This window comes from Triticum dicoccoides, chromosome 6B (genome assembly GCF_002162155.2).
Source record: "Triticum dicoccoides isolate Atlit2015 ecotype Zavitan chromosome 6B, WEW_v2.0, whole genome shotgun sequence".
NCBI classification, from domain to species: Eukaryota; Viridiplantae; Streptophyta; class Magnoliopsida; order Poales; family Poaceae; genus Triticum; species Triticum dicoccoides.
In genome coordinates this window covers 239,067,435-239,131,895 of record NC_041391.1, presented here as the reverse complement: position 1 = coordinate 239,131,895, position 64,461 = coordinate 239,067,435, and the positions used below count along the sequence as shown (strand labels likewise).

Below are 64,461 nucleotides of genomic sequence, written 5' to 3'. Positions count from 1 at the left end.
TCGCCTCCCTCCTCGTCTCCGGCGCCCGGCGCCGCCGTGGGCCGCCGCCCCGCCACCGCTCGCCGCCCCTCCGCCGGCCTCCTCGCCGCCCGCGGCCGCCACCACCGACGCCCGGCGCCGCCGTGGGCCGCCGCCCCGCCACCGCTCGCCGCCCCTCCGCCGGCCTCCTCGCCGCCCGCGGCCGCCACCACCGACGCCCGGCCGCCGCCGTGCCCCTCCGCCGCCTCCTCGCCGCCTCCTCGTCGCCGGCAGCCGCCACGGCCACGGCCCCCTCGCCGGCGAGCTACAGGAGCTCCGGCGTGAACAGTACTCCGGCGCCGCCTCGGGATCCGTGCGCTGGATCTAGATCTGGGGTTGACCCCCTCTCCCCCGAAACCCTAACTCCCAGATTTTTATGCTATCTTTGACTGCTCGTATCTCCGCAACCGTAGATCCCTTTTAGGCGTATGATATATCAAAATCTTCGTCTCGACATGTACATCATTTCATTCCATTGCATCATTTGCATTTGAGGTCATCTTGATACCCAAAATGCTGTTAGAAGGAGGCTTCGTGAGTTAAATTGCAGATCCGTTAGTTCATCATGCACTTTTGTCATTTTTGCTATGTTTAATTCGTGCATGATATGCCTGTGCCCCTTTGGGATGTATTGTGAAGCATTTTGTCTTCTTTCCAGAGGTGTCACCCATGTATTTTTAGGATGTGTGTGTTGTCTTGTGCAAGCTTGCGAAGAGAGGTACCTGAGATTGCAGATTTCAGGGACTTAGTGATTTTCGCTGAGTCTGGGATATTTTAGTTCATGATGCTATATGTCCAGCTTGTTTCCTAGTGATCCGTGCCTCTTTTGAGGATGATCAGTAAGGGAGTTTTGATATTTATGTCATGCTCTATCCATCCATGTCTTTGTTGGCATTTGTGGAGTGCTCTAGTTTGACTCAATCGAGCTCAACTTTTGCTTCGTTGTTAATCTGGGCAGATCGTCAACTTGTTTGCGATTTCGCCGATGCTACCGTTAGCGTTCCATGCATGCTATGCCTTCGTTCTTGCCATGAGTAGCTAGCACTTTGTGCCTTCTTGCTGGTTATATGCTTTCCTTTCCATGGCTTGCACCGTAGTGAGTGTATCGAGCTCGTTTACATGCCTTCGTGAGTTATATTTCAGCATGTCTCAGTTTTCACTAAGTCTGAAAACTGATTGTGTCCGAGCGATGTTCGTGAGCTCGGTAGAGTATTTTGTGAACCCTTTTGGCCCCAGGTCACTTTGGGTGTTTTGTTAATCTTGTTGAGTAGCTTCATGCCATGTTCTTACTTGTTATGTTCAGGTTTTGTATCATGTTGTTTTGCTGCTCCGAAGAGAGCATCGTGATCTGAAATTTCAGACTAGTGTTAATTTCACTAAGTCTGAAATCTGTTTTGCATTTGCGTTTTAGCCATGCTTGTTTGAACCTCTTAATGGATGAATTTGCCTATGGCTCAGTGCTAGTGTTTTGTCAACCATCTTGTGTACATCACTGCCATATATTTTGTTTTCATGTTTGGTGGCTGTAGCATGTTCATTTTGTTGCATTTAGATGCCTACTTGCTGTAAATCGCAGACCGGTGTCATATCTTAAAACGCTTGCCATTTCTAAACCGTAGCCCCGATTCCTATGATCTTTATATCGTTTTCAAGCGATTTCATCCCCTCTATCCAGTGGCATACTTGGTTTTCCAAGTTGATGCCAGGTTCATGCATTTCCTGTCATATCTTGCATTTTGCATCCCGCATCGCATCCCGCATAGCATATCGTCATTTCATCATATTGCTTGGTCTTGCCCGTGGTTGATTGTATCCTTGTTGCTTGTTTGTCTTGTTGGGTAGAGCCGGGAGACGAGTTCGCTACCGAGGAGCCCGTTGAGTTTGCTTGTGAGGATCCAGTCAACTCTGACAACTGTGCAGGCAAGATGATCATACCCTCGAAATCACTACTATCTTTGCTATGCTAGTTTGCTCGCTCTTTTGCTTTGCCACTGCTACGATGCCTACCTTTTGCTTGTCAGCCTCCCAATTGCCATGTTGAACCTCTAACCCACCATTGTCCTAGCAAACCATTGATTGGCTATGTTACCGCCTTGCTCAGCCCTTCTTATAGCGTTGTTAGTTGCAGGTGAAGATTGGAGCCGTTCCTTGTTGGAACATTTTTTTTACTTGTTGGGATATCATTATATTGCTATGTTATCTTAATGCATCTATATACTTGGTAAAGGGTGGAAGGCTCGGCCTCTCGCCTGGTGTTTTGTTCCACTCTTGCCGCCCTAGTTTCCGTTATATCGGTGTTATGTTCCCGGATTGTGCGTCCCTTACGCGGTTGGGCTATAATGGGAACCCCTTGATAGTTCGCCTTGATTAAAGCTTTTCCAGCAATGCCCAACATTGGTTTTACCATTTGCCACCTAGCCTTTTTTCCCTTGGGTTTCCGGAGCCCGAAGGTCATCTTTATTTTAGCCCCCCACGGGCCAGTGCTCCTCTGAGTGTTGGTCCGAACTAGAGCCCTGTGCAGCGCCACCTCGGGGAAACTCGAGGTTTGGTTTTAGTTGTATGGAGCGCTCATCTGAGTGTGCCCTGAGAAAGAGATATGTGCAGCTCCTATCGGGATTTGTCGGCACATTCGGGCGGTGTTGCTGGACTTGTTTTAACCTGTCGAATCATCTTGTTGTACCAAGATACCGAGTCTGATCGGTGTGTCTTGGGTGGAGGTCTATTCCTTCGTTGACCGTGAGAGCTTGTTATGGGCTAAGTTGGGACCCCCTGCAGGGATTGATCTTTCGAAAGCCGTGCCCGCGGTTATGGGCAGATGGGAATTTGTTAATGTCCGGTTGTAGATTACTTGAACTAAACTTGATTAAAATGAATCAACCGTGTGTGTTACCGTGATGGCCCCTTCTCGGCGGAGTCCGGGAAGTGGACACGGTGTTGGAGTTATGCTTGCGCAGGATGTTCCTTTAGCTTCTCGCTCGTGCTTCGCCTTCTCTTCTCGCTCTCTTTTGCGTATAAGTTAGCCACCATATGCTAGTCGCTTGCTGCAGCTCCACATATTTTTTTGCCTTATCCATTCCTATGAGCTTAAATAGTTTGGATCGCGTGGGTGTGAGATTGCTGAGTCCCTGTGGCTCACAGATACTACAACTCCAGATGCAGGTCCAGGTGATTCCGCTCCAGGTGACGAGTATGAGCTCAAGTGGGAGTTCGACGAGGACTCTCAGCGTTACTACGTGTCTTTTCCGGATGATCAGTAGTGGTGCCTAGTTGGGGTTATCGATTCAGGACCTTGTCGCATGTTGGGTTCTTTTCTATTTTGGCGCCGTAGTCGGGCCATGAGTGTTTGTTTGATGGATGTTATTTATGTACTCTGATGTGACATGGCGAGTGTAAGCCAACTATGTTATCTCCCCCTTTTATTATATATAACATGGGATGTTGTAATGATTGCCTGACTTGCGACATTGCTTTCAATGCGGTTATGCCTCTAAGTCGTGCCTCGACACGTGGGAGCTATAGCCGCATCGAGGGCGTTACATCCGTGGCTCTGGTTAAACCATCTTGAGCGGCACGGAGGTGCGCGTCTCCCGCGTTAAAGGCACTCAACGCCTCCGGGGAGAAACACGCGTCACGAAGAACTGTCCGGCGGCGCCTATGATTCATGGCGCTCTCCACCTCAGACCTGGTGGCGGACAGCCTGTCGGCATCCTCGGTTGGATGAGCATCCGGCTCGCGCCTTGCGCTCGCCTCCCCCTCTGGACCAGGTGTTGGAGCCTGGCTGGCGGAGGCTTGGTTGGCAACCTCTCCGGGCACAGTCCGGCGAGCGCTCTTTCTCCTGGAAAAGTCAGGAGCATCAATATACTTCACAGGGGTCTTTTCCTTAAAAATGATGGTGTGCCATACCGTTGCGGCGATGTTTCAATTCGCACCGCACCCCTCTTCTGCCTGCTGGGCCGAACTAACCCTGGTTGGTCAGCTGCCGCGGGATCAGCTTCCCGCCTTGAAGGCACCCCCTGCGAGGCACCGTTGGTATGCGGTGGTCAGAAATAAGCACGGACGAAGTAATGGTGTCAGGGCTCCAGTCATAGTTACCTGGGAAGCCGGAGATAGACCGGGGTAGTCAGCCGTAATGGCGACTAGAGCATTGTCCATGCTAAGCTGGTGGAACACCCGGTCAATCAGCTCCACCTTTATGTCTGGATCCTCTTCGGAGGCCGGATCAAGGGATCTTCCCGGATCCTCGGGTTGTGGAGCCGGACTGTGTATGCCCTCCACATCCCGACGCAGTTCCTGCGTCGAAATCATAAAGTAAGACACTTAACTTTGAAAGCACGGATCGGATGAATAAACGTTCGCTTACCCAGCTCCGAGGGTTATTCATGGAGAATCCGTTCATTGGGCTCGTTTGGAGGAAGTCCTCTTTCTCCCCCTTGTACAAGCCGGACAGGATCTTCACCAGATCGGCGGCCGATCCCGGCCCCTTGCGGCCATGACGGGTGGTGTCATTCTCCCCGTTGAAATCCCACATGGGGTGGCCCCTATATTGGAGCGGCTGCACCCCTCGCATAATGCACGTGACCATGACTCCAATCATGGTCAATCCGAAATGAGCCAGCAACCTTATCCGGCCCATCAGATAATGGACGCTCCTGTCATCCTCCTGTTGAGGGCTCCGTGGGCGCCAACTCAGGCGTTTCTTCAGAGGAGCGTTGCTGAACTCCGGGAGGACGATCCGAACTGGGTCCGGCAGTGGAGCATCTTCCACATAAAACCATTCCGAAGGCCAGTCTTCGGACGCCTTCTTTGGGGTTCCGGATAGATATCCGGTCCCGGCGATGCGCCATATTTCGGCTCCGCCCACTTGATATATCGACCCCTCGTGAGAACGGGGTACGAGGCAAAACAACCTCTTCCACAGCGCAAAATGGGGCTCGATGCCCAGGAACAGCTCGCAAAGAGCTACGAAGCCCACAATGTGCGGAATGGAGGCGGGCGTGAGGTGATGAAGCTGGAGTCCATAGAACTCCAGATGCCCCCGGAGAAACTGATGTATGGGAAATTCGAGCCCCCTTATTAGATAAGGGACGAAGCACACCCGCTCTCCCTTGGAGGGACTGGGGGTGTTCTCCGCCTGCTTTCCACCTTTGTAGGTGGCCAGCCCGGCTCGAACCGGGACCATAAAGGCCGGAGGAAGGTATCCCTACGCTTGGAGCGTCACCAGCTCACTGTGCGGGACTGAACATCTCCTCCAATCTCCTGGCGGACGGCTGGGAGCGTGAGAGGAGGAGCCGCGTCGACGGTCCATGATGGAGTGGATTTTTTGTTAGAAGCACTCCGATGAGTACTCGCGGAAGGAGGATGGTGTGATTTGGATCTGGATTCTTGCCTCTCTTATAGGCAGCTTATTCGCGCAGCTAGGGGGTAAAATGTAAAAATAACCTAGCCTTTCGCATTCGTACGACACGTGGAAGAGGGCCATTATTGGGCGTAGAAGCCAAGGAGCGCAACATTTATGGGGAAGTCGGACACTATTCGGCAAGCACATGGAATTTGGAGGAGAACCCGCCTTGCAACGCCGAAGACAATGTATGCGCCGGACTCGTCGTCATTGAAGCCTGGTTCGGGGGCTACTGAGGGAGTCCTGGACTAGGGGGTGTCCGGATGGCCGAACTATCATCATCGGCCGGACTCCAAGACTATGAAGAAACAAGATTGAAGACTTTGTCCCGTGTCCGGATGGGACTTTCCTTGGCGTGGAAGGCAAGCTTGGCAATACGGATATGTAGATCTCCTACCATTGTAACCGACCTGGTGTAACCCTAGCCCTCTCCGGTGTCTATCTAAACCGGTGGGTTTTAGTCCATAGGACGAACAACAATCATATCATAGGCTAGCTTCTAGGGTTTAGCCTCCTTGATCTCGTGGTAGATCCACTCTTGTACTACCCATATCATCAATATCAATCAAGCAGGAGTAGGGTTTTACCTCCATCGAGAGGGCCCGAACCTGGGTAAAAACATCGTGTCCCTTGTCTCCTATTACCATCCGCCTAGACGCACAGTTCGGGACCCCCTACCCGATATCCGCCGGTTTGGACACCGACACCCACCATTCAAAATATACACGTATCTGGTTTGTGACTTGGAGTCATCCAGATCTGTGTCAAAGCTATCATCGACGTAACCCTTTACGATGAGCTCTTTGTCACCTCCATAAACGAGAAACATATCCTTAGTCCTTTTCAGGTACTTCGGGATATTCTTGACCGTTGTCCAGTGTTCCATGCCGGGATTACTTTGGTACCTCCCTACCAAACTTACGGCAAGGTTTACATCAGGTCTAGTACATAGCATGGCATACATAATAGACCCTATGGCTGAGGCATAGGGGATGACACTCATCTTTTCTCTATCTTCTGCCGTGGTCGGGCTTTGAGCCGAGCTCAATTTCACACCTTGCAATACAAGCAAGAACCCCTTCTTGGACTGATCCATATTGAACTTCTTCAATATTTTATCAAGGTATGTGCTTTGTAAAAGACCTATGAGGCGTCTCGATCTATCTCTATAGATCTTGATGCCTAATATGTAAGCAGCTTCTCCATGGTCCTTCATTGAAAAACACTTATTCAAGTAGGCCTTTATGCTTTCCAAAAGTTCTATATCATTTCCCATCAATAGTATGTCATCCACATATAATATGAGAAATGCTATAGAGCTCCCACTCACTTTCTTGTAAACGCAGGCTTCTCCATAAGTTTGCATAAACCCAAACGCTTTGATCATTTCATCAAAGCAAATGTTCCAACTCCGAGATGCTTGCACCAGCCCATAGATGGGGCGTTGGAGCTTGCATACATTGTTAGCATTCTTAGGATCGACAAAACCTTCCGGCTGCATCATATACAATTCTTCCTTAAGGAAGCCGTTAAGGAATGCCGTTTTGACATCCATTTGCCATATCTCATAGTCATAGAATGCGGCAATTGCTAACATGATTCGGATGGACTTCAGCTTCGCTACGGGTGAGAAGGTCTCATCGTAGTCAACCCCTTGAACTTGTCGATAACCCTTAGCGACAAGCCGAGCTTTATAGATGGTAACATTACCATCCGCGTCCGTCTTCTTCTTAAAGATCCATTTATTTTCTATCGCTCGCCGATCATCGGGCAAGTCTGTCAAAGTCCATACTTTGTTTTCATACATGGATCCTATCTCGGATTGCATGGCTTCAAGCCATTTGTTAGAATCTGGGCCCGACGTCGCTTCTTCATAGTTCGAAGGTTCACCGTTGTCTAACAACATGATTTCCAGGACAGGGTTGCCATACCATTTTGGTGTGGAACGTGTCCTTGTGGACCTACGAAGTTCAGTAGCAACTTGATCTAAAGTACCCTGATCATCATCATTAACTTCCTCTCTAGTTGGTACAAGCATCACAGAAACATCTTCCTGAGTTGTGCTACTTTTAGGTTCAAGAGGCAGTACTTCATCAAGTTCTACTTTCCTCCCACTCACTTCTTTCGAGAGAAACTCTTTCTCAAGAAAGGACCCGTTCTTGGCAACGAAGATCTTGCCTTCGGATCTGAGGTAGAAGGTATACCCAATGGTTTCCCTAGGGTATCCTATGAAGACGCATTTTTCCGACTTGGGTTCGAGCTTTTCAGGTTGAAGTTTCTTGACATAAGCATCGCATCCCCAAACTTTTAGAAACGACAGCTTAGGTTTCTTCCCAAACCATAATTCATACGGTGTCGTCTCAACGGATTTAGACGATGCCCTATTTAAAGTGAATGTGGTTGTCTCTAAAGCGTATCCCCATAATGATAGCGGCAAATCGGTAAGAGACATCATAGATCGCACCATATCCAATAGAGTGTGATTACGATGTTCGGACACACCATTACGCTGAGGTGTTCCAGGCGGCGTGAGTTGTGAAACAATTCCACATTTCCTTAAGTGCGTACCAAATTCGTGACTCAAATATTCTCCCCCACGATCTGATCGTAAGAACTTTATTTTTCTGTCATGTTGATTCTCTACCTCACTCTGAAATTCCTTGAACTTTTCAAAGGTCTCAGACTTGTGTTTCATCAAGTAGACATACCCATATCTACTCAAGTCATCAGTGAGGGTGAGAACATAACAATAGCCACCGCGAGCCTCAACGCTCATTGGACCGCACACATCAGTATGTATGATTTCCAATAAGTTGGTTGCTCGCTCCATTGTTCCAGATAACGGAGTCTTGGTCATTTTGCCCATGAGGCATGGTTCGCACGTGTCAAATGATTCGTAATCAAGAGACTCCAAAAGTCCATCTGCATGGAGCTTCTTCATGCGTTTGACACCAATGTGACCAAGGCGGCAGTGCCACAAGTATGTGGGACTATCATTATCAAGCTTACATCTTTTGGTATTGACACTATGAATATGTGTAACATCACGTTCGAGATTCATTAAGAATAAACCATTGACCAGCGGGGCATGACCATAAAACATGTCTCTCATATAAATAGAACAACCATTATTCTCGGATTTAAATGAGTAGCCATCTCACATTAAACGAGATCTAGATACAATGTTCATGCTCAAAGTTGGCACTAAATAACAATTATTGAGGTTTAAAACTAATCTCGTAGGTAAATATAGAGGTAGCGTGCCGACGGCGATCACATCGACCTTGGAACCATTCCCGACGCGCATCGTCACCTCGTCCTTCGCCAGTCTCCGCTTATTCTGCAGCTCCTATTTTGAGTTACAAATATGAGAAACCGCACCGGTATCAAATACTCAGGAGCTACTACGAGTACTGGTAAGGTACACATCAATAATATGTATATCACATATACCTTTGGTGTTGTCGGCCTTCTTGTCCGCTAAGTACTTGGGGCAGTTCCGCTTCCAGTGACCGTTTCCCTTGCAATAAAAGCACTCAATCTCAGGTTTGGGTCCATGCTTTAGCTTCTTCCCGGCAACTGGCTTACCGGGTGCGGCAACTCCCTTGCCGTCCTTCTTGAAGTTCTTATTATCCTTGCCTTTCTTGAAACTAGTGGTTTTATTGACCATCAACACTTGATGTTCCTTTTTGATCTCCACCTCCGCTGATTTCAGCATTGAAAATACCTCAGGAATGATTTTCACCATCCCTTGCATATTGTAGTTCATCACAAAGCTCTTGTAGCTAGGTGGGAGAGACCGGAGGACTCTGTCAATGACCGCGTCATCCGGGAGATTAACTCCCAGCTGAGACAAGCGGTTGTGCAACCCAGACATTTTGAGTATGTGCTCGCTGACAGAACCATTCTCCTCCATCTTACAACTGTAGAACTTGTTGGAGACTTCATATCTCTCGACCCGGGCATGAGCTTGGAAAACCATTTTCAGCTCTTGGAACATCTCATATGCTCTGTGCTGCTCAAAACGCTTTTGGAGCCCCGGTTCTAAGCTGTAAAACATGCCGCACTGAACCAGGGAGTAATCATCACTACGCGACTGCCATGCGTTCATAACGTCTTGAGTTGCTGGGAAAACGGGTGCTTCACCTAGCGGTGCATCTAGGACATATGCTTTCTTGGCAACTATGAGGATGATCCTCAAGTTCCGGACCCAGTCTGTATAGTTGCTACCATTGTCTTTCAGCTTGGTTTTCTCTAGGAACGCGTTGAAGTTGAGGGGAACATTAGCGTGGGACATTGGATCTACAAGACATATTGCAAAGAATTTAGACTAAGTTCATGATAATTAAGTTCATCTAATCAAATTATTTAATGAACTCCCACTTAGATAGTCACCCCTCTAGTCATCTAAGTGATACATGATCCGAGTCAACTAGGCCGTGTCCGATCATCACGTGAGATGGACTAGTCATCAGCGGTGAACATTTTCATGTTGATCATATCTACTATACGACTCATGTTCGACCTTTCGGTCTCTTGTGTTCCGAGGCCATGTATGTACATGCTAGGCTTGTCAAGTCAACCTAAGTGTTTTGCATGTGTAAATCTGGCTTACACCCATTGTATGCGAATGTTAGGATCTATCACACCTGATCATCACGTGGTGCTTCGAAACAACGAACTTTCGCAACGGTGCACAGTTAGGGGGAACACTTTCTTGAAATTTTTATGAGGGATCATCTTATTTATGCTACTGTCGTTCTAAGCAAATAAGATGTAAAACATGATAAACATCACATGCAATCAAATAGTGACATGATATGGCCAATATCATTTTGCTCCTTTTGATCTCCATCTTCGGGGCGCCATGATCATCATCGTCACCGGCATGACACCATGATCTCCATCATCATGATCTCCATCATCGTGTCTTCATGAAGTTGTCTCGCCAACTATTACCTCTACTTCTATGGCTAACGGTTTAGCAATAAAGTAAAGTAATTACATGGCATTATTCAATGACACGCGGGTCATACAATAAATTAAGACAACTCCTATGGCTCCTGCCGGTTGTCATACTCATCGACATGCAAGTCATGATTCCTATTACAAGAACATGATCAATCTCATACATCACATATATATCATTCATCACATCCTTTTGGCCATATCACATCACACGACATATGCTGCAAGAACAAGTTAGACGTCCTCTAATTGTTGATGCAAGTTTTTAAGTGGCTGCTATAGGTTTCTACCAAGAACGTTTCTTACCTACACCAAAACCACAACGTGATATGCCAATTGCTATTTACCCTTCATAAGGATCCTTTTCATCGAATCCGATCCGACTAAAGTGCGAGAGACAGACACTCGCTAGCCACCTTATGCAACTAGTGCATGTCAGTCGGTGGAACCTGTCTCACGTAAGTGTACGTGTAAGGTCGGTCCGGGCCGCTTCATCCCACGATGCTGACGAATCAAGATAAGACTAGTAATGGCAAGTAAATTGACAAAATTGATGCCCACAACAACTTGTGTTCTACTCGTTCATAGAAACTACGCATAGACCTAGCTCATGATGCCACTGTTGGGGATCGTTGCAGAAATTAAAAATTTCTACGCATCACCAAGATCAATCTATGGAGAAATTAGCAAAGAGAGAGAGAGAGAGAGAGAGAGAGAGGAGTGCATATTCATACCCTTGAAGATCGCGACACGGAAGCGTTACAAGAACGCGGATGAAGGAGTCGTACTCGTAGCGATTCAGATCATTTGTGGAGCAGCGCTGGAAGACACGGGCAGGAGGTGGAGTGACTCCGTCTTACACGGAGCTTCGGTGGAGCTGTCAAGTCATGCCTGGCCGACAGGTGCTAGCTAAGTCATGCCTGGTTGGCAGGTGCTACGCACGACAGATCTTCCAGAGTCTTCGCGCCTAGACGGACGAGCGCAGGCGGTGGTGACGTGGTGGCGTCAACGGATGTCCAGACTGGCAAGGATGATGCGGATCTTGTTGGCGATCGTTGCAGAAATTGAAATTTTCTACGCATCACCAAGATCAATCTATGGAGAAACTAGCAACGAGAGAGAGGGGAGTGCATCTTCATACCCTTGAAGATCGCGACACGGAAGCGTTACAAGAACGCGGATGAAGGAGTCGTACTCGTAGCGATTCAGATCGCGGTGGATTCCGATCTACGCGCCGAACAATGGCACCTCCGCGTTCAACACACGTGAAGCCCGGTGACGTCTCTCGCGCCTTGGTCCAGCAAGGAGGAGGGAGAAGTTGAGGAAGACAGCTCTAGCAGCAGCACGACGGCGTGGTGGTGGTGGAGCAGCGGTTCTCCGGCAGGGCTTCGCCAAGCTCAAAAGGAGGAGGAGAGGTGTTGGAGAGGGGGAGGGCTGCGCCTTGGATGTGGTGTGGCTTCCCTCCCTCCTCCCCTCTATTTATAGGGTGAAGGGGGAAGGGGGCCGGCCCCTCTAGATGAGATCTAGAGGGGGGCGGCGGCCAAGGGGAGGGGGCTTGCCCCCCAAGCCAAGGGGGCTCCCCCTTTAGGGTCCCCCCCAACCCTAGGCGCATGGGCCCTAGGGGGGTGGCTCCCAGCCCACTTAGGGGCTGGTTCCCTTCCACATACAGCCCATAGAGCCCTCCGGGGCAGGTGGACCCCCGAAACCTCTTCGGTGGTCCCGATACAATATCGGTAAACCCCCGAATACTTCTGGTGACCGTATGATGACTTCCCATATATAAATCTTCACCTCCGGACTATTCCAGAACTCGTCGTGACGTCCGGGATCTCATCCGGGACTTCGAACAACATTCGGTAACCATGTACAAACCTTCCCTATAACCCTAGCGTCATTGAACCTTAAGTGTGTAGACCCTACGGGTTCGGGAATCATGCAGACATGACCGAGACAGCTCTCCAGCCAAAAACCAACAGCGGGATCTGGATACCCATGTTGGCTCCCACATGTTCCATGATGATCTCATCGGATGAACCACGATGTCGAGGATTCAAGCAATCCCATATACAATTCCCTTTGTCAATCGGTACGTTACTTGCCCGAGATTCGATCGTCGGTATCACAATACCTCGTCGAATCTCGTTACCGGCAAGTCACTTTACTCGTTCCGCAATGCATGATCCTGTGACCAGCTACTTAGTCACATTGAGCTCATTATGATGATGCATTACTGAGTGGGCCCAGAGATACCTCTCCGTCATACAGAGTGACAAATCCCAGTCTCGATTTGTGTCAACCCAACAGACACTTTTGGAGATACCCGTAGTGTACCTTTATAGCCACCCAGTTATGTTGTGACGTTTGGTACACCCAAAGCATTCCTACGGTATCCGGGAGTTGCACAATCTCATGGTCTAAGGAAATGATACTTGACATTAGAAAAGCTTTAGCAAACGAACTACACGATCTTGTGCTATGCTTAGGATTGGGTCTTGTCCATCACATCATTCTCCTAATGATGTGATCCCATTATCATTGACATCCAATGTCCATAGTCAGGAAACCATGATCATTTGTTGATCAACGAGCTAGTCAACTAGAGGCTCACCAGGGACATGTTGTGGTCTATGTATTCACACATGTATTACGGTTCCGGTCAATACAATTATAGCATGAACAATAGACAATTATCATGAACAAGGAAATATAATAATAACCATTTTATTATTGCCTCTAGGGCATATTTCCAACAGATCTCTCTCCTGAAGATGGGTCAGTGGTCCGATAAAGATGGCGGCTTCTAAAACGTGTGCATGTGGCGTGCACTTTAGGTCTGCTGCACCAGTTATTTGTCCCGATACATTATGTGGATGGATCGGCGACGAAACTGGTTTTAGATATGGGAAGTGAGAGCACTCCTCATTATCGAATTTGTAGGTGTGAGTGATGGCTTTGGGTGATTTGATGTATGTTCTTGTCAAACCTTTGTGGGCTAATTAATAAAGATGGATGCATGCATCGATTGATGCCGAGGCCGGGGGTTTAACCTCCTTTTCAAAAAAAGTGAATGGATGATCAGTTCGAATTTCTCTTGATTCTCAAGTATATTTACATCGGGGAGAGGTGAGAGGAAATCTATTCCAGATAAAAAAAAATGGCGAACGACGAGTCCTCTAGCGAGTAGCAGCTGAGACGGACAGGAAAAAGTCCCCCCTTGCCCCCGCGCCGTCCCCCCCCCCCCTGCGGGCGGCTCGAGCGGCGGCGCCAGATCCCGCCGCGGGCGCCCTCCCCTTCCTCCTCCCGCCTCCGCCGCTGGCCGGGACCGCCGGGGCGAAGCCCCTCGCGGTGGCTGGCGGCGGGGGATCTCTCCTCCACGTCTTGGTGCTGGTGGGCGCGGGGCTCCCTCCCTGGGCGGTGGCGTCGGGCGTGCACAGGGTCCGGCGGCGAGGCGGCTCCTTCTCCGGCCGGCGGCGCGCTGCGGTGCTGCGGCGGTGGATGGGGGCTTGGCCCGCGGCGGCTGTGCCCCGTGGTGGTGGTGGGGGCCCGGCTTCGGTCCTCCGGTGGTGCTGCGGGTGGTCTTCCTTCCCCATCGCGGGTGTGCGGTGGTGTTCCTCGGGCAACGGTGGTTCCGGCGGCGGCGCTGCGCCGGATGGTGAGAAGGCGGAGGCACAACCACTTGGCTGTGGGCTGGCGCGGCGACAGGCGGCGACGCCCTCCTGGCCCAGATCTGGGCCCTTTTGGGCCCCATCTGGGTCTGGGCGGGCCTGGCCGGCGGCATCGACGGACGGAGGAGCGGCTCGTGCGGGGGGTTGCGGAGACGGAGGCACGCGCACTGCAGCGCGGCGATGGGAGCTTCACGAGCCCTATCTGGCTCGGCCGGGCCGTGGGCCAGGTGTGCTCTCCTTGCTGCGTCCGGCCGGTGACCGCCATGGGCCGTGGAGGTTGTCCCTTCCCGTGTGGCTGCCGATTTTGCCGCTCATCGTTCCCGGTTGTCTCCTCTCGGCCTCGTAGGTTTCACTTCGCCGCTTGGTCGTGTGTGACGGCTTCGACGGACGGAGGTGCGGCTCGTGCGGGGGGTTGCGAAGACGGTGGCGCGCTAACTGCAGCGTGGTGACGGGAGCTTCACGAGTCCTTTTTGGCTCGGCCGGGCCGTGGGCCTGTTGTGCTCCTATTGCTGCGTCCGGCCGGTGACCGCCAAGGGCGGTGGAGGTTGTCCCCTCCCGCGTGGCTGCTGATTTTTGCCGCTCCTTGTTCCCGGCTGTCCCCTCTCAGACCCGTCGGTCTCGCTTCTCTTTCCATGGTGAGACGGCGGTGGTGATCTAAAGACCGTGGTGGCGCATGTTGGTGGGCGGCAAGATTGGTGGAGTGCGACGGAGCGGCCGGGGCTGTGGATGTGTGGCGGATGGGAGAAATCCCTGTCGGCTTGGCCGGCACCGACGCGGTGACGCCCGCGGGCGCCACCGGTCCTTCCTGAAGGGCGCCGGGCTTACCTCTTCCACACGCCCCTCCGTGTACCGGGGGAAACCCTAGGACCAGTCCGGGCAACAGCGTCGGCATCGTCGCGTTCCTTCCTGAAGGTGTTGCTTGGTGTGCGGCGGTCCGAAGTGCTAGGAGCGTGGTGGAAATTCTCCGGCGGGCGCAGCGGTTGCGGGTCACCATCGTTTTTGTCGACCCGACTCTGTTGTCATTAGTTTCTTTTTATTTCTCTGTTATTTCTTTTGGGCTTGCTTGTGTTGTCTGCCCCAGCATCGGACTATCAGTTGTATCGTGTGGTTGCTATATCTATATAGCGGGGCGAAAGCCTATTTCGAGGAGGGAGAGGTGAGTAGAAGAGGTGCCTGAGGCATCCCTCCCGAACAGGCGTATGTTGACAATAGATAGAGAAGAGACATGGGGTTGGACACACCCCCTTTGCTAATGACTATTCATTGATTAGCATGTGCTAATTAACCTACTAATTAATTCCGAACGATTAGCATCTCCAAGCAAAAGTGCCAGCTATTAGCCTACAACTATCTTTGTCTGGGTTTATTAGTCCGCAACGTATTTTGGGTCAAACTTTGACCACATATTTGAGTAGCAAAATGTTAATACATGTCACAAGAAATTATATTATTGGATTCGCATTTATATAGTTTACAATGATATTACTTTTTGCATGTATAACTTATATTTTATTAGTTAGAATCATGGTCTTCTAGGGTCTAGACAACACCGTGGAAGCCATCACGCGGGTCTCCTCTATCAAACGGCAACACGTACGGTAGTTCCGAAGTTTCATTCTTCCTCCTAGACCTCAGCGTTTTCCCTCATGGAACGTAGCCCGTGTCGCTGATGTTACTCGTACAGTACAAGCGCAGAAGGGACATGCACCCGAGGTGAGCAGAGCACGGCACGCACCCATCGATGAGCCAGCGCACGCACGCACGGTAAACGTAACGTAACACTCCCTGGGAGGGCGCCGGCCGCCGTCTGCTGGCCTCCCGTGTTCCTCACGTGTTCCGGTCATTTATTATTTATTTACTACTTATTGTTGCCGCAGGGGCCACGAGTCCATGACGCGTGCATATATAGGCCGGTTCGGGATCGCCGTAATAAAGCTGTGGATCTTAGCAGTGTTGCTCACACAAGCTGCGCTCCTTCCGCCGCCGCCGTCCGCCGTCCGCCGTCGAGATGAGCTCCACCCCTGACCCCGATACTCCTCCCAGGTACTGTACTACCCAGTTCTGTACGCGCCGATGTGTGCAGAGTAGCAGCATGTGCGCGCGTCTTTGATGCGTGGTTCGTGACGCGGTCTTGCTAGTTAACGTACGCAGGGTGGAGGAGAGGAGGATCGCCTACTCCAAGGAGTCCCTGCTCTCTGTTCGTGAGGCCTGCCGCGACAAGCTGCCCGCTGGCATCCACGCATGCAAGAGGGAGGTCGAAGCGGCATCGCTCATGTGGGACTCGGAGGGTGGTGAGTACGACCGGTGTCCCTTCTCCTCCCGGCAGTGTTGTGTTGTAATTTTGGCCATGTTGTAACTTCAGACTTGTATCGGTTTCGGAAAAAAAAAAACTTTAGACTTGTACTACTACATGAGTACATCATTAGATGGCCGCCTCACTCAAATTGTGTTTTTTTTTGCAAAGAAAATAGTTTGACAGGTTTGTTTTTCATGGAACAGCACGACTGATTGGTGGTTCATGGAACTGCGCTTTTTTTTTTACATTTTTGCATTATGCGATTCAAACATTCCTCTCATGTAACAGGGTCGGAGCCACCTCGAACGCGTGCAGGATGCAAATCGAAGAAGATAGACAAGATCTGCACCAGGTTTTTCAGGTTGGCATTCCGCAAGCACATTTTTCTCAAAAAAAGAATGTCGTGGCGCTAACAAACCAGTGAACAAAAATTTCATATCTACAAACAAGGATTTCGCTGCAGCAGCTGTATAATCAATTTTCTCTCGTGTAAATTCCTCGCGGTGGATCTTGTTTTTCTCGCCAACTGCGCAGCGCCGGCGACTGCCCCTTCGGCGAGGACTGCCGTTTCCTCCATCGCGTTCCCAGCGGCCACCAGGAACCCGACCAGGCCGTTGCCAAGAAGATGAGCAAGCTGGACCTAGGCGGCGACCCGGCACCAGCCACCGTCAAGACTCGGCTCTGCAAGAACCACGGCGCGCCGGAGGGGTGCAAGTGGGGGGAGAGGTGCCACTTCGCGCACGGCGACGGCGAGCTCGGCAAGCCCATGGGACCCGGGAGCAGCTTCAAGACCAGGCTGTGCGTGAGCTTCGTTGCCGGCGGGTCGTGCGCCTTCGCCGGCAGGTGCCACTTCGCCCATGGCGACGACGAGCTGCGCAGGCCAGACGCGTCTTGAGGGTCTCAAGATCAAAACGTTTCTCTTCCTCATGGTGTTTGTGATGATCGGCTAGTGAGTATCGTCTGCATACTACTTTCGTTCTCGGAAATGCATAAACAGAAGCTCTGCATCCCGTCAAAAAAAAAAGCTCTGCATCTCCTATCGGTAAACAGACCGATAAATTTCTTGTCGATCCATGCCGTAGCCCGATGGTTTTCCAGTTCAGTGGAGGAATGATCTAAAGGCAAAACTAAAAATGGAGTGGAAGAAACCCACTTGTTGTCAAAATTATAGACTATGAATAGAAATATATATTTTTTGAAACGGAGGCAGCTTTTGCCTCCTCAATTAATAATTAAGAAGAAAATTGCCCAATTAGTTAAGGGAAAATCATGCAAAAACCGATACAATCATCAAACCATAAGCAGACTACTCACAAATGCTGAATAGGAACTTTGGTTCAGCTAGAAGCAAACATTTTCTTTTTCTCTATCAGCACAAGCATATTACCGTGAGCAACATTATACAAGTCTGATCCAAGAACATTATTTAAGCCGACTGATCTAAAGAACTACAGTAGCATTCCTATTGAGCTTCATTTCTATTGCCCTCTTTCCTCTCCCGGAGGAATCTCGTCTCAAGGTAAGAACTAGCACAAGCGGTGCTATGGCACACCTTGTTCTACAATGGGTACGTTAATCAGGCAGATACCTCCTACATACAGACACAGCGTAGACCACGGCACACGGCATTTCAAGCAGGCATGATCACTCCTGATCTATGAATAGACGCTTGCGTTTGGAGCTTCTGTCCTCCTCGGGTGTCTCTGCAACAACCATCTGCTCCTGAAGAACCAAACCTCGGTTCCGGCAAAGTTTCCTTATCGGTGTTCGTTGCGCACATGGCTCCATCTGTTCTCGCTCTTCAGCAGAGAGGCTGTGCGCCGTCCTGTGCGGCATCAGTTCTTGCCCTTCAGGGACGACTTCTTTCATAAGCTAAAAACAGGTAGGAAAGATCAGATCATTTGAGAAATTAAAATCTCCTACAGCATCTGATGAATTATGATACTGTGTGCTTTTATCTTGCCCGCAAAGGGGGACTAGGGAGAGAAAATGAGTCACTCGTTTAGCAAATATAGGAGCCATTTCAGAGGAAGATGCAAACAGAGTCAATAAAATTTCTTCCTAAGTTAGGAGGGTCAAGATGATTTCTGTTGCAAACTAAATAAAGGATGCTAAGCTGATGGGTCCAAGACAATAAACTGCATAAATGGCCCATCTAGTCAGGGGGCAGACAGCCCTAGTCACTAAACAAGGTATACAACCTTATTAGTTTGGAAAGTTAGGATTAGATCCGTATGGACCATGTTATCCATCCTTCTATAAGAGAGGATGTGCACTCACCTATGATCAACCAACCATATGCTAGTTCTTATCTCCTGCTGCCTCCTCTAACCCTGTTACCTTGCTCTTCCTTCTTAAGCCTAATCTGATCTACCCTATGATTTAACCTAAGGACCATTACAAAAGCAGCAGCACCATGCAGTCATAGTGGTACTCAAATCAAATAGAAAGCTGTTTCTATTTATCAATTTCTATTAACAGAAGTCAATACAGGTTTTACTGCTCTTGCATGAATGCACTACAAACAATAAGGTTGACCATCCAGGTCAAATATTAAAATACCGTAAGAGAGCTCTATGATCAGAAACAGTACCTTCCAATCTCTGTAATCGTATCTGAAAACAAAATGGCTGTAGGACACTTCTCCTGACGCTATGGCACTAGCAGCAGGCGCATTTCGTGGATCTGCGCAAGGCCAACAGAATTATGGAAGATACACGAGCATCTCTGTGGTACTATTAAAGCACAAATGAAACCATAGGAGAAAATTCTTACAGACTATATGGTGCCCATTGTCATCAATGTTTATTGCCACCCTGCCATCTTTAACTAGGAAAGACAGTGCAAAAACATTCTCAACCGTTTGGGCAAATGATTGTCTGTTCAAAACAAGGGTCTCCAGCCTCGCACGCTTATTTTTCCTTAGGATATCAAATACAACAGTCACATTCCGGTCAGTGTCTGTCTTTGCTCCCTCCGAAGAATCGGCAAGCTGCACATTAAGAAGATGATATGAATCCACTATTGGAGGTGATCATACATTTCTGACAAAAATAATAATGCTATGGCAGGGAAAGAAGTCTAGCTAGCAACCCAGAAACTCAATAGTGGCTACAGAAGATAGCAAACATATGAATGGTACTGCCTAATATGTGTCTTTCAAAAAAAACAGAAGGTGATTGATAATTTACCCAGATGATAAGTGCCACACGTGTGGCACAAAGTAACACCGCCCTGACGTTTTTTATAACTAAAATTGCCATACCGAAAAAGAAAAAAAAAACCCAAAAGACTGAAACTTGCCATCCAAACAGAAAGTTGCCATGCTTCACAATTAAAGTTGACATCCTCGAGTAACTAAACTTGCCAGCAAAAAACGTCAGGGCGGAATTGCTTCGTGCCACACGTGTGGCACTTATCAGGGTTCTAACTTTAAGCATAGAATTAATTAAGATTTACACAACAGTAACCAAAGATTGTTCAAACTATGTCGCCCATCAATAACAGAAGGCAAACAGATGGCAAAACAAATCATGGGAGAAGTGTACAAATGGATGTTATTAATCTCTAGTGCTTTATTAATTATGCTAGACAAAAGCATGTGAATACCTCTTCTGGACAAGTATTTTCAGTTGGCCTGGCACTTCTTTTTCTACTAACAACTGAAAGCTTACGCTGCTTTACTTCTGTATCCATGGGTCCAAGCCTGCAAGGATTAAGAGCATGCATGGTTTAAGTCATATACCAAGTAGGCACTGCAAAAAAATGTTGAGAACTAATAAGAAGAAAGGAGCTTAATTACATGGTGCAGCATCCAGGCGCAGCCCTGAAGACATGTGAAGCAGAAAGCCCAACATCAGCCCAGCGCAACGAGACAGGCTCGGAATCAAGGGTTGCTTGCTGCCCAAATTTCTTCAGCAATGCTGTTACGAAATCAGAAGGTGTGATTCCTTCACTTGACTGGGACCTCACGGATTTTACCAACGTGCTTGTGATGTCCAGCAGAGCCTCTGCATCCGCTACTTGCTCCCTGGGTCTCTGCACTGCATTGTGGAAGGACATCTCAAATTGGGTTTTTTATATAGCATAAATATTTCAAAGCTCCAACCAGTAAAACATAGAAAATAGTAGACATTTTCTTTTACGTAAGGGCTTGTTCCAGTAGGAGAGGGGGATTTGGATTTTAGCTATAGAAATCCTTTGGATTCAAGGCGTGTTCAGTAGTCCACCACGGCTGCTAAATCCTCAACTCCGTCGCCGGTAGCCAGCAGCCAGCTTCTCTCGTTAACTCCCGGAGCGAGCATTCTGTTCGGTGCGCTAGCTTCTTGCTAAAATCGATCCGCCAGGCCGGAAGCCCACAAACAACGAATCTGGCCCACACATAGCCCATCTAACTCCCCATCTCCTGGTCAACAAAGAACATCAGACGCCCACGAGCGGACATCGAGGTCATCAGGAGTCGGGGATGGGAGCAGCGGCCGTGGCTCCCACGCTGCTCCTAGCGGATTGGAACGGCAGCGGCGGAGGAGAATAGGGACGGCAGGCAGCGAGCGGGGAGGGCGGCGGTCGGACTTGTATGGTCAATGGGCTCGGCAGCCTCCTCGCTGGCTCCCTTGGGTTGGTGTGAGGAACGAGAGAAGGAGGAGAACGTGGGGATAGAGCGGTCGTGCGGGATGAGCTCGAATTGGTACGCCCGATGTTCACTTGGCGGTGGCAATCGCTGGTAATTTCAGTCAAACTCTAGCTCCGTCGATTTCTGAGAGCTCGATTAATCCAACTCCACGACTCCGCCGATTTTACACTACGCCCATAGCCAGCTTCTCACTCCCATAGCCAGGTTTTGGACCGTTTGGCTGGGCTCCTCATCTGGAGTTGAGGAGTTGAGAAGTTGGAGGGCTACCGAACACGCCCTCAGTCTAACCTTTCAAAAAATCCAAAATCCCTCATCAACACCCATTTAGCAAACATTTTGACATGCCACAGTGAGCTCAAGGCACGGCAATACTCGCCCACGTTTGTCTGGAAATGCAATCTTGCAGACAAACAGCCACGCATTGTGTGACAAGATCAAAATGTGTTCCACATGAACATGCAAGAACAACCTGCAGTCTATTTATGATGCATACTCCTAAGTCAGCTCCATTCTACCGTATGACACAGAAATACAGAATACTTCAGAAAGCTCCAAAATAAAACAAGGTAGAACTACGAACATGACATGAAAGTAAGCTTATGATCATGCCGCACATTCTATGAGTCACGGCAAAGCTACATGAACACAAGTTCATATCATTTGCTCGGTGGTGTACTTCTAGTGATGTCCCCTAGACATATTTAGTTTTTAGAGCAGTTTGCTTCTAGTAGTTTAGGTCCGTCTGAATCCGTTATTAGAAAATAAATACACGGTCCGTTTCACACTTGGAGATTATTACAACTTGTGATTGTACATTGTGGTGACTTAGACAGACTGATAGACCCGGTCAAAAGGGCCGGGGCTCTTTTTATGTCATGGCTATAGTCCCCAGTTCACCCATCTGAGAGAGGAAAAATAATCGCGGGTTGCAAGAGCAGGATAGTATGATTATTCATGGTCTTACCTTGCTCGTGCAAGCTCTCCACCTGCGTGATGATGGAGGCGAACTTGTCGGAGTCCTCCTTCGCCATGTCATCCCTCTCCTCTGCGCAACACAAACACGCGCACACGAAAACAACTCAGAATCGGACCGCGCCAAACCCCCGAAATGGAACCGCGGAAGGAACCCGAACAGGAGGGGCGTACCGTTGATGAGGCTCTTCATGGCGTGGTACTGGGACCGGAGCATCCGGCGCTCCGCCAGCCCCTGCTGCTGCTGCTGCCGCCTGCCGCCGCCGCCGGCCTCGCCGCGGCCCTCTGCCCCGGACCCCTCCGCCGCCGCCGCCGCCGCCATGGGGAAACTGACCTAACCCTAGGCCCCAAATCGATCCCCAACCCTAGATAGCGCTGCGCGGCTGAGAGCGACGGGGGAAGGGAAGGGAAGGGCGGGTGGGGGTGGGGGAATGGAAAATTTCGCCGAAAATTTGGAGATGGGGAGGGAATAAGAAGCAGAGGCGGGGGATTTGAAAGCTCCGCCTCCGCGGTCGCGGGTGGGATGCGGTGCGCACGAAGTTTTTGATTTTGCGGCCGCCGGTTGAGTCCCGACCCCGCCGGTTGAATTTGCGGAGCGCGGGTTGAATGGGCCCACCCAGCAGTGACGGGGCCAGACGGTGAGAGGCCGTCGAGGTGCGGAAGATCTTTTTCTTTCGGCAGATGATGATAGGCGCCGGTGTGCCGGCCGGGCTGTTTCCATGTGTGGCCTATGATTCGCTGTATGAGCATTTTGGTGGATCATGCAATCGGTCGTTCCGTAAAACTCGTTTACGGTATTTTGAATTTTGCGGGACGCTTGGTCAGAGCAGATCCCTTCATACCGAGCTCGTATATTTAGTACGTACCAAAGTTCATACATAAGAGCATCTCCAACAGCCGCGCTATAGCGCCGCGCGCAAAAAACCTGTTAGCGCGCGCGCTGCGCCCGCTCCAGCAGCCGCGCTAAAATGCAGCGCGCGCGCCGCTCCAGCAGCGCGCACAAAATATTTTTTTTAATTTTCGAACGCATAGATAAAATAAAAAGTAGATAGATTGCATAAATAAAAAACGATACAAAGGTATTTTACATCGGTGCAACTAGATAGATAGTTCGAAAGCATAGATAAACTACAGCGCAACTAGATAGAAACTACTCTAAGTCGCTATCATCATCACCATCGCTATCATCCTCGGCGGTGTCGTCCGAGGTGTCTAGCCAGATGTCCAGCCACCGATCATCGTCCGACGTGAAGAACGACTGCCCACCTGCTGCAACGATGTCGGACTGCGCATTCGCCAACGCCTTCCGCTGACGCCTTTCCAACCGCTTCTCGCGGCGCCTTTGCGTGTCCTCCTCGCGGCGCCTTGCCCAGTAGGCCTGCTCGTAGGCGATGTCCTCCGGGTGGCGCTGGCGCCACTCCGCATGACCCGCTCGTCCTCCTGGGCGACGAGGAGGCGGCGTTGCCGCTCGGCGTGCTCCGCACGGTCTTCCGTTGTGTTCAGACGAGGCAGAGGGGCGAGGTTGAGAGCTTGCTGGAGCGTGTACACATCTTGAAAGTTCATCTGGCCGCGCGGCCGGCCTAGGCGCCACGCCGCCGCGTGTACGCGCGGGCGGCCTGGCGCGCCGTCCCGTACGTGCCGAGGCCGAGCCGGAGTTCACCGGAGCGTATCTCCGCGGTGTAGACGTCGTTGGGGCGCAGGCGGACGCTGCGGTAGCCGGACGCTCCTCGGCGGTGCGGCGGCATGGCGGCGCGTCGGTGGCGAGGCGCTGGAGCGGCGGAGGTGCGTCGGTGGCGCGTCGGTGGCGGGGCGCTGGAGCGGCGGAGGCGTGTCGGTGGCGGGGCGCTGGAGCGGCGCGTGGCAGAGAGAGGAAGAGGAGAAGAGGAGGTGCGAGAGAGGCGCGTGGCGCGCGCCGCATTTTATAGGCGCGCCGGAAGCGGTGCGCAAAATATGGCGCGCGAGCTGGCGTTTTTTCGTGCGCGCGCAAGCGGTTCCCGCGCGCGTGATTTTCCCGCCGCCGCTGGAGCGCGGCAAAACGCCCCACGCGCGCTAAAGGCTGCGTTTACCGCGCGCGCGTCGTTTCGCGCGGCCGTTGGAGATGCTCTAAAAACGGAAATTAAACATAGCATACGGAAGTTCATACTACAGGTTGCATACTAGTCTACTTCTCATCGCTGTCGCCGCTGTCGTTCCCATAGTTGGCGTCCTCGCGGGGCGGGTTGCCGCGGAGGTAGTGGTACACAAAGGTGCTAGAGAGGACCTGCGCAAGCTTGTACGCCTCGAAGAGCGTCGGGACGCGTGCGGCCACAGCTTCATCTCCGGCGGCGGCTGCCTCCTTGGCCTCGAACCACGCCTTCTCTGCCTCCGGGCGGCGATTGAGCGCGGGGGAGAAGATGCGGTCGAGACGAAGGAAGATCGTCCACACTCGAGCGCCGATGTCGCGCCCCCGCGGCTCCCTCCGCCGTTCGTCCACCTGCTGACGGACGAAGGAGCTCCCAGCCTCCGCGTCATGGTTGCGCTTGCAGGGTGGGTCGTCGACATGCCCGCCGCGGCCGTTGTTCCCGCTGCTTCCGCCAAGTCCCCCTTGTCCACCCCAACCGGCACCCGCCGACGACATCTCCGACAAGTTTAGGTGGGTATACGCGCCGGATATCTAGGCTGAACTTCGCGGGATTTCTCGTCGGAGGAGAGAAAACGCGACGGAGGGGAATGGGCGAATGGGAGGAAGCCAGATGTGAACCCTAAATCGACCCGGAGCTGGCATATATATCGGAATCGTGGGCGGTTTACGGGCCTCCCGCAAATGTTTACGAGTCGGGCCCTTGTTAAGGCATATCTCTCCCTTAGTGTTTTTGGTGATCGATGACAATGCATTTGCGGATTAATCTTGTGCATTGAGCATTTCAGATAATCTATCATATGGCACAAGACGATTCGTGCCTCTCGGAGATATAAAGTTAAGACGATGATTTTTACTGGGTTTCTTTTTCGATGGACTTGAGTCGCAGGAAAATCGTACTATTAAGAGGGGGGTCCGGATCGGAAAGGTTTGGGTGGAATCATCACATACACATCTTCTTTTGCACCCACCTTCCATCTCGCTTCTTCCGAGTTCCACTGTTTTTCTGGAAACTTGTCCTAGGGCTAACCAGCGGTAGTACCGCTCTGGGCAGCACTAGTACCGCTTGTAAGCGGTACTTCCAATGATCCAGTATCTCGTGTACTACCACTTATTTAGAGTGTTTTGTTGTCTATTTTAGTTCAACGGAAGTAGCGCGGCAGTAGGGATGTAGTACCGCTTACGGTGTAGTGTACAGGAAGCAACGGTGGTAGGGGAAAGTACGGTGACAGTACCGCAGAAGCGGTACTACCGCGCCCTGCTGCCGTGTTGGAAATATGCCCTAGAGGCAATAATAAATTAGTTATTATTATATTTCCTTGTTCATGATAATCGTTTATTATCCATGCTATAATTGTATTGATAGGAAACTCAGATACATGTGTGGATACATAGACAACACCATGTCCCTAGTAAGCCTCTAGTTGACTAGCTCGTTGATCAATAGATGGTTACGGTTTCCTGACCATGGACATTGGATGTCATTGATAACGGGATCACATCATTAGGAGAATGATATGATGGACAAGACCCAATCCTAAGCATAGCATAGAGATCGTGTAGTTCGTATGCTAAAGCTTTTCTAATGTCAAGTATCTTTTCCTTAGACCATGAGATTGTGCAACTCCCGGATACCGTAGGAATGCTTTGGGTGTACCAAACGTTACAATGTAACTGGGTGGCTATAAAGGTGCACTACAGGTATCTCCGAAAGTGTCTGTTGGGTTGGCACGAATCGAGACTGGGATTTGTCACTCCGTGTAAACGGAGAGGTATCTCTGGGCCCACTCAGTAGGACATCATCATAATGTGCACAATGTGACCAAGGGGTTGATCACGGGATGATGTGTTACGGAACGAGTAAAGGGACTTGCCGGTAACGAGATTGAACAAGGTATCGGTATACCGACGATCGAATCTCGGGCAAGTAAAATACCGCTAGACAAAGGGAATTGTATACGGGATCGATTGAGTCCTTGACATCGTGGTTCATCCGATGAGATCATCGTGGAACATGTAGGAGCCAACATGGGTATCCAGATCCCGCTGTTGGTTATTGACCGGAGAACGTCTCGGTCATGTCTACATGTCTCCCGAACCCGTAGGGTCTACACACTTAAGGTTCGATGACGCTAGGGTTATAAAGGAAGTTTGTATGTGGTTACCGAATGTTGTTCGGAGTCCCGGATGAGATCCCGGACGTCACGAGGAGTTTCGGAATGATCCGGAGGTAAAGATTTATATATGGGAAGTCCTGTTTTGGTCACCGGAAAAGTTTCAGGCGATATCGGTAATGTACCGGGACCACCGGGAGGGTCCCGGGGGTCCACCAAGTGGGGCCACCTGCCCCAGAAGGCTGCGTGGGCCAAGTGTGGGAGGGGACCAGCCCCTAGGTGGGCTGGTGCGCCCCCCACAAGGGGCCAAGGCGCAAGGGAGAGTGGGAGGGGGCAAACCCTAGTCCAGATGGGCCTTAAGGCCCACCTAGTGGGCGCCTCCCCTCTCTCCCCCTCTTGCCCGCCTCCCCAAGTCCCATCTAGGGCTGGCCGCACCCCTTGGGGTGGGAAACCCTAAAGGGGGCGCAACCCCCCTTCTCCCCTATATAAATAGAGGCCTGGGGCTGCCCATAACACATGAGAACTTCTCCCTCTTGGTGCAGCCCTACCTCTCTCCCTACTCCTCCTCTCCCGTGGTGCTTGGCGAAGCCCTGCTGGATTGCCACGCTCCTCCTCCACCACCACGCCGTTGTGCTGCTGTTGGATGGAGTCTTCCTCAACCTCTCCCTCTCTCCTTGCTGAATCAAGGCGTGGGAGACGTCACCGGGCTGTACGTGTGTTGAACGCGGAGGTGCCGTCCGTTCGGCACTAAGATCTCCGGTGATTTGAATCACGACGAGTACGACTCCATCAACCCCATTCACTTGAACGCTTCCGCTTAGAAATCTACAAGGGTATGTAGATGCACTCTCCTTCCCCTCGTTGCTGGTTTCTCCATAGATAGATCTTGATGACACGTAGGAAAATTTTGAATTTCTGCTACGTTCCCCAACAGTGGTATCAGAGCTAGGTCTATTGCGTAGATTCTTTGCACGAGTAGAACACAAAGTAGTTGTGGGCGTTGATTTTGTTCAATATGCTTACCGTTACTAGTCCAATCTTGTTTCGACGGTATTGTGGGATGAAGCGGCCCGGACCGACCTTACACGTACTCTTACGTGAGACAGGTTCCACCGACTGACATGCACTTGGTGCATAAGGTGGCTAGTGGGTGCCAGTCTCTCCCACTTTAGTCGGAACGGATTCGATGAAAAGGGTCCTTATGAAGGGTAAATAGTAATTGGCATATCACGTTGTGGTTTTGCGTAGGTAAGAAACGTTCTTGCTAGAAACCCATAGCAGCCACGTAAAACATGCAACAACAATTAGAGGACGTCTAACTTGTTTTTGCAGGGTATGCTATGTGATGTGATATGGCCAAAGGATGTGATGAATGAATATATGTGATGTATGAGATTGATCATGTTCTTGTAATAGGATTCACGACTTGCATGTCGATGAGTATGACAACCGGCAGGAGCCATAGGAGTTGTCTTTATTTATTGTATGACCTGCGTGTCATTAAAGAATGCCATGTAATTACTTTACTTTATTGCTAACCGGTAGCCATAGTAGTAGAAGTAATAGTTGGCGAGACAACTTCATGAAGACACGATGATGGAGATCATGATGATGGAGATCATGGTGTCATGCCGGTGACGATGATGATCATGGGGCCCCGAAGATGGAGATCAAAAGGAGCAAAACGATATTGGCCATATCATGTCACTATTTGATTGCATGTGATGTTTATCATGTTTATGCATCTTGTTTACTTAGAACGACGGTAGTAAATAAGATGATCCCTTACAACAATTTCAAGAAGTGTTCTCCCCTAACTGTGCACCGTTGCTACAGTTCGTCGCTTCTAAGCACCACGTGATGATCGGGTGTGATGGATTCTTACGTTCACATACAACGGGTGTAAGACAGTTTTACACAGCGAAAACACTTAGGGTTAACTTGACGAGCCTAGCATGTACAGACATGGCCTCGGAACACGGAGACCGAAAGGTCGAGCATGAGTCGTATAGTAGATACGATCAACATGAAGATGTTCACCGATGATGACTAGTCCGTCTCACGTGATGATCGGACACGGCCTAGTTGACTCGGATCATGTAATCACTTAGATGACCAGAGGGATGTCTATCTGAGTGGGAGTTCATAAGATGAACTTAATTATCCTGAACATAGTCAAAAGGATTTTGCAAATTATGTCGTAGCTCGCGCTTTAGTTCTACTATTTTAGATATGTTCCTAGAGAAAATATAGTTGAAAGTTGAAAGTAGCGATTATGCGGACAGTAGAAAGCTTATGTCCTTAATGCACTGCTCAGTGTGCTGAACCCCAAACGTCGTTTGTGGATGTTGCGAACATCGGACATACACGTTTTGATAACTACGTGATAGTTCAGTTAAACGGTTTAGAGTTGAGGCAGTAAAGACGTTTTCGAAACATCGCGGAACATATGAGATGTTTCAAGGGCTGAAATTGGGATTTCAGGCTCATGCCCACGTCAAGAGGTATGAGACCTCCGACGATTTTCTTAGCCTGCAAACTAAGGGAGAAAAGCTCAATCGTTGAGCTTGTGCTCAGATTGTCTGAGTGCAACAATCACTTGAATCGAGTGGGAGTTGATCTTCCAGATGAGATAGTGATGTTTCCCCAAAGTCATTGCCACCAAGCTGCTAGAGCTTCGTGATGAACTATAACATATCAGGGATAGATATGATGATCCTTGAAATGTTCGTGATGTTTGACACCGCGAAAGTAGAAATCAAGAAGGAGCATCAATTGTTGATGGTTGGTGAAACCACTAGTTTCAAGAAGGGCAAGGGAACAAAGGGATACTTCATGAAACGGCAATTCAGCTGCTGCTCTAGTGAAGAAACCCAAGGTCGAACCCAAACCCGAGACTAAGTGCTTCTGTAATAAGGGGAATAACCACTGGAGCAGAATTACCCTAGATACTTGGTAGATGAGAAGGCTGGCAAGGTCGATAGAAGTATATTGGATATACATTATGTTAATGTGTACTTTACTAGTACTCCTAGTAGCACCAGGGTATTAGATATCGGTTCGGTTGCTAAGTGTTAGTAACTCGAAATAAAAGAGCTACGGAATAAACTGAGACTAGCTAAAGGTGAGCTGACGATATGTGTTGGAAGTGTTTCCAAGTTTGATGTGATCAAACATCGCACGCTCCCTCTACCATCAAGATTAGTATTAAACCTGAATGGTTTATTGAATCTCGATCGTAGTGATACACATGTTCATGCCAAAAGATAGTAATGATAGTACCACCTACTTGTGGCACTGCCACGTAAGTCATATCGGTATAAAATGCATGAAGAAGCTCCATGTTGATGGATCTTTGGACTCACTCATTTTTGAAAAGTTTGAGACATGCGAACCATGTCTATTGGTATATATGCATGAAGAAACTCCATGCAAATGGACCGTTTGAACTCACTTGATTTTGAATCACTTGAGACATGCAAATCATACCACATGGGCAAGATGACTGAAAGCCTCATTTTAGTAAGACGGAACAAGATAGCAACTCATTGGAAGTAACACATTTTGATGTGTGCAGTCCAATGAGTGCTGAGGCATGCAGTGAATATCGTTATGTTCTTACTTCACAGATGATTCGAGTAGATGTTGAGAATATTTTCTTGATGAAACACAAGTCTGAATTATTGAATGGTTCAAGTAATTTCAGAGTGAAGTAGAAGATCATTGTGACAAGAGGATAAAATGTCTATGATATGATCATAGAGATGAATATCTGAGTTACGAGTTTTGGCACACAATTAAGACATTGTGGAAATTGTTTTGCAATTAATACCGCCTGGAACACCATAGTGTGATGGTATGTCCGAACATCATAGTTGCACCTTATTGGATATGGTGCGTACCATGATGTCTCTTATCGAATTACCACTATTGTTCATGGGTTAGGCATTAGAGACAACCACATTCACTTTAAATAGGGCACCACGTAATTCCGTTGAGACGACACCGTTTGAATTATGGTTTGGAGAAACCTAAGTTGTCATTTCTTAAAAGTTTGGGGCTGCGACGCTTATGTGAAAAAGTTTCAGGTTGATAAGCTCGAACCCAAAGCGGATAAAATGCATCTTCATAGGACACCCAAAACAGTTGGGTATACCTCCTAATTCAGATCCGAAAGCAACAAGATTGTTTCTTAAATCGGGTCCTTTCTCGAGGAAAGGTTTCTCTCGAAAGAATTGAGTGGAAGGATGGTGGAGACTTGATATGGTTATTGAACCATCACTTCAACCAGTGTGTATCAGGGCACAGGAAGTTGTTCATGTGGCACCTACACCAATTGAAGTAGAAGCTTATGATAGTGATCATGAAGTTTTGGATCAAGTCACTGCCGTACCTCATAGGGTGACAAGGATACATACTACTTCAGAGTGGTACAGTAATCCTGTCTTGAAGGTCATGTTGCTAGACAACAATGAACCTACGAGCTATGGAGAAGCGATGGTGGGCCCAAATTCCGACAAATGGTTAAGAAACCATGAAATCCGAGATAGGATCCATGTATCAGAACAAAGCATGGACTTTGGTGGACTTGCCCGATGATCGGCAAGACATTGAGATAAATGGATCTTTAAGAAGAAGACGGACGTGGACGGTAATGTCACCGTCTATGAAGCTCGACTTGTGGCAAGGAGTTTTTCACAAGTTCAAGGAGTTGACTACGATGAGATTTTCTCATCCGTAGCGATGCTTAAAGTCCGTCGGAATCACGTTAGCACAAGCTGCATTTATGAAATCTGGCAGATGGATGTCAAAACGAGTTTCCTTACCAGTCGTAAGGAAAGGTTGTATGCGATACAATCAGAAAGGTTTTGTCGATCCTAAGGATGCTAAAAGGTATGCTAGCTCCAGCGATCCTTCCATGGACTGGAATAAGCATCTCGGAGTTGGAATGTGCGCTTTGATAAGATGATCAAAGATTTTGGGGTTATACAAAGTTTATGAGAAACTTGTATTTCCAAAGAAGTGAGTGGGAGCACTATAGAATTTCTGATGAGTATATGTTGTTGACATATATTGATGATCAGAAATGACGTAGGATTTCTGGAAAGCATATAGGGTTATTTGAAAAGTGTTTTTCAATGGAAAACCTGGATTAAGCTACTTGAGCATTGAGCATCAAGATCTATAAGGATAGATCAAAACACTTAATGGTACTTTCAAATGAGCACATACCTTGACATGATCTTGAAGGTGTTCAAGATGGACCAGTCAAAGAAGGAGTTCTTGCCTGAATTGTAAGGTACAAAGTTAAGACTTAAAAGCTCGACCACGGCAGAATAGAGAGAAAGGACGAAGGTCGTCCCCTATGCTTAAGACGTAGGCTCTTCAGTATGCTATGCTGTGTACCGCACCTGAAGTGTGCCTTGCCATGAGTCAGTCAAGGGGTACAAGAGTGATCCATGAATGGACCACAGGATAGCGGTCAAAGTTATCCTTAGTAACTAGTGGACTAAGGAATTTTCCCGATTATGGAGGTGGTAAAAGAGTTCATCGTAAAGGGTTACGTCAATGCAAGCTTAACACCTATCCGGATAGCTCTAAGTAGAGATACCGGATACGTATAATGGGGCAACAATTTAGAATAGCTCCAAGTGGAACAGTTATTTGGAATGGCTCCAAATAGAACGTGGTAGCTACATCTAGGAGATGACATAAAGATTTGTAAAGCACACACGGATCTGAAAGGTTCAGACCCGTTGACTAAAACCTCTCTTGCAAGCAAAACATGATCAAACCCCAGAACTCATTGAGTCTTAATCACATGATGATGTGAACTAGTTTAGTGACACTAGTAAACTCTTTGGATGTTGGTCACATGGCGATGTGACCTGTGAGTGTTAATCACATGGCGATGTGAACTAGATTATTGACTCTAGTGCAAGTGGGAGACTGTTGGAAATATGCCCTAGAGGCAATAATAAATTAGTTATTATTATATTTCCTTGTTCATGATAATCGTTTATTATCCATGCTATAATTGTATTGATAGGAAACTCAGATACATGTGTGGATACATAGACAACACCATGTCCCTAGTAAGCCTCTAGTTGACTAGCTCGTTGATCAATAGATGGTTACGGTTTCCTGACCATGGACATTGGATGTCATTGATAACGGGATCACATCATTAGGAGAATGATGTGATGGACAAGACCCAATCCTAAGCATAGCATAGAGATCGTGTAGTTCGTATGCTAAAGCTTTTCTAATGTCAAGTATCTTTTCCTTAGACCATGAGATTGTGCAACTCCCGGATACCGTAGGAATGCTTTGGGTGTACCAAACGTCACAACGTAACTGGGTGGCTATAAAGGTGCACTACAGGTATCTCCGAAAGTGTCTGTTGGGTTGGCACGAATCGAGACTGGGATTTGTCACTCCGTGTAAACGGAGAGGTATCTCTGGGCCCACTCGGTAGGACATCATCATAATGTGCACAATGTGACCAAGGGGTTGATCACGGGATGAGTGTTACGGAACGAGTAAAGAGACTTACCGGTAACGAGATTGAACAAGGTATCGGTATACCGACGATCGAATCTCGGGCAAGTAAAATACCGCTAGACAAAGGGAATTGTTACGGGACCGATTGAGTCCTTGACATCGTGGTTCATCCGATGAGATCATCATGGAACATGTAGGAACCAACATGGGTATCCAGATCCCGCTGTTGGTTATTGACCGGAGAACGTCTCCGTCATGTCTACATGTCTCCCGAACCCGTAGGGTCTACACACTTAAGGTTCGATGACGCTAGGGTTATAAAGGAAGTTTGTATGTGGTTACCGAATGTTGTTCGGAGTCCCGGATGAGATCCCGGACGTCACGAGGAGTTCCGGAATGGTCCGGAGGTAAAGATTTATATATGGGAAGTCCTGTTTTGGTCACCGGAAAAGTTTCGGGCGATATCGGTAATGTACCGGGACCACCGGGAGGGTCCCGGGGGTCCACCAAGTGGGGCCACCTGCCCCAGAAGGCTGCGTGGGCCAAGTGTGGGAGGGGACCAGCCCCTAGGTGGGCTGGTGCGCCCCCCACAAGGGGCCAAGGCGCAAGGGAGAGTGGGAGGGGGCAAACCCTAGTCCAGATGGGCCTTAAGGCCCACCTAGTGGGCGCCTCCCCTCTCTCCCCCTCTTGGGCGCCTCCCCAAGTCCCATCTAGGGCTGGCCGCACCCCTTGGGGTGTGAAACCCTAAAGGGGGCGCAACCCCCCTTCTCCCCTATATAAATAGAGGCCTGGGGCTGCCTATAACACATGAGAACTTCTCCCTCTTGGTGCAGCCCTACCTCTCTCCCTACTCCTCCTCTCCCGTGGTGCTTGGCGAAGCCCTGCTGGATTGCCACGCTCCTCCACCACCACCACACCGTTGTGCTGCTGTTGGATGGAGTCTTCCTCAACCTCTCCCTCTCTCCTTGCTGGATCAAGGCGTGGGAGACGTCACCGGGCTGTACGTGTGTTGAACGCGGAGGTGCCGTCCGTTCAGCACTAAGATCTCCGGTGATTTGAATCACGACGAGTACGACTCCATCAACCCCGTTCACTTGAACGCTTCCGCTTAGCGATCTACAAGGGTATGTAGATGCACTCTCCTTCCCCTCGTTGCTGGTTTCTCCATAGATAGATCTTGGTGACACGTAGGAAAATTTTGAATTTCTGCTACGTTCCCCAACATGCCGCCCTATTGCTGCGATGTGGCAAACTACCGTCTCGGGGCACTCTGCCCATGCACTGTGTTTTTGGAGCCACTGTCCGGGCGGTAGTACCGCTTGTGTGCGGGTTGTGGACAGAAAAACGGTTGGATTTGTTCCCACTATAAATAGGGGTCTTCTTCTTCAGGAAGAGTCACTTATTATCCCCCCAAACTCCATTGTTGCTCAAAACTCTATTTCTGCCCGATCTCTCTCCCTAGCCAACAAAACTTGTTGATTTTCTAGGGTTTGGCTGGGAGGGCCTCGATCTACACTTCCACCAAGAGATATTTGATTCCCCCCCACTAATCCCTTGCGGATCTTGTTACTTTTGGGTGTTTGAGCACCCTAGACGGAAGCTCGGAGCGACAATCCATTGTGGTGAAGCTTCGTGGTGGTGTTGTATGGGGAACCCGACTTATGTAGTCGAAGCCACCGATTGTCCATGCACAATGATCCCAAGGATCAATGCTCATCGTACACATCGGACTGAGTATCAAGAGTTTACATCCATTACATTGCGTCTTACACAAATAGGACCATTATGGTCAAGTCTTACATAGATAAAGCATCAAGGGCTAAACATCAAGTAAAACATCGCAGCGGAAATCTTCATCGATAACTTGGACCCACGCCATCTGCCCTAACCCTATAAGCATTCTGACTAGGAAAACGTCCTAGTTCGCATGTTCGTATGTTTGAAACCATGACCAGTGTGATGAACTGTGCTTAGTGCTATCTTCTTTGTGTTCGAGTAACATATGTCCTGTTATGAGTTCTCAACTGTAACCTATGGCCAACTTATGGATTGTAATGGAGATCATCATGTGGAACTATCGATTGTAATGAGTTGTATTCAACTATCCTGTATTCAACTATCGATTTCCTTGATGCGCATGGATTTGGTACGAGGCGTTTGTTTGTTCGGATGCTCTTCAGCTTTTCTGACCACACTATATATTAATCTAAATATGCCACGCTATTCGGCCATTCGTTTTCTTACTTGCTCTACCTGAAATGGTACTATAAAGATGCCTGATGTTTGTGTGTGTGTTTAGGCCGTTTAGCCTCCAACACATTTTGTCGGTATAAGAGGAGGCTGTTACCAGGTTTTCGTAGAGCCATTCCTAGCCTTGAGTATATCAAGTGTGGTTTTGTAATTTTGTATTCCCCTTTGTTTATTACAATATCAATTATTTCTAAACCAATAGTGCAATGCTTAAGTGAGCGGAACTCATGTGACATACGCTATTTGTATAACCCCTAAAAAATATATTTTTATAAAGGAAATATGTTCTCTATTCCTATCGATTAGTATCTTAGATGTGTTTACCAAAGTCATATGTGTCATTATACCAATGTAATGTGCATATTTACGGCCAAAATAAAAATGCTTCTTACTCTGCCATTTGGTACCATCAGTTCTACTATAATTTTGAACATGGCTTAAATAATGGTTCATGATGCTTTAGTTGTCTTAAAAGTCGTAAGTAAGGACAATGTTCAACTATCATAAATGATCAAGTAGTCTGCTTTTAGTGCTTTCACCTTCAGTCTGAACATGCCATTTGTCTTATTCGTGCTAGCAATGGAGAATTAGCAAGAAAACATCAATTTTATCTGCTTTTTTGTGAAAATGTTGATTCCTAAACAGGGATCGGAGCTATGTCCTGCACTTTTATTGTGCTTCAAGGTACAGTGGTTTATAGCTTACATAATTGGTGTTCTGTATTGGTTGTGCATCCTAGGATCAAAGCTTGATTAATAGATACCTGAAGAAGTGAACAATTGTTATTCTTTGTCATTGCGGGTTTCATTTATTACAAATTAAAAATAAAGTACATTGCATTTCTTGAGCTAGATTCGGAAAACTTGATTCATGAGTAATTGCAGAGGTGAACATATCTTACTTTTCGTCATTCCAGACTTCCTTTGTTCTAAATAAAAGGGTGGTAGATTCGACTTATTTTAGACCGATGACACCCGTGTTACAGGTTCGTTAGTAGTTCAAGTTGCTTTCTAAAATGGGAATTATTCAGCAGATTGCTTGATGGGCAGCCGCCCTCATAAAATAAATCAGTAAGTAACTAAGTACATCATCCAGTATACTGTCTTGTTTGAGATGCATAGGATCTGGTTTGATTGCCCTATTTTGTGGCATTGTACCTTTGATGTGTGCTTCCTTGTGTTTGTAACTTTGTTTGCTATGATCAAAGAATGGGGAGACATTGTGCAAGGATATGTTCTATACAGCTTATATTATGCACACTTACATGTTCAGTTTCTTTAAGCCATGCAAAATGTTAGCTTTACTCCTCTGGGCCTTCAGTATATATACTGACAGCACAAACTCCCACATTTCTGTTGGTAACTACTGATTGTTAAAAACTGTTATGATTAAGTTCTGCATACGTGGTTAGCACAGACTTAATTGTTCAAGTTACTGAACCAAACACGTGGGGTTTATTTTTCACAAAAATAATCTTGCCCAAGGTGTTGCTAGAACCAAACACCCTGATCAAACTTGTTAACTTGAGGTGTGGTAATATGTGGCAAAATATGGCTAGAAACCAAACACCCTGTTGATGTTAAAGCCGGCAGACCTCAGAGTAGGGGTTCCCGAGCTGTGGATCTAGGACCGATGGGGAACAAAGGACGACGAACACAGTGTCTACCCAGGTCCGGGCCCTCTTGAAGAGGTAAAACCCTATGTCCTACTCGATTGTATTGGATGTATGATATTGTTTACATAGTAAATCTACCTCGAGATCAGTATGAGCTAAACCCTAAGGCGATGAGGCGGTGAATGTAGCTCTAGCCCTAAAGACTAAATACCCTCGGTTTATATAGACACCAGTAGGGTTAGGGTTACCGAAGATAGATTACAATAAGGGTTTAAAGAGATCCTGTGCCTTCTTGACTTGGAGGGCACACTACGGCTTCATAGTCTACTGTCACTATACGGCTCCACCGGTCCGGCCCATGTACAATGGGTCGTCGCCCCGAGGACCCCTTAGTCCATGACTCCCTCAGTAGCCCCCGGACTTGCCTCCAACGCCCAGACTTGTATCCAGTATCCATTCATTCGGCTTGCGAGGCGAGTTCTTCAGTATGTCTCTCCCCTGTTCGGAATCAGGCAATGTCCGGAATATGAAACGACAGTTTTGCTTAACACCGAAGGAATAATAAGAAATAATGCTCAAGAGCAAATGATGCCTTCATCCGACAACTTTTTCTCTTTCAATGAAGAGTCGCTTCCGGCCAAAATGCCAAGCAGTTACTATTTCTTGAAGCGCGGCTCGAGGTTGACACCACATTTGACACATTCCCTCGAGGTGGGGATCATGTCCCGCTTTTGGGGGGATATGGTTAGTTATTTCGATTCCCCTCCCTGCTCATAACATCGCGGGCATATCGGGAAGTGGAGAAGCCAACGACATGGGAAAAGGAAATCCTAGGCCTGTCATCGGCCTATAAAGGGGGGCTGTGATATGTCCATTTTGCATCATGCTTTTATATTGATATTTATTGCATTATGGGCTGTTATTACATGTTATATCACAATACTTACCTTTTCTCTCTTATTTTATAAGGTTCACATGAAGAGGGAGAATGCCGCCAGCTGGAATGCTGGACAGGAAAAGGAGCAATATTAGAGACCTATTCTGCACAACTCCAAAAGTCCTGAAACTTCACGGAGAATTGTTTTGGAATATATAAAAAATATTGGGTGAAGAAAGCACCAGATGGGGGCCATCTGCCATCCACAAGGGTGGGGGGCGCGCCCCCTGCCTGGTGGGCCACCTGGCATGCCCCAGACGCCCATCTTCTACTATATGATGTGTTTTGGCCTGGAAAAAATTCAGAAGGAAGCTTTCGAGACGAAGCGTCGCCGTCTTGAGGCGGAACCTGGGCAGAACCAATCTAGGGCTCCGGCGGAGCTGTTCTGCAGGGGAAACTTCCCTCTGGGAGGGGGAAATCATCGCCATCGTCATCACCAATGATCCTCTCATCGAGAGGGGGTCAATCTCCACCTACATCTTCACCAGCACCATCTCCTCTCAAACCCTAGTTCATCTCTTGTATCCGATCTTTGTAAACCTCAGATTGTTACCGGTGGGTTGCTAGTAGTGTTGATTACTCCTTGTAGTTGATGCTAGTTGGTCTATTCGGTGGAAGATCATATGTTCAGATCCTCAATGGTAATTATTACTCCTCTGATTATGAACATGAATATGCTTTGTGAGTAGTTACATTTGTTCCTGAGGACATGGGAGAAGTCTTGTCATAAGTAATCATGTGAATTTGGTATTCGTTCGATATTTTGATGAGATGTATGTTGTCTTTCCTCTAGTGGTGTTATGTGAACGTCGACTACATGACATTTCACCATGATTTCGACCTAGGGAAGGAATTGGGAAGTAATAAGTAGATGATGGGTTGCTAGAGTGATAGAAGCTTAAACCCTAGTTTTATGTGTTGCTTCGTAAGGGGCTGATTTGGATCCATATGTTTCATGCTATGGTTAGATTTATCTTAATTCTTCTTTCATACTTGTGGATGCTTGCGAGAGGGGTTAATCATAAGTGGGAGGCTTGTCCAAGGAAGGACAACACCCAAGCACCAGTCCACCCACATATCAAATTATCAAAGTAACGAACGCGAATCATATGAGCATGGTGGAAACTAGCTTGACAGTAATTCCCATGTGTCCTCGGGAGCGCTTTGCACTATATAAGAGTTAGTCCAGGCTTGTCCTTTGCCACAAAACGGATTGGGCCACCTTGTTGCACCTTAGTTACTTTTGTTACTTGTTACCCGTTACGAATTATCTTATCACACAACTATCTGTTACCGATAATTTCAGTGCTTGCAGAGAATACCTTGCTGAAAACCGCTTGTCATTTCCTTCTGCTCCTTGTTGGGTTCAACACTCTTACTTATAGAAAGGACTATGATAGTTCCCCTACTTATGGGTCATCAGGCTGCTGCAGTCTGCATCTCACTCCCTCTTCCACCTCCCGCTTACACAGACCTCTAGAGCTCCAGCGCCCTTTCTCTCTGCTTCCACAGCGAATCCCTCTTTGCCTCCTTCGACCATGGCTGGATCCAAAGCCAATGGGAAGTGGGAGGCCTCCAGCGTCACCGAGGGGGGCATTTTGAAGCTGAAGGAGGCCGGCTATTTGCCAGCCAATGTTGCTCATTGGGCCCCCGAAGAGGGCCAGATCATCCCCATGCCCGCCGGGCGAGAGGGTTGTGTTTCTTCCCCATTTTCTTAGAGGTCTAGGATTTCCCCTACACCCCTTCATGCGAGGGTTTATATTCTTCTACGGGCTAGATTTTCACGATCTAGCCCCCAGTTCCCTCCTCCACATCTCGGCCTTCATTGTTGTTTGTGAAGCGCTCCTTCGAGTTCAGTCGCACTTTGGTTTGTGGTTGAAGGTGTTCAACGTCAAGCCCAAGGTGGTTGGCGACAAGCATGCAGACTGCGGAGGGGCCATGATCAGCAAACTAACGCGGTCCAGTGGCCGGATGGACACTTCGTTGTCACCGTCCGGACGTGGCAAAAGGAGTGGTTTTAAATCACCAAGCCGAGGGAGGCCGCATGGGGAGCGGCCCCCGCATTTAGTTCCGAACCCCCTACTGATATGTCTCCAACGTATCTATAATTTTTGTTTGTTCCATGTTGTTACATTATCATTCTTGGATGTTATACAATCATTTTATAGCAACTTTATATCATTTTTTTGGACTAACCTATTGACATAGTGTCCAGTGCCAGTTGTTGTTCTTTTGCTTGTTTTTTACTTTGCAGAAAATCAATACCAAACAGAGTCCAAACGCACCCAAACTTTTTGGAGATTTTTTCTGGACCAGAAGACACCCGGTGGGCCAAAGAAGTACCAGCGAGGAGCTCCGAGGAGAGCACAACCCACCAGGGCGCGCCTGGGGGCCCAGGCGCGCCCAGGTGGGTTGTGCCCACCTCGGTGGCCTCCCGCACCGCCTCTTTGCACTATAAATTCACAAATATTCCAAAAACCGTCGGGGTAACCCTAGATCAGAAGTCCCACGGCCGCAAGCCTTTTTAGCCACAAGAAACTAATCTAGACCCCATTCCGGCACTCGGCCGGAGGGGGAAATCATCACCGGTGGCCATCTTCATCATCCCGGCAGCCACCGTGATGAGGAGTGAGTGAAGGAAATATGACCTAGAGGCAATAATAAAGTTGTTATTTTATATTTGCTTATTCATGATAAACGTTTATTATTCATGCTAGAATTGTATTAACCGGAAACTTGATACATGTGTGGATACATAGACAGAACAACGTGTCCCTATGCCTTTACTAGACTAGCTCATTGATCAAAAGATGGTTAAGTTTCCTAGCCATGGACATGAGTTGTCATTTGATAACGGGATCACATCATTAGTAGAATGATGTGATGGACAAGACCCATCCGTTAGCTTAGCATTGATCGTTTAGTTTTATTGCAACTACTTTCTTCGTGTCAAATATATATTCCTCCGACTCTGAGATTATGCAACTCCCGGACATCGGAGGAATGCCTTGTGTGCTATCAAACGTCACAACATAACTGGGTGATTATAAAGATGCTCTACAGTTATCTCTGAAGGTGTTTGTTGGGTTGGCATAGATCTAGATTAGGATTTGTCACTCTGAGTATCGGAGAGGTATCTCTGGGCCCTCTCGGTAATGCACATCATATGAAGCCTTGCAACCAATGTGACTAATGAGTTAGTTACAGGATGATGCACTATGGAACAAGTAAAGAGACTTTCCGGTAACGAGATTGAACTAGGTATGAAGGTACCGACGATCGAATCTCGGGCAAGTAACATACCGATGACAAAGGGAATAACTATATTGACATTGCGGTTCAACCGCTAAAGATCTTTGTAGAATATGTGGGAACCAATATGAGCACGGTTCCACTATTGGTTATTGACTGGAGAGGTGTCTCGGTCATGTCTACATAGTTTTTGAACCCGTAGGGTCTGCATGCTTAACATTCGATGACTTTTGGTATTATATGAGTTATGTGTTTTGGTGGCCGAAGATTGTTCGGAGTCCTGAATGAGATCACGGACATGATGAGGAGTCTCTAAATGGTTGAGAGGTACCGTGAGGTTACCGGAACCTAGTGGGAAGTAATGGACCAACATGGGCCATGGGAGAGAGAGGGGACAACCCACAAGGGGTGGCCGCCCCCCCCACGGGAGTCCGAATTGGACTAGGGGAGGGAGCGGCGCCCCCCTTTCCCTCTCCTACTCCCTCTTCCTTTCCCCCTTTGCCACTCCGGAAAAGGAAAGGGGAATCCTACTAGGACTAGGAGTCCTAGTAGGACTCCCCCCCATGGCGCGCCCCTCTAGGCCAGCCTCCTCCTCCCCTCCTCCTTTATATACGGGGGCAGGGGCACCCCAAAGGCACAACAGTTATTCTCTTAGCTGTGTGCAGTGCCACCCTCCGACGTTTACTCATCCGATAGTATCATTGTAGTGCTTAGGCAAAGCCCTACGCGGATCACATCACCAACACCGTCATCACGCCATCGTGCTGATGGAACTCATCGGCTCCATCGACACTCTGCTAGACGTCATTGAGCTGAACATGTGCAGAACTCGGAGGTGCCGTACGCTCGATACTTGATCGGTTGACTCGAGAAGACGTTCGACTACATCAACCGCGTTAAGTTAACGCTTCCGCTTTCGGTCTATGAGGGTACGTGGACACACTCTCCCCCTCTCGTTGCTATGCATCTCCTAGATAGATCTTGCATGAGCGTAGGAATTTTCTTGAAATTGCATGCTATGTTTCCCAACAGTGGCATCCGAGCTAGGTCTATGCATAGATGATATGCACGAGTAGAACACAAAGAGTTGTGGGCGGTGATCGGCATCTGCTTGCCACCAATGTCTTATTTTGAATCAGTGGTATTGTTGGATGAAGCAGCCCGGACCAACCTTACATGACCGCGTTCATGAAACCGGTTCCACCGACTGACATGCAACTAGTTTTGCATAAAGGTGGCTGGCGGGTGTCTATTTCTCCAACTTTAGTTGAATCGAATTTGACTGCGGCCGGTCCTTGTGAAGGTTAAAACAACAAACTTGATAAATCACCATTGTGGTTTATGTGTCGTAGGTATGTACGGTTCATGCTAGAAGCCCTAGCAGCCACGTAAAACTTGCAACAAACAAAGTAGATGACGTATAACTTGTTTTTGCAGGGCATGTTGTGATGTGATATGGTCAAGACATGATGTGATATAAAGATTGTTGTATGAGATGATCATGTTTTGTAAAAGTTATCAGCAACTGGCAGGTGCCATATGGTTGTCGCTTTATTGTATGAAATACAAGCACTATGTAATTGCTTTACTTTATCACTAAGCGGCAGCGATAGTCATAGAAGCAATGGTTGGCGAGACGACCACGACGCTATGATGGAGATCAAGGTGTCAAGTCGGTGACGATGGAGATCATGATGTTGCTTCGGTGATGGAGATCATGAGCACAAGATGATGATGGCCATATCATGTCACATATTTCAATTGCATGTGATGTTTATCTTTTATGCATCTTATTTTTCTTAGTATGGCGGTAGCATTATAAGATGATCCCTCACTAAATCTCAAGGTATAAAGTGTTCTCCCCGAGTATGCACCGTTGTGAAAGTTCTTCGTGCTGAGACACCTCATGATGATCGGGTGTGATAAGCTCTACGTTCAAATACAATGGGTGCAAGCCAGATTTGCACATGCGGAATACTGGGGTTAAACTTGACGAGTCTAGCATATACAGATATGGCCTCGGAACACTGGAGACCAAAAGGTCGAACGTGAATCATATAGTAGATATGATCAACATAGTGATGTTCATTATTGAAGACTACTCCATCTCACGTGATGATTGGACATGGTTTAGTTGATTTGGATCACCTATCATTTAGATGACTAGAGGGATGTCTATCTAAGTGGGAGTTCTTAAGTAATATGATTAATTGAACTTAATTTATCATGAACTTAGTCCTGATAGTTTTTTGCATATCTATGTTGTAGATCAATGGCCCGTGCTACCGTTCCTTTGAATTTTAATGCGTTCCTAGAGAAAGCTAAGTTGAAAGATGATGGCAGCAACTACACGGACTGGGTCCGTAACTTGAGGATTATCCTCATTGCTGCACAAAAGAATTATATCCTTGATGCACCACTTGGTGCAAGGCCTGCTGCAGGAGCAGAAGCTGACATTGTGAATGCCTGGCAAGCTCGATCTGATGACTACTCGTTAGTTCAGAGTGCCATGCTTTACAGCTTAGAATCGGGACTTCAAAGACATTTTGAACGTCATGGACCATCTGAGATGTTCCAGGAGTTGAAGTTGATATTTCAAGCAAATACCCGAGTTGAGAGATATGAAGTCTCCAACAAGTTCTATAGCTGCAAGATGGAGGAGAACACTTCTGTTAGTCAGCACATACTCAGAATGTCTGGGCACCATAATCACTTAACTCAGCTGGGAGTTAACGTCCAGATGATTGTGTCATTGACAGAGATTTTCAATCACTGCCACCAAGCTACAAAGGCTTCGTGATGAACTACAATATGCAAGGGATGGAAAAGACTATTCTCGATCTCTTTGCGATGCTAAAGGCCACAGAGGTAGATATCAAGAAGGAGCATCAAGTGTTGATGGTTAACAAGACCACCAATTTCAAGAAGAAGGGCAAGGGTAAAAAGAAGGGGAACTTCAAAAAGACTGACAAGCAAGTTGTCACTCCAGGGAAGAAACCTAAGAATGGACCCAAACCTGAAACTGAGTGCTTCTACTACAAAGGGACTGGTCACTGGAATCGGAACTGCCCCAAGTATTTGGTGGATAAGAAGGATGGCAAGGTGAACAAAGGTATATTTGATATACATGTTATTCATGTCTACCTTACTAATTCTCGTAGTAGTGCCTGGGTATTTGATACCGGTTTGGTTGCTCATATTTGTAACTCAAAGCAGGGACTATGGATTAAACGAAGATTGGATAAGGACGAGGTGACGATGCGCGTCGGAAGTTCCAAGGTTGATGTGATCGCCGTTGGCACGCTACCTCTACATCTACCTTCCGGACTAGTTTTAGACCCGGATAACTGTTATTTGGTGCCAGCATTGAGCACGAACATTATATCTGGATCTTTTTTAGTGAGAGACAGTTATTCATTTAAATCAGAGAATAATGGTTGTTCTATTTATATGAGTAATATCTTTTATGGTCATGCACCCTCGAAGAGTGGTCTATTTCTGCTGAATCTTGATCGTGATGATACACATATTCATGATATTGATGCCAAAAGATGCAAAGTTGATAATGATAGTGCAACTTATTTGTGGCACTGCCGTTTGGGTCATATCGGTGTAAAGCGCATGAAGAAACTCCATAAAGATGGACTTTTGGAATCACTTGATTATGAATCATTTGATACTTGCGAACCGTGCCTTATGGGCAAGATGACTAAAACTCCGTTCTCTAGAACAATGGAATGAGCTAGTGACTTATTGGAAATAATACATACCGATGTATGCGGTCCAATGAGTGTTGATGCTCGTGGTGGGTATCGTTATTTTTTGACCTTCACAGATGATTTGAGAAGATATGGGTATATCTACTTAATGAAACACAAGTTTGAAACATTTGAAAATTTCAAAGAATTTCAAAGTGATGTGGAGAATCATCGTAACAAGAAAAAAAAGTTTCTACGATCTGATCGTGGAGGAGAATATTTGAGTTACGAGTTTGGCCTTCATTTAAAACAATGTGGAATAGTTTCACAGCTCACGCCACCTGGAACACCACAACGTAATGGTGTGTCCGAACGTCGTAACCACACTTTATTGGATATGGTGCGATCTATGATGTCTCTTACCGATTTACCACTATCATTTTGGGGTTATGCATTAGAGACAGCTACATTCACTTTAAATAGTGCACCGTCAAAATCCGTTGAGACGACACTGTATGAACTATGGTTTGGTAGCAAACCTAAGTTGTCGTTTCTTAAAGTTTGTGGATGCAATGCTTATGTCAAAAGGCTTCAGCCCGACAAGCTCGAACCCAAGTCGGAGAAATGTGTCTTCATAGGATACCCTAAGGAAACAATTGGGTACACCTTCTACCACAAGTCCGAAGGCAAGATTTTTGTTGCTAAGAACGTAACCTTTCTAGAGAAGGAGTTTCTCTCGAAAGAAGTGAGTGGGAGGAAAGTAGAACTTGATGAGGTAATTGTACCTGCTTTTAATTTGGAAGGTAGTTCATCCGATAAATCTGTTCCCGTGATTCCTACACCAATTGGAGAAGAAGCTAATGATAGATATCATGAAACTTTAGATCAAGTTACTACAGAACCTCGTAGGTCTGGCAGATCATGATCCGCACCAGAGTGGTACCGTAATCGTGTTCTGGAAGTCATGTTACTTGACCATGACGAACCTACAAACTATGAAGAAGCTATGATGAGCCCATATTCCGATAAATGGCTCGAGGACATGAAATCTGAGATAGGAGTCATATATGAGAACAAAGTGTGGACTTTGGTGGATCTGCCCGATGATCGGCGACCCATAGAGAAAAATGGATCTTCAAGAATAAGACTGACGCTGATGGTAATGTTACTATCTATAAAGATCGACTTGTTACAAAGGATGACAAGTTCAAGGAGTTGACTACGATGAGACGGTCTCACTCGTAGCGATGCTTAAGTCTGTCCGAATCATGTTAGCAATTGCTGCATCTTATGATTATGAAAACTGGCAAATGAATGTCAAAACTGCATTCCTTAATGGATTTTTTAAAGAAGAGTTGTATATGATGCAACCAGAAGGTTTTGTCGATCCTAAAGGTGCTAACAAAGTGTGCAAGCTCCAGCGATCCATTCATGGACTGGTGCAAGCATCTCAGAGTTGGAATATACGCTTTGATGAGGTGATTAAAGCATATGGTTTTATACAAACTTTTGGAGAAGCTTGTATTTACAAGAAAGTGAGTGGGAGGCATATAGCATTTCTAATATTATATGTGGATGACATATAGTTGATTGGAAATGATGTAAAATTTCTGAATAGCACAAAAGGGTACTTGAACAAGAGTTTTTCAATGAAAGACCTTGGTGAAGCTGCTTACATATTGGGCATCAAGATCTATAGAAATAGATCAAGACGCTTCAAAGGACTTCCACAAAGCACATACCTAGATAAAGTTTTGAAGAAGTTCACAATGGATCAGTCAAAGAAAGGGTTCTTGCCTATGTTACAAGGTGTGAAATTGAGTCAGACTCAATGCCCGACCGCTGCAGAAGATAGAGAGAAAATGAAAGTTGTTCCCTATGCTTCAGCCATAGGTTCTATCATGTATGCTATGTTGTGTACCAGACCTGATGTGTGCATTGCTATAAGTTTAGCAGGGAGGTACCAAAGTAATCTAGGAGTGGATCACTGGACAGTGGTCAAGAACATCCTGAAGTACCTGAAAAGGACTGGGGATATGTTTCTCATTTATGGAGGTGACAAAGAGCTTGTCGTAAATGGTTACATCGAAGCTAGCTTTGACACTGATCCAGATGACTCTAAGTCACAATCCGGATACGTATTTTTATTGAATGGTGGAGCTGTCAGTTGGTGCAATTCCAAGCAGAGCGTCGTGGCAGGATCTACATGTGAAGCGGAGTGCATAGCTGCTTCGGAAGCATCAAATGAAGGAGTCTGGATGAAGGAGTTCATATCCGATCTAGGTTTAACACCTAGTGCATAGGATCCAATGAAAATCTTTTGTGACAATACTGGAGCAATTGCCTTAGCGAAGGAACCCAGATTTCACAAAAAGACCAAACACATCAAGAGACTCTTCAACTCCATCTGATATTTGGTCAAGGAGGGAGACATAGAGATTTGTAAAATACATACGGATCTGAATGTTGCAGACCCGTTGACTAAGCCTCTTCCACGAGCAAAACATGATCAGCACCAACACTCCATGGATGTTAGATTCATTACAATGTAATCTAGATTATTGACTCTAGTGCAAGTGGGAGACTTAAGGAAATATGCCCTAGAGGCAATAATAAAGTTGTTATTTTATATTTCCTTATTCATGATAAATGTTTATTATTCATGCTATAATTGTATTAACCGGAAACTTGATACATGTGTGGATACATAGACAGAACAACGTGTCCCTAGTATGCCTCTACTAGACTAGCTCATTGATCAAAAGATGGTTAAGTTTCCAAGCCATGGACATGAGTTGTCATTTGATAACGGGATCACATCATTAGTAGAATGATGTGATGGGCAAGACCCATCCGTTGGCTTAGCATACTGATCGTTCAGTTTTATTGCTACTGCTTTCTTCGTGTCAAATATATATTCCTCCGACTATGAGATTATGCAACTCCCGGACACCGGAGGAATGCCTTGTGTGCTATCAAACGTCACACCATAACTGGGTGATTATAAAGATGCTCTATAGGTATCTCCGAAGGTGTTTGTTGGGTTGGCATAGATCGAGATTAGGATTTGCCACTCCGAGTATCGGAGAGGTATCGCTGGGCCCTCTCGGTAATGCACATCATATGAAGCCTTGCAAGCAATGTGAGTAGTGAGTTAGTTATGGATGATGCACTACAGAAGGAGTAAATAGACTTGTCGGTAACGAGATTGAACTAGGTATGAAGATACCGACGATCGAATCTCGGGCAAGTAACATACCGATGACAAAGGGAATAACTATATTGACATTGCGGTTCGACCGATAAAGATATTCATAGAATATGTGGGAACCATTATGAGCATCCAGGTTCCGCTATTGGTTATTGACTGGAGAGGTGTCTCGGTCATGTCTACATTTTTCTCGAACCCGTAGGGTCCGCACGCTTAATGTTTGATGACGATTGGTATTATATGAGTTATGTGTTTTGGTGACCAAAGAATGTTCGGAGTCCCAGATGAGATCACGGACATGACAAGGTGTCTCGAAATGGTCGAGGGGTAAAGATTGATATATTGGAAGGTTACATTCGGAAACCGGAATGGTTTCGCGAAGTTTCAGATTTTTTCGGAGTACCGGGAGGTTACCGGAACCCCCCGGGGAAGTAATGGGCCAACATGGGCCATGGGAGAGAGAGGGGACAGCCCACAAGGGGTGGCCACGCGCCCTCACCCCCATGGGAGTCCGAATTGGAAGGGGAGGGTGTGGCGCCCCCTTTCCCTCTCCTACCCCCTCTCCCTTCCCCCTTTGCCACTTCGGAAAAGGAAAGGGGAATCCTACTAGGACTAGGAGTCCTACTAGGACTCCCCCCATGGCTCGCCCCTCTAGGCCGCCCGCCTCCTCCCCTCCTCCTTTATATACGGGGTCGGGGGGCACCCCAAAGGCACAACAATTATTCTCTTAGCCATGTGTGGTGCCCCCTCCACCGTTTACTCCTCCGATAGTAGCATCGTAGTGCTTAGGCGAAGCCCTGCGCGGATCACATCGCCAACACCGTCATCACGCCATCGTGCTGATGGAACTCATTGGCTCCATCGACACTCTGCTGGATCAAGGGTCTGAGGGACATCATTGAGCTGAACATGTGCAGAACTCGGAGGTGCCATACGTTCGGTACTTGATCGGTTGACTCGAGAAGATGTTCGACTACATCAACCGCGTTAAGTTAACACTTCCGCTTTCGGTCTACGAGGGTACGTGGACACACTCTCCCCCTCTTGTTGCTATGCATCTCCTAGATAGATCTTGCATGAGCGTAGGAATTTGTTTGAAATTGCATGCTACGTTTCCCAACAGGGAGTAGTCCACCCTCGGGGCTGAGGGTTTGTACTAGTAGCTATGTGTTTAATCTCTCTCTCTCTCTCTCTCTCTCTCTCTCTCTCTCTCTCTTGTGTTCTTGAGATGTCATGATCTTGATGTATCCCGAGCTTTGTTAATATAGTTGGATCATATGGTGTTTTCCCCTCTCTATCTTGTTGTGATGAATTGAGTTTTCCCTTTGAGATTTTGTTTTATCGGATTGAATACTTTTATGGATTTGAGAGCACTTGATATATGTCTTGCATATGAATACCCATGGTGACAATGGGGTATTATATTGATTCACTTGATATATGTTTTGGCACTCAACTCGCGGATTCCCGAGGTGACATTGGGGTAATCTAGGCAACAGGGGTTGAGGCACGTTCTTGTCTTTATTTTCTGTTTGGGAACCGCCTATGATATATCTAGCATGGAAATTATTGGGAACTACTCGATCATTTTCGTTGACAGGAAAAAAATGTCACCCAAAATGTTTTATCTCTATATTTTTTGCTTTGAGCTCTGGCACCTCTACAAATCCCTACTTCCCTCCGCAAAGGGCCATTCTATTTACTTTATGCAAATTTTTTTACTTGAGTCTCCATCTTCTCTTATAAAGCACCAAATAAGGGCACTATGACTGTAATTGAGCATTGGGTGTAGCTAATATGCGAGTGTGTTCCATGAATGGATCAATGATTGATCATAATGGGCTAGGGATAACTTGCTTTAGTGTTGATATGTTGAAAGACATGGTTGCTTGTTGATATGCTTGTTTATTAAAGTCCTCATGTCAAAACTAGACTATTGGTTTGAACCATATAAAAGTCCAATTGTCCATGCTATAAAGGAAAGAATATGTGATGAACATGTTAGGCAGTATTCCACATCAAAAATTCTGTTCTTATCATTTACCTACTTGAGGACGAGTAAGAATTAAGTTTGGGGATGCTGATACGTCTCCAACGTATCTATAATTTTTGCTTTTTCCATGTTGTTATATTATCATTCTTGGATGTTTTACAATCATTTTATAGCAACTTCATATCATTTTTTGGGGCTAACTTATTGACATAGTGCCCAGTGCCAGTTGTTGTTTTTTTTGCTTGTTTTTACTTCGCAAAAAATAATACCAAATGGAGTCCAAACACAGCGGAACTTTTTGGAAATTTTTTCTGGACCAGAAGACACCCGGTGGGCCAAAGAAGTACCAGAGGGGAGCTCCGAGGAGAGCACAACCCACCAGGGCGCGCCTGGGGGCCCAGGCGCGCCCAGGTGAGTCGTGCCCACCTCGGTGGCCTCCCGCACCGCCTCTTCACCCTATAAATTCCCAAATATTCCAAAAACCCTCGGGGTAACCCTAGATCAGAAGTTCCACAGCCGCAAGCCTTGTAGGCACAAGAAACTAATCTAGACCCCGTTCCGGCACTCGGCCGGAGGGGGAAATCATCACCGGTGGCCATCTTCATCATCCCGGCGGCCACCATGATGAGGAGGGAGTAGTCCACCCTCGGGGCTGAGGGTTTGTACCAGTAGCTATGTGTTTATTCTCTCTCTCTCTCATGCTCTTGAGATGTCATGATCTTGATGTATCATGGGCTTTGTTAATATAGTTGGATCATATGGTGTTTTCCCCTCTCTATCTTATTGTGATGAATTGAGTTTTCCCTTTGAGATTTCATTTTATTGGATTGAATACTTTTATGGATTTGAGAGCACTTGATATATGTCTTACATAAGAATACCCGTGGTGACAATGGGGTATTATATTGATTCACTTGATATATGTTTTGGCACTCAACTTGCGGATTCCCGAGGTGACATTGGGGCAATCCATGCATAGGGGTTTATGCATGTTCTTGTCTTTATTTCTCCGATAGAAATCTTGGGGCACTCTTTGTGGTTCTTTGTGTTGGATTGAGTATTACGAATCTGAATTTGCTTTGGTATTATGTTAGTACGAACTCTTGGATAGATCAATCGAAAAGAATAGCTTTGATGTGGTTTCGTACCCTACAAATAATTTATTCTTATGTTCTCCACTAGATAAGTAATTTGGAGTGATTTTTCATCGCACTTTGAGGGATGGTTATATGATCCAATTAGATTAGCATTGTTGAGATATTGCACTAGCAAAAGTACATACCCTAGGCCTCATTTTCAAGCATTGCAATACCATTTGTAGTCCGTTTTATCAATTGCTACCTTGCTGTTTTTTATGGTTCTTATTACAAAAATCAATATCTATTATCATTACTACACTTGTATCACCATCTCTTCGCCGAACTAGTGCACCTATATAAATTACCATTGTATTTGATGTGTTGGGGACACAAGATACTTTTTATTATTTGGTTGCAGGGTTGTTTGAGAGAGACCATCTTCATTCTTCACCTCCCGCTGATTGATAAACCTTAGGTCATCCACTTGAGGGAAAATTGCTACTGTCCTACAAAACTCAGCACTTGGAGGCCCAACACAAGTCTACAAGAACAAGTTGTGTAGTAGATATCAAACTCTTTTCTGGCACCGTTGCCAGGGAGGTGAGTGCTTGAAGGTATATCTTTAGATATTGCAATTGAATCTTTTAATTTCTTATTTTATCACTAGTTTGGTTTACAAAAGAAAACTACAAAAAAATGGAATTGAGGTTGCATCATATTATTTATCTTTATAATGTCTTTCGCGAAAATGATGGAAAGGAAAATTGTGCTCAATTGATAGAAGAAAAATTCAATAAAATGTATGGTATAAATGATGAGCATGATTGCAACGTTGTTAGTTTGAATTCTTTGAATATCCATGATGCTAATGATATGCAAAGCCATAAGCTTGGGGACGCTATGTTTGATGAAGATGATATTTTTAGTCCCCCGAGATTTGATGTGCAAATTTGTTATATTGATTGCATACCTCCTATTTATGATGATTATAATGATGAAAGTGGATTTGGAGAGGTCATGACTTTATTTAGTGATGAATCCACTATTTTGGAAGAGGTTGCAGTTGACTATGACAAAAAGTTGCTATCTATGATGATTATGGTGATGACATGTATGCTATAAATAATAATGATAACCATGAAACTTATCATCATGATTTTAATTTTCAATCCGAAAATAGTTATTTTGTAGAGTTTGCTTCCACTACTGTTCATGAGAATAAATTTGCTTATGTGGAGAGTAATAAAATTTCTATGCTTGTGGATCATGAAAAGAATGCTTTATATGATGGTTATATTGTTGAATTCATTCATGATGCTACTGAAAATTATTATGGGAGAGGAACATGTGCTTCGACATATCTCAATAATATCACGTTTCCTCTCTATGTGTTGAAAGTTTTGGAGTTATGCTTGTTTTGCCTTCCTATGCTAGTTGATTCTTGTTACCATAAGTTGTTTGCTCACAAAATACCAATGCATAGGAAGTGGGTTAGACTTAAATGTGATTGCCATGAGATTCATGATCCTCTCTTTATGTTTCAATTATTTATCTTTATATGAGCATCATTGAAATCATCATGCATAGCTAAAAAGGCATTAAAGAAAAGCGCGTGTTGGAAGACAAACCAACATTTACCCATACTATTTTTATGTGTCCACATGATTAGGCTACTGTATTAGTCATGTTTTATAGCTTTTGTTTCAATAAAGTGCCAAGTAAAGCCTTTGCGATGGTCTATGGTGATAGTTGATTTGATCTTGCTGAAAAATAGAAACTTTTGCACCCAGAAAAATAATTTTATTTTTTACATAAGCGTGAGAAAATCCTGGTTCTTTTGCACAATATTTATATACAAATTGCCCAGGTTGTCCTAATTTTTCAGAATTCTTTCAGTAGCAGAAGTATGGTTGTTGTCTAGATCATTACATACTGTTCTGTTTTTGATAGATTCTGTTTTCAATGCATAGTTTGCTTGTTTCCTAGTCTCTATGGCTTATATTGCTAAATATAAATTGTGGAAATTATAAGATATAGTAGGCATTGTGTGAGAACAATTATGAATCTTGTCTTTGACAGTACCAAAGTGAATGATTTGCTTTATCATACTAACCTATCTCACGAAGTTCCGTTAAGTTTTGTGTGATTGAAGTTTTCAAGATTTGGGTGAGATATCAATATGAGGAGAATAAGGAGTGACAAGACCCTAAGATTAGGGATGCCCAAGGTAATATTCAAGGAATATCCAAGCAACTAAGCTTGGGGATGCCCCGAAAGGCATCCCCTCTTTCGTCTCCAACATTATCGGTAACCTTACTTGGAGCTTTGTTTTCATTCGTCACATGATATGTGTTTTGCTTGGAGCATCATTTTATTTTGTTAGAATTTTCTTTCTGTTATTTAGAATAATATTTTGCATCTTTCTTTTCAATAAAAATGTCAAGGATAGCCTTTACCATGCTTATTTTGCAAGTCTACATGTTGCTGTTTCAAACAAAAAGTTTATCGTGGTTGCAAAATTCCCGAGAAAAGTCGGAATGTGATAAAATGTTGAAACTTTTTGCACAATAAGCTCTGATGAATTTTCTACAGTGTGTTAAATTTTCAGAATTTTTGAAGTGAAATAAGTTTTCATACTCTTGCATTCTTTACAGACTGTACTTTTTTGGCTGATTGCTGTTATGTTTGCTTATTTAATGATTCTATTTGAGGATAGGAGTATTAAATATGCAGAGGAATTTAGTATGCAATGTTTAATAATAATTTTAGCGATTTGCTATAGTTGAGAATGATATGGTTTTTGCATTGGTTTATACTAACTTATCTCACAAATTCTTGTTGAGTTTTGTGTGGATGAAGTTTTTAAGATTTAGGGAAACCGTGATATAAAAGGATTAAGGAGACACAAAAGCTCAATCTTGGGCATTCCCAAGGCATCCCAAGATAATATTTCAATAAGTCTCAAGCATCTAAGCTTGGGGATGTCCCGGTAGGCATCCCACCTTTCTTCATCAACAATTATCGGTTAGTATCGGTTGATCCTAAGTTTTTGTTTCTTCACATGAGTTGTGCTATTATTGGAATGCCATTTTTTTGCTTGCTGTTTTAATAAAATATTTAGATCTTAAAGGTTTTAAATAAGAGAGAGTCCTCACTTAGCTACCCATTCACTTAACTACTCGCTTGATCTTCACTTATATCTTTTTGGAGTAGTTAGTCATTTGCTCGAGTGCTTCACTTATATCTTTTGAGTACGGTGTGCTTTAATATTTTTGAAGAAATTCTCTCAAGCTTCATTTAAATTATTTTGAGAGAAAGAAAAATTTTATGCTCATGTTCTTCACTTATATTTGTTTGAGCTATCAAAAGCAACATATGAAACTAGTCCCAAAGTGATAGATATCCACGAAGGATATAATAAAAACTTTCATGAAGATCATTGGACAAAATAAACTTGATTCTTTGTAATAGTTTTGAGATATGATGATAGTGATATGTGAGTCATGTTGATGAGTAATTATGCTTTGGTAAGAATATTGGTGTAAGGTTTGTGATTCCCTGTGCAAGCATGAAAGTCAATGATTATGCAATGAAAATATATCCTACTTGTGGTGCATTATTCGGTGTTAGTTATGCTTAATGCTCGCTTATGTGATTTTTCGTTTCTTGGTTGGTTGCTTCTCAATCTTTTGCTAGCCTCCACTTGTACTAAGTATGATTACTACTTGTGCATCTAAAACTCTTTAAACCAGTTTTGCCATATGAGTCCACCATACCTACCTATATGCAGTATTCTTTTGCCGTTCTAAGGAAATTTGTATGTGCCATCTCTAATTTTCAAAATAAATTTCTCTTTTGTGTGCTCGTACCGCTCATGAAACGGTAGGGGGTGGCTAATATATTTCCATGCTAGATGTGTTATTCTCAAGATGAGTGTGTATTCACTTGTCATCGCACGAGACTAAGGCAAAGGTATTAGGGATGCCCAGTCCCGAAATGAAAAAAAGAATTTACTTTATGTTATCAAATAATAAATTCCTTGGAAAGTGTTGGTATGGAAGGCTCCCGTGGATACGGTTAGCCATGGAAAGTGAAAGTATGGTGGCAAAGGGAATAAACTTTATTTTCTGTTTGGGAACCGCCTATGATATATCTAGCATGGAAAGTATTGGGAACTACTCGATCATTTTTGTTGACAGGAAAAGCATGCCACCCAAAATGTTTTATCTCCAATTTTTTTGCTTTGAGCTCTGGCACCTCTACAAATCCCAGCTTCCCTCCGTGAAGGGCCTTTCTATTTACTTTATGCAATTTTTATTTTTTTACTTGAGTCCCCATCTTCTCTTATAAAGCACCAACTAAGGGGCACTATGATCGTACTTGAGCATTAGGTGTAGCTAATATGCGAGTGTGTTCCATGAATGGATCAATGATAGTGCATAATGCGCTAGGGACAACTTGCCTTAGTGTTGATATTTTGAAAGACATGGTTGCTTGTTGATATGCTTGTTTATTAAAGTCCTCATGTCAAAACTATACTATTGCTTTGAACCATATAAAAGTCCAATGTCCATGCTATAAATGAAAGAATATGTGATGAACATGTTAGGCAGCATTCCACATGAAAAATTCTTTTTTATCATTTACCTACTCGAGGACGAGTAGGAATTAAGCTTGGGGATGCTAATACGTCTCCAATATACCTATAATTTTTGCTTTTTCCATGCTGTTACATTATCATTCTTGGATGTTTTACAATCATTTTATAGCATCTTTATATCATTTTTTGGGACTAACCTATTGACATAGTGCCTAGTGCCAATTGTTGTTTTTTTGCTTGTTTTTTACTTCGTAGAAAATCAATACCAAACGAAGTCCAAACGGAGTGAAACTTTTTGGAGATTTTTTCTGGACTAGAAGACACCCGGTGTGCCAAAGAAGTACCAGAGGGGAGCTTCAAGGAGAGCACAACCCACCAGGGTGCGCCTAGGGGCCTAGGTGCGCCTAAGTGGGTTGTGCCCACCTTGGTGGCCTCCCGCATCGCCTCTTCGCCCTATAAATTCCCAAATATTCGAAAAACCCTCGAGGTAACCCTAGATCAGAAGTTCTGCCGCCGCAAGCCTGTGTAGCCACAAGAAACTAATCTAGACCTTGTTCCGGCACTCGGCTAGAGGGGTAAATAATCACCGCTGGCCATCTTCATCATCCCGACGGCCACCATGATGAGGAGGGAGTAGTCCACCCTCGAGGCTGAGGGTTTGTACCAGTAGTTATGTGTTTAATCTCTCTCTCTATCGTGTTCTTGAGATGTCACGATCTTGATGTATCATGGGCTTTTTTAATATAGTTGGATCATATGGTGTTTTCCCCTCTCTATCTTGTTGTGATGAATTGAGTTTTCCCTTTGAGATTTTGTTTTATCGGATTGAATGCTTTTATGGATTTGAGAGCACTTGATATATCTCTTGCATACGAATACCCGTGGTGACAATGGGGTATTTATATTGATTCACTTTATATATGTTTTGGGACTTAACTCGCGGATTCCCGAGGTGACATTGGGGTAATCTATGCATAGGGGTTGATGCACGTTCTTGTCTTTATTTCTCCGGTAGAAATCTTGGGGCACTCTTGTGGTTCTTTATGTTGGATTGAGTATTAGGAATCTGAATTTGCTTTGGTGTTATTTTAGTACGAACTCTTGGATAGGTCAATCAGAAAGAATAGCTTAAGTTGGTTTCGTACCATACAAATAATTTATTCTTATGTTCTCCGCTAGATAGGAACTTTGGAGTGATTATTCATCGCACTTTGAGGGATGGTTATATGATCCAATTAGATTAGCATTGTTGAGAGATTGCACTAGCAAAAGTATGGACCCTAGGCCTCATTTTCAAGCATTGCAATACCGTTTGTGCTCCATTTTATCAATTGCTACCTTTCTGTTTTTATTATTCTTTTTACAAAAATCAATATCTACTATCATTACTACACTTGTATCACCATCTCTTTGCAGAACTAGTGCACCTATATAAATTACCATTGTATTTGGTGTGTTGGGGACACAAGAGACTTTTTATTATTTGGTTGCAGGGTTGTTTGAGACCATCTTCATCCTACGCCTCCCACGGATTGATAAACCTTAGGTCATCCACTTGAGGGAAAATTGCTACTGTCCTACAGAACTCTACGCTTGGAGGCCCAACACAAGTCTACAAGAACAAGTTGTGTAGTAGACATCAAGCTCTTTTCTGGCGCTGTTGCCGGGGAAGTGAGTGCTTGAAGGTATATCTTTAGATCTTGCAATTGAATCTTTTAGTTTCTTGTTTTATCACTAGTTTGGTTTATAAAAGAAAACTACAAAAAAATGGAATTGAGGTTGCATCATATTATTCATCTTTATAATGTCTTTCATGAAAATGATGGAAAGGAAAATTGTGCTCAATTGATAGATGAAGAATTCAATATAATGTTTGGTATAAATGATGAGCATGATTGCAATGCTGTTAGCACGACTTCTTTGAATATCCATGATTCTAATGATATGCAAAGCCATAAGCTTGGGGATGCTATGCTTGATGAAGATGATATTTTTAGTCCCCCGAGATTTGATGTGAAATTTTTTTATAATGATTGCATGCCTCCTATTTATGATGATTATAATGATGAAAGTGGATTTGGAGAGGTCATGACTTTATTTAGTGATGAATCCACTATTTTGGAAGAGGTTGCACTTGACTATGACAACAAAGTTGCTATCTATGATGATTATGGTGATGACATGTATGCTATGAATAATAATGATAACCATGAAACTTATCATCGTGATTTTAATTTTCAATCCCATGATAGTTATTTTGTTGAGTTTGCTCCCACTACTATTCATGAGAATAAATTTGCTTATGTGGAGTGTAAATAAATTTCTATCCTTGTGGATTATGAAAAGAATGCTTTATGTGATGGTTATATTGTTGAATTCATTCATGATGCTACTTAAAATTATTATGGGAGAGGAACATGTGCTTCTACATATCTCAATAATATCAAGTTTCCTCTCTATGTATTGAAAGTTTTGAAGTTATGCTTCTTTTGCATTCCTATGCTAGTTGATTCTTGTTACCATAAGTTGTTTGCTCACAAAATACCTATGCATAGAAAGTGGGGTAGACTTAAATGTGATTTCCATGTGATTCATGATGCTCTCTTTACGTTTCTATTATTTATTTTCATGTGAGCATCGTTGAAATCATCATGCCTAGCTAAAAATGTATTAAAGTAAAGCGCTTGTTGGAAGACAACCCAACATTTACCCCTACTATTTTTATGTGTTCATGTGATTAAGCTACTGTATTATTCATGATTTATAGCTTTTGTTTCAATAAAGTGCCAAGTAAAGCCTTTGGGATGGTCTATGGTGATAGTTGATTTGATCTTGCTGAAAAACAGAAACATTTGCGCCCAGAAAAATAATTTTTTATTTTACATAAGCGTGAAAAAAATCCTGATTCTTTTGCACAATATTTATATACAAATTTCCCAGGTTTTCCTAATTTTTAAGAATTGTTTGAGTAGCAGAAGTATGGTTGTTGTCCAGATCATTACAGACTATTCTATTTTTCACAGATTCTGTTTTCAATGCATTGTTTGCTTGTTTCCTAGTTTCAATGGCTTATATTGCTCAATATAATTTTTGGAGATTATAAGTTACAGTAGGCATTGTGTGAGAACAATTATGAATCTTGTCTTTGATGGTACCAAAGTGAATGATTTGCTTTATCATACTAACCTATCTCACGAAGTTCCATTAAGTTCTGTGTGATTGGAGTTTTCAAGTTTTGGGTCAGATATTGATATGAGAAGAATAAGGAGTGACAAGACCCTAAGCTTGGGGATTCCCAAGGCACCCCAGGATCATATTCAAGGAAGATCCAAGCAACTAAGCTTGGGGATGCCCCGGAAGGCGTCCCCTCTTTCGTCTCCCACATTATCGGTAACCTTACTTGGAGCTATGTTTTCATTCCTCACATGATATGTGATTTGCTTGGAGCATCATTTTATTTTGTTAGAATTTGCTTGCTGTTATTTAAAATAATGTTTTGCATCTTTATTTTCAATAAAAATGTCAAGGATAGCCTTTACCATGCTTATTTTGCAAGTCTACATGTTGCTGTTTCAAAACAGAAAGTTTATTGCTATTGCAAAATTTCCCGAGAAAAGTCAGAATGTGATAAAATGTTGAAACTTTTTGCACAAGAAGCTCTGATAAATTTTCTACGGTGTGTTAATTTTTCATAATTTTTGGAGTTAAATAAGTTTTGATACTCTTGCATTCTTTACAAACTGTACTATTTTGGTCGATTGCTGTTATGTTTGCATTGTTTGCATATGTTTGTTTGTTTAATGATTCTATTTGAGGATAGGAGTATTAAATATGCAGAGGCATTTAGTATGCAATGTTGAATAATAATTTTAGTGATTTGCTACATTAGAGAATGATAAGGTTTTTGCATTGGTTTATACTATCTCACGAATTCTTGTTGAGTTTTGTGTGGGTGAAGTTTTTAAGATTTAGGGAAACTGTGATATAAACGGAATTAAGGAGACACAAAATCTCAAGCTTGGGGATGCCCAAGGCATCCCAAGATAATATTTCAAGAAGTCTCAAGCATCTAAGCTTGGGGATACCCTGGTAGGCATCCCACCGTTCTTCATCAACAATTATCGGTTAGTATCGATTGAGCCTAAGTTTTTGTTTCTTCACATGAGTTGTGCTATTATTGGAATGCCATTTTGTTTTGTTTTGCTTGCTATTTTAATAAAATATTTACATCTGAAAGTTTTTAAATAAGAGAGAGTCCTCACTTAGCTACCTATTCACTTAACTACTCGCTTGATCTTCACTTATATCTTTTTGGAGTAGTTAGTCATTTGCTCGAGTGCTTCACTTATATCTTTTGAGCACAGTGTGCTTTAGTAGTTTTGAAGAAATTCTCTCAAGCTTCACTTAAATTATTTTGAGAGAAAGAAAAATTTTATGCTCATTGTCTTCACTTATATTTGCTTGCGCTATCAAAAGCAACATATGAAACTAGTCCCAAAGTGATAGATATCCAAGGAGGATATAGTAAAAAGTTTCATGAAGATCATTGGACAAAATAAACTTGATTCTTTGTAATAGTTTTGAGATATGATGATAGTGATATGTGAGTCATGTTGATGAGTAATTATGCTTTAGTAAGAATATTGGTGTTAAGGTTTGTGATTCCCCGTGCAAGCATGAAAGTCAATGATTATGCAATGAAATTATATCCTACTTGTGATGCATTATTCGGTGTTAGTTATGCTTAATGCTCGCTTATGTGATTTTCCGTTTCTTGGTTGGTTGCCTCTCAATCTTTTGCTAGCCTCCACTTGTACTAAGTATGATTACTACTTGTGCATCCAAAACTCTCTAAACCAGTTTTGCCATATGAGTCCACCATACCTACCTATATGCAATATTCTTTTGCCGTTCTAAGCAAATTTGTATGTGCCATCTATAATTTTCAAAATAAATTTCTCTTTTGTGTGCTCGTACCGCTCATGAAACGGTGGGGGTGGCTAATATATTTCCATGCTAGATGTGTTATTCTCAAGATGAGTGTGTATTCACTTGTCATTGCACGAGAGTAAGACAAAAGTATTAGGGATGCCCAGTCCCGAAATGAAAAAAAAGAATTTACTTTATGTTGTCAAATAATAAATTCCTTGGAAAGTGTTGGTATGGAAGGCTGCCGTGGATACGGTTAGCCATGGAAAGTGAAAGTATGGTGGCAAAGGGAATAAACTTTATTTTCTGTTTGGGAGCCGCCTATGATATATCTAGCATGGAAAGTATTGGGAACTACTCGATCACTTTGAGCTCTGGCACCTCTATAAATCCCTACTTCCCTCCGCGAAGGGCCTTTACTTTATGCAATTTTTTATTGTTTTACTTGAGTCTCCACCTTCTCTTATAAAGCACCAACTGATGGGCACTATGATCGTACTTGAGCATTGGGTGTAGCTAATATGCGAGTGTGTTCCATGAATGGATCAATGATTGAGCATAATGGGCTAGGGATAACTGGCTTTAGTGTTGATATTTTGAAAGACATGGTTGCTTGTTGATATACTTGAGTATTAAAGTCCTCATGTCAAAACTAGACTATTGATTTGAACCATATAAAAGTTCAATTGGCCATGCTATAAAGGAAAGAATATGTGATGAACATGTTAGGCAATATTCCACATAAAAAAACATTTTTGATCATTTACCTACTCAAGGACGAGTAGGAATTAAGCTTGGGGATGCTGATACGTCTCCAACGTATCTATAATTTCTGCTTGGTCCATGCTATTATATTATCATTCTTGGATGTTTTACAATCATTTTATAGCAACTTTATATCATTTTTGGGAGTAACCTATTGACATCTTTCCCTCATAATAAAGCACGAGTTGAGTTTGTCGGGTTCACCGTCACATCATTTTTGCAAAATAGTCCTTCCTATTTTTGGTATTCAACCCGCAGTCATACTCATAATTCAGCCCGAACCGGTACGAGGAGAGAAAAGAAAAAAATTAGCCCAGCCTAAACCGGCACAGCCTCCCGATCCTATCTAGAGGTGCAGCGCGCCGACGGAGATCTCCCTTTCCGTGGATGGTGGCGCAATCAACGGCGCTCAAGCGAGGGCTGGGATGCAGGCAACACGAAGGCAATGGGAGTAGGTAGGAGCTCGAGGGGCACGACAATTGACGTGGCAGGGCGGATCCGGGGAGGAGGAGGCCGGAGTCGAGGCGGGCCACGCCATGGGAGGAGGCCGGAGCTCGAGGGGCATGGGAAAGGGTGCGGCGGGGCGGATCCGGCGAGGAGAGACCGGAGTGGAGGTGGGGGCACGCCATGGGAGGCGAGCAAACCTTCGGGCAGCACCATCCATGGTGGTTGCTACCTGCGGGAGAAGAGGAGAGAGATTTTGAGAGAGAGAGACAGGAGAAAAGAGAGAGGGAAGGGAGAGGAAGGAGAGATGGCCGGAGGCGTGGTCAATGGCAAAGGTCCGGCGGCGCGCGGGGATGGACCAGGATGCATCAATCCCTGCGAATCTGAGATGCCTCCCCACGCCAATGTCGCGTCGCATCCCCTTGCGCCCGCGTTCCGCCCACCCTCGCCTTCCTCTGCTCGAGGCCTCCCCACCTTGCCTCACTCCTCTCTGGCCGTCATTGATGTGCAACTCCTCCGACTCGTGTCCTCATGCGGCCGCGGCCGCCGGCCTAGAGCTCGAAGACTCAGCTATGTCTCTATGGGCAAACTTCTACTCGGTTTTTTCCTAGGAGGCGAGAGGTGCGCCCCTCATCCATCTGATAATTACTTATAGTGTCATACTTTGAGCAGCTACTGGATTTGAACTTGAAATCTTTCCACTGTCTATGCCAAGTCACCAGCAAAAAGAAAAATCTTTCTGCTAATCCTGATTGCATGAAGGTTTGGAGGAGACCGTCAATTGGTATTGCCGGTCCACCGGGAGGCGACTTCCCACTGGTCACCAAGGGGGGCCATCATGTTCCTGAAACTATTCATCGAGCTAGTTGATTAATTTGCCCATGCTATTCACATGAAATAGCATTAGTCCAATTCATTTGATTTTGTAGGCAGGGGGAGCTCAATAGCAATATTTATGATTTTGCAAGTAAGATGTCATACAACTGAGTATGTTGTTCTGACTAAACGATATGAGTGTTCTGCACAAATATTTCTCATGTTCAACTAATAATGAGCATCTGCTCTACTCTCATGTTACATTAATCAATATTTCGAACTGATGCATCTGAGGGTCTGATAACCTATGATAAAATATTGAAATTATGGACATGTTGATAGTTGGTTATCATTTATCAAGCAAAGAGATAGTTTCGTAAAATGTTATTGGTTATTGCAAGAAGTTGATTCATTTACATGCATAGTAAGAAAGTGGCACAGACTGATTTTGTATATACTAAATTTGCTTGCATGCTTTTATAGTCGTTTCCTACATATGGAGGGGTGTGCATGATCTTTTTTCTAAGGTCATGTAATATTTCCAGGTAGTTGCTCTTGCTAAGATCCATGGCTTGCGTACTATATATCTATAGTTCCTTTTTCTTTCCTTCGTTCCAGAGTTGATCAGGGTAGCTACTCAGTATTTTAAAAATTTGTATAACATGACACTGAGGTTGTATCTATGGCACCCCGGCTCAGAGAAACCGGAACACCCCGTATTCCAGCCCATAGATCGAGGAGAAGTCTCTGTAATACGACACTGCTTGACATAGAACAAATCAACTCTTATTACAAGAATAATAGTACAAGGGTCTGATGTTACAAAGAAGCACATCAGCATGGCGACACTACGCCTGTGATACTACCCTTGCTCTATGCTAGCAGCGGAACAACTCGAAGCAGCGGAATACTTCTAGCAGCGGAACAACGACGAAGGTGGTGAACTCCACTCTGCAGGGACTCTGGCTGGGACACGATCTAGCTCGCACGCACGGAAACCTTGACAAGCAATCAAGCAATCACGGCATCACCTGCAATCTGGCATGACACGCCAGGTCAGTACATTGAATGTACTTGCAAGCTCACAACAACCAAAAGCATCAAGGCAAGACAATAACATAGCATTAAACATGTTAATCAAATTAATAGCTACCATGATGAAGCAACTAATAATCACGATATGAACTATTAGCATACTGATAAGCCATCATCTCATATCTCAAGTACCACATGAACCATCTCACACTTGGCTAACCGGCTAAGCAATATACCATCTCGATCACCTCGTGACCAAAACAAAACGGTGATCACTCACGGATCACAAATGGAACCACACCGGGTTCAACGGGTTACCTCGTAACCGAACGGTGATCATTCACAGATCACAAACGGAACATCCACATGATCACCTCGTGGCCACATCACAAACTGAATGATCCTTCTCAAGATCATCCCAACATCATCATCATCATCCTGCCAAACTGTTACAGCTCACAATATCAACATATACATCACCTATAAGTCATTCCGTCATGTGACTGTTGATCAAACGGTGTGACCTAGTACGAACTTATGCCCATGACCGAGGACGCGGCTATCGATAGATTAAACACACACACTCTACAGAGGTAGCACACTTTACCCACACCACAGAACCCATGGCCTTGCCCTCCCATTCGGGTGGACCAACGGCATTCTGACAAAACTGATCTACTGCCATGATACTCTCACGGCCACTCCGACCGACACCCCTTTTGGGTTCAGTCCTGGGTGGCCCCGTGCCTACCAAAGGCATCAACGGCCACCGTCGTGGCAAAATAGAAACGGTCCCAAACAGGGACAAAAAGGCGCCTAACAACAACTACGGGCACACAAGGTTATGTATGCTTACCGGGCCAGGGTACCGCACGCCCATAACCTTCCCTCGTTGGAGGCACCGGCGAGAGGCACGACAATAGACCGCATTAGGGCCTTCCCATAAAAGGCAAATGTGGTTGCACTGGAAAAGCCCGGTTCGGTGGCACCTGGCCAACTTAATGACGGAATTTATCCCCAAAAATATAACTGTGATCATTGATACTCCAATATCAACTATCAAACTGTAATCCTAGTCATAGCAATATCCAACAAATAATCTAAAGCATACCATCATCATATTAAAATACTCTGAGGATAGCATAACACT

General features: G+C 45.4%; 1 protein-coding gene across 1 annotated transcript; it reads right to left on the bottom strand.

Annotated features, from left to right (window-relative positions):
* Window positions 1-17,632: 17,632 nt before the first annotated feature.
* LOC119323239 (non-structural maintenance of chromosomes element 4 homolog A-like) lies at window positions 17,633-22,519 on the bottom strand. Its single transcript, XM_037596841.1, has 7 exons — window positions 22,125-22,519; window positions 21,943-22,023; window positions 20,148-20,388; window positions 19,955-20,051; window positions 19,121-19,337; window positions 18,939-19,030; window positions 17,633-18,217 (listed from the first exon to the last, which is right to left on the bottom strand). The coding sequence occupies exons 1-7, from the start codon at window positions 22,270-22,272 to the stop codon at window positions 17,990-17,992; spliced, it is 1,104 nt and encodes a 367-aa protein (XP_037452738.1). The 5' UTR covers window positions 22,273-22,519; the 3' UTR covers window positions 17,633-17,989.
* Window positions 22,520-64,461: the final 41,942 nt, after the last annotated feature.

Coding starts and splice junctions, on each gene's coding strand:
- LOC119323239 (XM_037596841.1), bottom strand. CDS start 22,272: ATGGCGGCGGCGGCGGCGGCGGAGGGGTCCGGGGCAGAGGGCCGCGGC. Junction 19,031..19,120: donor CAATGGGCACCATATAGTCT/GTAAGAATTTTC, acceptor GGCCTTGCGCAG/ATCCACGAAATGCGCCTGCT. Junction 18,218..18,938: donor ACGATTACAGAGATTGGAAG/GTACTGTTTCTG, acceptor ACCTGTTTTTAG/CTTATGAAAGAAGTCGTCCC.